General features: G+C 41.4%; 3 protein-coding genes across 6 annotated transcripts; 1 reads left to right on the top strand and 2 right to left on the bottom strand.

Moving 5' to 3' along the window:
- Positions 1-4,386: 4,386 nt before the first annotated feature.
- On the bottom strand, positions 4,387-16,471 carry LOC116503776 (zinc finger protein 678-like). Its single transcript, XM_032210397.1, has 7 exons — positions 16,176-16,471; positions 13,617-13,764; positions 12,948-13,380; positions 11,750-11,870; positions 11,522-11,604; positions 10,104-10,230; positions 4,387-6,729 (listed from the first exon to the last, which is right to left on the bottom strand). Exons 3-7 carry the CDS (start codon positions 13,335-13,337, stop codon positions 5,168-5,170), a joined length of 2,283 nt encoding a protein of 760 aa, XP_032066288.1. The 5' UTR covers positions 13,338-13,380; positions 13,617-13,764; positions 16,176-16,471; the 3' UTR covers positions 4,387-5,167.
- A 1,429-nt stretch (positions 16,472-17,900) lies between these two features.
- Positions 17,901-54,782, bottom strand: LOC116503787 (zinc finger protein 420-like). Its single transcript, XM_032210406.1, has 7 exons — positions 54,714-54,782; positions 51,851-52,481; positions 51,571-51,697; positions 51,310-51,395; positions 49,871-49,997; positions 46,099-47,676; positions 17,901-20,275 (listed from the first exon to the last, which is right to left on the bottom strand). The coding sequence occupies exons 2-7, from the start codon at positions 52,283-52,285 to the stop codon at positions 19,617-19,619; spliced, it is 3,012 nt and encodes a 1,003-aa protein (XP_032066297.1). The 5' UTR covers positions 52,286-52,481; positions 54,714-54,782; the 3' UTR covers positions 17,901-19,616.
- LOC116503775 (zinc finger protein 883-like) lies at positions 26,447-36,155 on the top strand. Of its 4 annotated transcripts, XM_032210393.1 has the most exons (6): positions 26,447-27,733; positions 28,643-29,234; positions 29,396-29,528; positions 29,697-29,779; positions 30,869-30,995; positions 33,722-36,155. In XM_032210393.1, exons 2-6 carry the CDS (start codon positions 28,833-28,835, stop codon positions 35,332-35,334), a joined length of 2,358 nt encoding a protein of 785 aa, XP_032066284.1. In that variant the 5' UTR covers positions 26,447-27,733; positions 28,643-28,832; the 3' UTR covers positions 35,335-36,155. The 4 variants fall into 4 exon arrangements, with proteins under 4 accessions (XP_032066284.1, XP_032066286.1, XP_032066283.1 ...); XM_032210395.1 differs by lacking the exon at positions 26,447-27,733 and having other exon boundaries at positions 28,498-29,234; positions 33,725-36,155; XM_032210392.1 differs by lacking the exon at positions 26,447-27,733 and having other exon boundaries at positions 28,498-29,234.
- Positions 54,783-61,359: the final 6,577 nt, after the last annotated feature.

Here is a 61,359-nt window from a genome sequence, read left to right as displayed (position 1 = left end):
TCCACGTTTAGAGATGTGAAGAAGAAAGGAAAGAGTGGAATAAAAGTGTACAACTGGCACAAAAACCCACCACCATTTTGAAGTGAAACACTGTTTTTGTTGTCTTTAGCATCTTTCATTGTGCTTTACGATGCCATAAAGACCCACAGTGGCACAGTGGTTAGAATGCAGTACTACTGCAGGCTACTTCTGCTGATTACTGGCTGCCAGCAATTGGTCAGTTTGATTCTTATTGGTTCAAGATTGACTCAGCCTTCCATCCTTCCAAGGTGGGTAAAATGAGGACCCAGATTGTTGGGAGCAATAGGCTGACTCTGTAAACCGTTTAGAGAGGATTGTAAGTGCTATCACTATCACTTCCTGGTCTCGTTAAACAAAGACCCTTGGTTAGTGTTCTATAGTTCCTGCTTTTTTGACAGTCTGCATGGAAATAGTTCAGTGACTACTGCCGGTTTGCTCAGGGGCATTTGCTCAGGGGAATGTGCAGAGCAACTAAAATTGCTCTGCGCATGGGCAGAAGCAAAAAACAAAACAGGAGAACCGGTTTGGAGCGTGGCAGGCCTGGGTCGCTTTGGGTTCCAGCGACCCAGGCTGCCAAGCTACTACCAGTTCAGACGAACCGGTCCGAACCAGTAGGGACCCACCACTGAAGTAGTTGCTCTTTTGTCTATGTGTTATTAATTTTAACCTAATTGCAATCTGTATGTATTTTGGATCGTTGCAGGAGTTTCTTTTCAATTGAGGGGGGGGCAGCCTGTCAATCCCGAAATTGACATATATGTAGCCATTTTATTTAGCTCTCTATTATACTCATTTATTCCTTTTTCTTTCTCTTTACTATGTAAGGGGGGGGGTTGGGCTCGCCCCATTCTTAACATTGGGGGAGGAGCGAATATATAATGAGGATTGTTTTGGCTAGGTGAGCTTTTTTTCCCATGGGATCAGAGGTTGTTCCTGCTGAGAACGGAAGGTGGAGTTTGAAGACACCTTGCAATGTGAATGGAGTGTTTATTGGAGAATGTGACTTTTGAGGGATGTTTCTAACTTACAATATTATGTGATGTGTCAGATCCGGAACTGGAACAGATTTTACCAATTTGATGCCTATCTAAATAAAAGAAATTTTGCTTTCGAAGATGGACTTTGCACATTTCTTCTTTGAATGGGTTTCATCACTTGGAAACCTGATAGTTCATCTACTTTGTTAGATCGGGTGAATGGAAGAGGCAAGACTCAGGCTTCAGCAACAACAGCTCTTTATTAAGTGACAACTATGTACAATCCAGCAAAGACTCTGTCTGGCAGCAGCCCTTTTATAGGGAGCTGTCAGACCTCTCGACCAATCACATTTGAGTATTGTTCCTGCCAGATCAGAGGATCCTAGTGGAAACTACTATACTGGCTATCAGTATGTAACATACTTCATAAATATTGCTGGGTTCGCTAGCTGGTAAACCGTCGTTGGGAGGCCTTTGGGCCAGAACCGTTCTGAAGGGACGGTGAAGAAGGATAGCTGTTTCAGGACCGCGAAGAGCAAAGCAAGCTTCTCAGCTGGTCTCAAAAAAGCTCTCTAGACCGGCAGCAGGGATGGTGGCCATCTTCAATGACCACTCTGAAGCCGGGGCATCCGGACCAAGTTTAGAGCAGGAGCAGTGATTGGACGAAGTGTTGGGACTGGGAAGAAGGCTGGCCAACCCAAGAGTAAAGAAAAACTTAAATTTGGACGTTAAAAAAATTCTTATCCAGAGATTTAAAGTAGCGGCTAAGTAGCATTTGAAAACGAAGGGAGGGAAAATAAAGAGGGGGGGGAATTGTGACTGCTCAGGAAGATTGTGGCTAAAATATTTGGAACTGGAATATTTAAAATAAAATAAAAAAGGAAAGGAAGGTCGCAGAGAAAATAGAAGGACTTAGTGTGAGTGGATTTAGGACTTTTGACTAGTGAAAACACTGTCAAATTATTGATTTGACTGATTGGAGGATGGTAAAAGCCATCTACTGTAGGAAAGAGAACATCTGGCAATAAATGGAAAAATTCAACCTTGAACACAGAAAAGATAAGAGGAAGTCCCTCTAAGAAGTATATGGCCTTTTCTTGTTGTTTTGATTCTGTTTTGCTACTGCTGAGAAAGAAAGCTAAATTTTTTTGAAATGGACTGATTTACTCTGGGACTGGATATTACAGCTGGAAAAACTTGGAAACAAGAGAGACTTAAGTGTGGTAAAATACAAAAAATGAAGCAAGGAGGGAAGGAAGGAGAGAAGGAAGGAGAGAAGGAGAGAAGAAAGGAGGGAGGGAAGGAGGGAAGGAAGGAGAGAAGAAAGGAGGGAAGGAAGGAGGGAATGTAGGAGAGAGGGAAGGGGGGAAGGAAGGAGGAAAGGAAGGGGGAAAGGAAGGAGAGAAGAAAGGAGGGAAGGAAGGAAGGAGGGAAGGGGGAAGGAGGGAGGGAAGGAAGGAGAGTAGGAGAGAAGAAACGAGGGAAGGAAAGAGGGAGGGAGGGAGGGAAGAAGAAATAGGACCGTTGTAAGATAAGATGGATCTATGGGATGGTAAGAAAGCAATCTTCAAGTATATTGTCAACTGTAGGGAAAAAATTGTTATAAATACATATTATTAATAACAGTTATATAATTGTGAATGTATATGTGAAATTGATAAAATAAAAAATTTAAATAAAAATAAATAAATAAATAAAATACAAAAATATCAAAAACTTCTTAAACTTAAAAATGGAGTGTGGGATGTTTGAAGAAATACTTGTAATGTTAAAAGATGCACGTTCAACACTAAAAGGTATTAAAGAACCAGAAAAATTAGTAAAATCAGTGAAGCAAACAAAGTAATAGCCAAAAGCCAACATGGGTTTGTCAAAAACAGATTATGCCAGACTAATCTTATTGCATTCTTTGATAATGTGACAAAATTAGTGGACCAGCGGAATGCCATAGATGTAGTTTACTTGGACTTCAGTAAGGCATTTGATAAGGTAGACCATAAACAACTACTAGATAAAGTAGAAGAATGTGGGTTAGACAGCATCACCACCAGATGGATTTGTAACTGGCTGAACAACCGCACTGAACATGTAGTCCTCAATGGAACTGCATCTACATGGAGGGAAGTATGCAGTGGAGTACCCCAAGGCTGTGTTTTAGGCCCAGTACACTTCAACATCTTCATCAATGATTTGGATGAGGGAATAAACTCGGGGGATGAACTCATCAAATTTGCAGATGACACCAAGCTGGCAGGAAGAGCCAACACTCCAGAAGATAGGCTAAAGATACAGAAGGATCTTGACAAACTTGAACATTGGGCACTATCTAATAAAATGAAATTCAATGGTGAAAAGAGTAAAGTTCTACATTTAGGCAACAAAAATGAAATGCACAGGTACAGTATAGGTGGTACCTTGCTCAACAGTAGTAACTGTGAAAGGGATCTTGGAGTCCTAGTGGACAACCATTTAAATATGAGCCAGCAGTGTGCAGCAGCTGCCAAAAAAACAATCACAGTTTCTAGGCTGAATAAACAGAGGGATAGAATCAAGATTATGTGAAGTGTTAATACCACCTTGGTAAGGCCACACTTGGAATACTACATTCAGTTTTGATCACCACGATGTAGAAAAGATGTGGAGATTCTAGAAAGAGTGCAGCGAAGAGCAACAAAGATGATTAGGGGACTGGAGACTAAAACATATGAAGAACGGTTGCAGGAACTAGGTATGTCTAATGAAAAGAAGGACTAGGGGAGACATGATAGCAGTGTTCCAATATCTCAGGGGTTGCCACAAAGAAGAGGCAGTCAAACTATTTTCCAAGGCACTTGAGGGTAGAACAAGAAGCAATGGGTGGAAACTTACCAAGGAGAGAAGCAACTTAGAACTGAGGAGAAATTTCCTGACAGTTAGAACAATTAATCAGTGGAACAGCTTGCCTCCAGCAGTTGTAAATGCCCCAACACTGAAAGTCTTTAAGAAGATGTTGGATAGCCATTTGTCTGAAACGGTATAGGGTTTCCTGCCTACGCAGGGGGTTGGACTAGAAGACCTCCAAGGTCCCTTCCAACTCTGCTATTGTATTGAAATACATAGAACAGGATGTAGGAGAGAAATTGATAAAGGGAAATATAAATAGCAATAATAACAGTAGACTTATATACCGCTTCATAGGGCTTTCAGCCCTCTCTAAGCGGTTTTACAGAATCAGCATATTGCCCCCAACAACAATCCGGGTCCTCATTTTACCCACCTCGGAAGGATGGAAGGCTGAGTCAACCCTGAGCCGGTGAGATTTGAACCGCTGAACTGCTGATCTAGCAGTCAGCCTGCAGTGCTGCATTTAACCACCGCGCCACCTTGGCTCTTAAATGAGAGGCAAATGACTAACATTGGGGGGTGGGAACCTGAAAACAATAACCAACTGGACAATCTTAATGAGACTTATAGAGACACAAAAAGAGCAGGGAGAAAAAAAGGAAAATGCTATCCAAAAAAAGATAACAACCTAAAAACAAAGAGAGAAATAGTGTGGAGCAAAAAAGAGGAATCCAAGTGTGGGCTACTCAAAATATAGTTGTGGAAGAATGTTATGGGAAATTCAGAAGAAAAGATATAATACATACAAAAGGAAAAAGAAAGGGGGGGAAGGGAATTTAAGAGTAGAAGATAGAAGGACAAACAGAAAACTGAAGAAAAATAGAACACTAAATAGAGCAAGAGATGAGTTAAGAGAAAAGTTAGATAAAGCGGAAGGTAAAAAAGAGATATTAGAAGAAAATGAAATATGTTGATACTGCTTATGATATATAGTGTGGATAACCAATTAAGTAAAATGCTTGTTATATTAAAATTGAACATGATATATGCTACATATAGAAATTAGAAATAACAAATGGAAAATGATAAAGTTGGTATATTTTTTTTTTCTGAACAGGTAGTAAACATTTTTGAATTTCACCCACTTAGATTCCCCCTCCCCCAAATTCGGGCCCAAAGCCACCTGCTCCTAAGGATGTGTTTGATACCCCTGGTTTAGAGCAATTTATCAGATCTTTCTACATTTTGAAGCTCTTTCCACATTCCATGCAGTTATACAAGTTCTCCTTGGTGTAAATCTGAAGACGACTGCTGTGGCTAAGGTTCTGTTCCCTTCATCCAAAACATTAACATGGTTTATATCTCATGTGTACCCTTTTATGGCAAGTAAGGTTATAACTCTTGCGGAAAGTCTTCCCACATTCCAGGCAGGTATATGGCTTTTCACCGGTGTGAATTCTTTTATGAGAAGTCAGGCTACTATTCGTAGTGAAACTCTTTCCGCACTCAGTACATTGGTATGGTTTCTCCCCTGTGTGAATTCTTTTATGAGTAGTGAGAGAACAGCTCCTCCGGAAGTCCTTTCCACACTCTGTGCATTTGTACGGTTTCTCCCCCGTGTGGATCCTTCTATGGGATGTAAGGAAACTGCTCCACCTAAAGCTTTTCCCACATTCTGCGCATTTATATGGCTTTTCACCCGAATGGATCCTTTGGTGTTCACTCAGATTAGTGGCACTCCTGAAATTTTTCCCACACTGTGCACATTGATATGGTTTCTCACCGGAGTGGATCCTTTTATGGCAAGTAAAGGAACTCAGGTCAATGAAGCTCGTTCCACACTCCGTGCACTTATAGGGTTTCTCTCCTAAGTGCATCCTCTTATGGGAAGTCAGGTGACAGCTCCACCTGAACTTCTTTCCGCAGTCAACACATTTGTAGGGCTTCTCCCCTGAATGGATCCTTTTGTGGGAAGTAAGATGGCTGCTTAAAGTGAAGCTCTTTCCACATTCCGTGCATTGATAAGGTTTCTCGCCTGAGTGAATCCTTTTGTGGGAAATCAGGTGACTGCTTATGGTGAAGTTCTTCCCACACTCCCTGCATTTATATGGCTTCTCTCCCGAGTGGATCCTTTTATGGGACGTAAAGGAACTCAGGCAACTGAAGCACTTCCCACACTCTGCACATTTATAGGGTTTCTCACTTGAGTGCATCCTTTTGTGGGAAGTAAAGGAACTGAATCCACTGAAGCACTTCCCGCACTCGGTGCATTTATAAGGTTTTTCCCCAGAATGCATCCTTCTGTGGGAAGTAAAGGAACTCAGGCCACTGAAGCTCTTTCCGCACTCCGTGCATTTATAAGGTTTCTCTCCTGAATGGATCCTCTTATGGTAAGTGAGACCGCTGCTCCACCTGAACATCTTTCCACACTCCATGCACTGATATAGTTTCTCACCTGTATGGATCCTTTTATGGGCATTAAGATTACTGCTCTTGCTGAAGGTTTTCCCGCATTCAGTGCAGGGATATGTTTTTTCTACAGTTTGGGTCATTTGATGTAAGGTAGGAAGGAGGGACCAATTGTAATTTTGATCACACTCCCCAAATTTATATTGTTTTGCTTTATCGTGAGTTCTGCAGTATTTGCAGAGATCTGAATTTTCTCTACATGTTTTTCCACAGGTGGGACATTTCCTTTCTTTTTTGTGTCCTTGCTGGCTAAGATAAAAATGGATTTCTGCCCACTGAGGAGTACAAGATTTTGCTCTTCTCTTGTGTAATTGGTTGCATTCAGATGTTTCTGGTCCCCGCGGATTTTCAAACATCTCTTCTCCAAGGTTGTTTCTGACTGTTTGTGCATGCTCTGCAGATGTCTGTTTATAATTTGCACTCTCTGGCCACCCAACTCCTTGGGATAAAAAGAAAGATAAAAATGTATTACACTTTTAAAGCAGAAAAGGTAAAGGCCAGAAGACTCAAATCCGGGAAGCTCCCACTGGCACTTGAATAACAACTTTGACATTGATTACCAGTGGAAAACCAAATGGGTCGCTGAATATCCAGACATAGGAAGACATAAAAATGAGCCCACAATTAAGGTGCGAGGCTTTGACCTGCCATCCCATAATGGACAATCCTGAATAGGATTTGCATCTCACGTGACATCTGCCAGGACTCTCTCTATAACAATAGCAATAGCACTTAAACTTATATACCGGTTCACAGTGTTTTTACAGCCCTCTCTAACAGAGGTGGGTTGCTCCTGGTTTGGCCCGGATTGGCTGAACCGGTAATAGCAGCAGCGGGAGGCTCCACCCACCTGCCCGGAAACTTCTGTGCATGCGCAGAAGCGTCGTGCACCCCCCGAAACAGTAGCAAAAAAATTGGCAACCCACCTCTGCTCTTTAAGCAATTTACAGGGTCAGCATATTGCCCCCAACAATCTGGGTCCTAGATATTGATATTTCAACATAGATCTTTTTAAAATTTATACTTTATTGCATTTTACTAATCTAGGTGAAATATTAATCTATATTCCTAGTCCATGAATGAGATGCCATATGCTAAATAGTAATAGCAGGAAATATGTATGCTGTCTGGGATCAAATCATGAAGACTCAGAAGACACAAATTTGATCTAACTGGGACCACAGTTGTAACCCAGGAGAAATCAAGGAGAGAAAGAGAATTCCTCTGGTTTTCAACAATAAGTCAATAAACAGACACATTGACATTACAATACAATACAATAGCAGAGTTGGAAGGGATCTTGGAGGTCTTCTAGTCCAACACCCTGCCTAGGCAGGAGACCCTACACCATATCAGACAAATGGTTGTCCAATCTCTTCTTTAAAGCCTCCAGCATTGGGTATTCATGATTTCTGGAGGGAAGTTGTTCCACTGATTAATTGTTCTAACTGTCAGGAAATTTCTCCTCAGTTCTAAGTTGCTTCTCTCCTTGATTAGTTTCCACCCATTGCTTCTTGCTCTACCCTCAAGTGCCTTGGAAAATAGTTTGACTCCCTCTTCTTTGTGGCAACCCCTGAAATATTGGAACACTGCTATCATGTCTACCCTAGTCCTTCTTTCTATTAAAATAGACATACCCAGTTCCTGCAACCGTTCTTCATATGTTTTAGTCTCCAGTCCCCTAATCATCTTTGTTGCTCTTCTCTGCACTCTTTCTAGAGTCTCCACATCTTTTCTACATCGTGGTGACCAAAACTGAATGCAGTATTCCAAGTGTGGCCTTACCAAGGCATTATAAAGTGGTATTAACACATTGATCCAGGCTACTAATAATTGAGAACAAAAGAACTGCATCAACCATAATCCTGAAGGTAGCCTTTTAGAATGAACAAATAGGCACCTCACTACATAACAACAAAAATCACAACCCATCCATTCACAAGAAATCGGACCACGTTTCATTAACAACAACCAGCCCTCATTAACAACAACAACCTGCCAAAACCAGAGCATGACTCAGAAGCATCCAAACAGACACTAATTTACATCGCACAGACAGTACTTAGAACGAAAGACCATGTCTTGGTAACAACAGCCATCCAATCAAACAGTCCAAATTCAGAGGTAGCTGAATAAACAACAACCACACTAATTTGCATCCCATAAATGGCTATTTAAAGGCAGGTGTTCAGACAGGCGAGCACAATTCAAAGTGCTCGAATGGTGACAAAACATTGGCAACCAAATCGCCAAGCTCAGAGTTCAGACCAAAACATTATCAAGAGTCTTTTTCATTTTTATTTGTTCTGGGTCACAAAGTAGGATTACTCATTGGGGCATGTATTTTAACTATACTTCCTGTCTTTCTTATCAGGACGTAGGAATGGGGAGTAGGGATTGAACTAGGGATGTTCACATTTCACGCCCATAGATTCTCCCTGCTGTTCAGTCTCAACATGAAGCCATGTTGTAAGGTAATCTGGAGTTTATTATTGTGATATCAGTAGTGAGGAAGGTGAAATGGAGTCAAATCAAGGGTGAAATTCACAGGTTCTGACAGATTCTGGAGAACCGGTAGCAGAAATTTTGAGTAGCTCAGAGAACCGGCAAATACCATCTCTGCCTGGCTCCAGAGTAGGGAGGGAATGGGGATTTTGCACTATCCTTCCCCTGCCACGCCCAGCAAGCCATGCCCACAGAACCGGTAGTAAAAAAATTTGAATTTCACCACTGAGTCAAATAATTGATGTTAAAACAAGAGAAAGCTGTGCTGTTGAAAGACAAGTACAGGTAGTCCTCAACTTACAAGCACAATGGAGCCCCAAAATTTCTGTTGCTAAATGAGATAGTTGTTAAGTGAGTTTTGCTCCATTTTGTGCAAGCAGTCACGACCTTTCTTGTCACAGTTGTTAAGTGAATCGCTTCAGTTGTTAAGCTAGCAACACGATCGTTGAATCTGTCTTCCCCATTGACTTTGCTTGCCAGAAGGTCGCAAAAGGAGATCACATGATCACAACGGTCATAAATACGAGTCAGTTGCCAAGCGTCTGAATTTTGCTCATGTGACCACGGGGATGCTGCAGCGGTCGTAGGTGTGAGAAATAGTCATCACTTCTTTTCCCGTTGTAACTTTGAACGGCCACTAAATGAACCATTATATGTCGAGGACTACCTGTAACTGGAAAGGCAATATGAGAGCAGAGCTCCAAACTGCTTGAATGAGCTTGCATTCCCTTGAAAAAACAGTTCTGCAGTCCTAGCATGTTATTTTACCTCAGGTCTCATGAGGTAGCAGCTATTACAAGGAGGACCTGAAGCAAATGTTAGTGCATGGCCATACCACCGCCTGAGAAGCAAGCAAAGAAGTGAGTAGGGCCCAATTAGTAGTAATTCTGTTTACCGCAGGTCTATTGGGGCTTCTAAATATCACTGAATGAGAGGATGTTCTCTCTACGGGCAGCAAGATAGTTTTAGTCCTCAGTGAAAAGTACAGTTTAGTTCTAATTTCTTCCCTCTTGGAAATGAATCGATCAACACTTGTCTGTGGAGATTCTCTGTCTTTCAGGTCGTGGTTGTCTGAAAGATACTTTTTCAAAGTCAACTGGACTTTGGTTTTCTTCAGTCAGAACAGAAGAAAGCTTCTTGGATGAGAAGTGAAGTGTCTTCAAGAAAAAACAAAGTCCAGTGGCCTTTTGAAAAAAAAATTACCTTTGGGATGAACAGGTCAACATTTCCACTAATAAATGGTTGTTTTTTTAAACTAGAAAATACCTTTCCCACTGAATTGAAACCAGAGCAGAGTTGACCCTTTACCTGTGGAGGCCATGTTCCTGGCATTTTCCGACATAACTTCGTTGTACAGGATTTTTTGGTTGAAGTCTAGCAGATCCCACTCCTCCAATGAGAAGAAAACAGCTACATCATCGAAAGACAAGGAATTCTGAAACAGGAAGAAAGATTTCCCAGTTAATCAACAGCTCCAGGAAGGGTGTTCAAAGTCTCTCTTAATTATCTATCCCAACATTTATTTTATGCATTTTTCTTGGACATAGGAAGACCTCAAAGTCCTTAAATGTCTGTTTGTCAACACATAAAGCATTTGCACCTGTTATCAAGTTGCCGTGGAGAGGAAAGGGGGGTAGCACATTCCACGCATACCTTTGGCTAGAGTCGGCAGGCTTGTGAGGCATGCACCTCGTTGGAGAATGTGATTTATGACACAGTCTGAGGGGAGGGAAGAAACAGGGGCAAAGTTCAGCTACAATTTAAACGAGGTTAGATCTGACTGCAATGGGGTATTGCCAAAATGGTGTTCCTAATAAATGATTGGATTTCTTTTGAAACTTGGCTTGCTGCTCATGAATTAATTAGGGTATCTTACAGAAATATGACACTGTTCACACCCTATATCCTTCAAGATCAAGTGATGGGACAGACCTTGGGTGTACTATAAATCACAGCTGAACAAAGCATTGGGAGATTCCTGTTTGATATTTATCCAATAGTTTAGGTTGGTGATGGCAAACCTATGACAGGCATGCTAGAGGTGGCATGTAGAGCCCTCTCTGTGGGCATGTGCACTGTCACCAGCTGCTCTTCTGGGTTTTGGCGTGCAGGCCAGCTGATCTTCGTGCAAAGACCAGCTGACTGGCACCCATGTGCATGTTGGAAGCCAGAAAAGCAGCTGGCCACTGCACACATGAACACCGGCCAGCTGCTCTCTTCCAAATTCTAGTGCTCCAGTGTACATGTGCGCACGCTCCAGTTTCAGTACTGTGCCAAAAAGGTTAACCATCGCTGGTTTAGGTTATCCCTCGGGGACCAGCGTATTCTTCCTACAATAGCTATGGGGGTTTGCCTCTAGGCAAGATGGGTGGCACTTGAATGAGAAAGAAATAAAGAAATAAAAAAGAAAGAAATGAAAGAAGGAAAAGAGAGAGAGGGGGGGGGAGGAAGAAAGAAAGAGAAAGAAAGAAAGAAAGAAAGAAAGAAAGAAAGAAAGAGAAAAATCTTCCAGAAGGCAGTATGAGATGCCATCAATTCACAAGTGATATGCAACCCTAAGCAAGTTCTCAGGAACTTCATTGTGGCCAGACAAAATTGGTTAGATTGGCACTAATAAAATGAAAGGAATTTGCTTTGGAAAAGAGATTTGGGCCATTTTGGAGAGCAAAGCATGCTCTTCAAATAAATCACAGACTTTGAGGAAAGAGTGGAATGCTTTAGCTTACCCGAGTTGGAAGCACAACCGCTGCTTCTACACCACAAAAGAGAGATGGTCCCACAAGAGTTATCAATGTTTTATTCTTGGAGACTGAGATTTAAGAAAAAAAGTGTTTAAAGAACATTACAAAGAGAAACTAGGGACAAAAGCCACTCGTTCACAAAAGTTATAGTACTTTTACAAAGAAAGGGAAGCTGTGTTAATTCCCATTGCATCAGAAGAACTCTTCTTTTACCTGCTAAGTTCTCAGATGGACCCTCCTGGGACACTTCCTGAATGCTCAGTTCCTGAGAGGAATAAAGCAGATCCCTCCATGCTTCAGTGTCTTCTGCGGCCAACAGGAAGGGCTTCTGAACCTGAAATACCCACAAGAAAAGTAGAAAAAGCATGTTACTGTCTTGTTCTTAACTATAGAGCCAGAAATCAATACCCAGAGAAGCGGGGATTAATGCTAGACAAACAAGCAGTAAAAAGTAGTTCAGTCAAGGAACTGACAAGAGAAAACAACACCTCCATTGATAAGACAAACTGAAGATGTTACCTAATTGGGTAATGAAACATCTACAAGAAAATAATTAAGCTCCACAGTTCAACCCTGAGATACCAGTATTTTATAGTTCTCAACTAGGCAAGAGAATCATTTGACAAAACAAACAAATGAAATCACCTTCTAATGACTTACACTTAGAATAACTTTATGAATGTACACTAATCGGCATACATTAAAATGAAATGTTGTTGCATACAGCTCTCAAAAGGTCATCACCTCCAATATACACTACACAAAAATGACAAAATAAATACATAAATAAATACAAAATATACCTACATATGTTATATGACACAGAGAAACAACACAGTCTAGTTCGGATGTATACATGTACATGGCGAGAAAAATGAATCTTGCGAGTTTACCAGATGGATGGCATAGGGAGCAAAGCTGTTACAGAATTTGGTAATCCTGCTATAAATATTTCAAAACCTCCTCCCAGAAGGGAGCAACAGAAACAGACCGTAAAGTGGGTGTGTGAGGTCTCTAACAAATGCTTTGAGCTCTAAGCACATAGAGCTTATAAGGAGTATCCTGAATAACAGGAAGTAAGCTCCGCTGTCCTCACCACTCACTGTATGGACTTTCTATTTGAGGCACTGCTGCCACCAAACCAAACAATGATGCAGTTTGTTAAAACGCTCTCAATCGTGCCTCTGTAAAAAGTGGTCAGGACAGAAAGAGAAAGATATACTTTCCTCATTTGACACAGGAAATGCAGGGGCTGGTTTGCAACCTTCACTGAGGAGGATGTGTGGGAAGACCAGTTCAGATTGTTATCTGCCCCTAGATACTTATGTTTAGCATGTGAAAGAAAGCATATTCAATAACAACGTTCATAATTAGGTTGCCCAAATAATTACCATGATTAAAAAATTCTCACCTGCTGCTCTCCCTGCTTGTGGTCATTTGCCCTGCTCAAGAGAAAGCCCTCTGCAAGGGCTACAGCTTGGGAACTGGTCTCTGCTCCACATTCCCGGACCCAAGTCTCCATCTCTGGGGGTAGTATGGCCAGGAACTGCTCCAGGATCACCAGGTCCAACATCTGAGCTTTTGTGTTTTTTTCCGGTCTCAGCCATTCACGATGAATTTGGTAGAGTTGGCTGCAAAGCTCTCGGGGTCCCTTAGAGTCCTGGTAGGAGAATCCCTTGAAGGAGGGATTTTGTATAATCCAATTGGTGGTTTCTCCTTTCAGGAACTTTTTTTCTATGCATGTTTCAGCAGTCCCAATCAGACTGACTCTAGGGCCTCTTTTGTCTCCTCCCCCTATCATGTTGGGTGAGGTTACTTTTTCTATGTGCAGAGATGTATATCAAAAAAGAGCCAAGGTGGCGCAGTGGTTAAATGCAGCACTGCAGGCTACTGCTAGATCAGCAGTTCAGCGGTTCAAATCTCACCGGCTCAGGGTTGACTCAGCCTTCCATCCTTCCGAGGTGGGTAAAATGAGGACCCAGATTGTTGGGGGCAATATGCTGACTCTCTGTAAACCACTTAGAGAGGCCTGAAAGGCCTATGAAGCGGTATATAAGTCTACTGCTATTGCTATTGCTATAAAACAAAAACCCAGGTGCATCCCTAGAGCTCCAAAGTAACCTTGTTTTGGGGACAGCAAGAAAAACTCCCTTTAGACATCTTGAGGAGGTTGTGAGATTTTGATCCTTGGATATCCAGAATTTCAGATGATGCTTTTAGCACCCAACCTAAGAGCAAAAAGAGAAGAAAAAAACCCACTTCAGAGGAATGTGAAAGTTCTCCAATAGCAATAGCACTTAGACTTATATACCACTTCACAGTGCTTTACAGCCCTCTCTAACCGTTTTACAGAGTCAGCATCTTGTCCCCAACAATCTGGGTCCTCATTTTACCCACTTCGAAAGGATGGAAGGCTGAGTCAAGCTTGAGTTGGTGAGATTTGAACTGCCGAACTGCAGCTAGCAGTCAGCTGAAGGAGCCTGTAGTACTGTACTCTAACCCCTGCCCACCTCGGCTCAAGGTAGCAAAACAACATTCTTGTTCAAATCTTTGCCAAATCTCTTCATGAAACCCAGCCAGGCTTTGAGGAAACCGGCAATTTGGGGTCTTCTCAGATGGGGCCCCTTTTCTTCACAATGGAATAACAGAATAACTGAGGTGGAAGGGACCTTGGAGATCTTCTAGTCCAACCCTCTGAAGATTCCTTCTGCAAGAGGAAGGGCTGCTCTGCATAGTCTTTGTTTCAACCTTCCTAAAAGCTTTGAGAAGAACTCATTCATTTCAGGGAGTCACAGTCTACTGAACTGGACATGCCACAGGGATAGGCAGGCATTTTCCTTGAGTATGGGCCCCAGATGAAACAAGGTTCAAGCAAGCCTTTAGCCTGGGATAGACCTTCCCGTGTAGGTTCCCAGGATGCAAGTTAGATACATATAGAAATGAGTCCACTGACTTGGGAAGAACAGAAGATTCAAACTTTGTGGGGGTTTGCCTGCAGGACAGATTCAGACTAAGACAGTTGGAAGGGACCTTGGAGGTCTTCTAATCCAACCCCTTGCTCAAGCAGACCCTATACCCATGATGGTGAACCTATGGCCCATGTACCAGAAGTGGTACGCCATCTCTCCGGACACGCCAGCCATTGCCCATTGCTTTTCCAGGTTCCGGCACGCATCACGCATGTGGGAGCGCCGGAAATTGGAAGAGCATCTCTCTGGCGCGCATGAGTGCATTGGGAAGCTGAGCTTTCAGCTTCTAGCACGTATGTGCCAGAAACTGGAAGGTCAGGTGACTGGTGTGTATGTGCATGCTGGTCACTTCCTGGCACACCAGTGGTGGGTTCCGGATTCCGTTCCAATCGGTACAGTTGGAATGGCCCCGGTGTGGTGCGCGCACGTGTCATACTTGCCTGCGACGCTTCCACAAGCCTCTGGGATGCTCCAGCTGCTCAGCGGAGCACCGCGCAGGCGGCGTATGCACCGTGCACGTGCGCGGAAGCGCCAAAGGCTTAAAGCACAGGTCAAGAGCTCGAGTGGGCCCTCCAGAGCACTGTACCAGAACGGTATCCGGTGCTCCAGGCAGGCTCCGGTATGCCCATACTGGGGTGTACCGCTGCAACCCCCCACTGTGGCACGCACATGCGCACCGGGGAACTCCTTTTCTGTTTCTGGTGCTCCCCCACACTCCTGTTTCAGCACTTGATGCCGAAAAGGTTTGCCAACACTGCCCTGTACCATTTTAGACAAATGGATGTCCAGAATCTTCTTAGAAATCTCCAATGATGGAGCACTACAACTTCTGAAGGGAAGCCATTCCACTGATTAACTGTTCTAACCGTCAGGAAATTTCTCCTTAGTTCTAGATTGGGTCTCTCCTAGATTAGTTTCCACCCATTGCTTCAGAAATGATGTAGGGTCTCCTGCTTGGCAGGGGAAGGTTGGACTAGTCTAGACTAGATGATCTCAAACTCTGTTATTCTGCTATTCTTGTTCTCCAGCACTGAGCCAGGACCACACCCAAGACTGGACTACTACTGTTTGTGGACGATCCATCAGGAAGTCTTTGATCCATTCATAAGTGAGGGGATGGAAATTCAGGTCAGTCAACTTTTCAATGAGAAAGCGTGGTAAGATGGTGTTAAAGGCCGAGCTATAGTCTATAAAAAGCATTCTGACATAATTCCCAGCTTTCTCAAGGTGGCTCAGTGCAATATGCAGAGCAGTGGTGATGGCATCCCCTGTTGACCTGTTGCTTCTATAAGCAAACTGGTGTTGATTAAAATTTGGTGGAAGACAGGACCTGAGGTGTTGTAGAACCAGTCTCTCAAAGCACTTCATCACTATAGACATCAGTGCAATGGGTCTATACTCATTCAAGCTTTTTATGGCTGCTTTCTCGGGAACTGGGATAATTGTGGCTGCTTTCAAGCATGATGGGACTCTAGTCTGTTGCAGGGAGAGGTTAAAAATCCTTGTCAGGACCCCAGGACTAGATCTCTATGGTCCCTCCCACCTCTATTCTGATTGAATTGCCTTGGCCGCCCAACCCTCCACTCTCTTCCCATCTGGGCCACGTGCCCCCCCCCCCTTCCCCAGTTTGCTACAGGGAACGAGAGAGAATCCTGCCTGGAATCTCTTACCTGGAGCGAGCAGGGAAGAAGCAGAACCCGCGATCGGCCGGGTAACACCCGTATTCAAATTTGCAATCCCGCCCGGCAGGATTCTGGATCTCGGGGAAAGATCTTGGGGAGAATTTGGGCTCAGCTCCCGCTCAAATCGCTCTCTGCGAGCGCGTCTCCTGCTTTATTAAGCCGCTCAGCTGTAGTCCGGCGGGGAGATCTCCGTTCCCACGAGGATTTGCACACACACACACACACACACACACCAGCTTCTTTGCTCTCCGCTGGCTAGAGTTAAAAGCAGAGAGAGCCGCTTCCTAGAAAGTCCCTGGGGTGGAAGGTGGGTGGACGGTCACTTCCTGCCTCCCCCCCCCTTTTGAAGGTCTTGGCCAGATGCTTCCCCAGAGCGCAATTCTTTGTTCGGCTTTGCCTTAACTGGGAAACAAGGATGCAGTTGTTGGATGCCGAAGTCTGCAGGAGGGCGCCATCTAGTGAAGGCCGTTTCCTACAAGCCCACAAGAATCTTGGTGGAGAAGTGCCCTCTTGGTGCCCAGAGGTGCTTGGCTGAGGGCCAGAAATTAACAGAATAACCAAGTAAAATGGAATGGGATAGGATTAGAACAGGACAGAATAGACATAGAATGGAATAGAATAGAATGCAGAATAGACTAGGAGTTGGAAGGGACCTTGAAGATCTTCTAGTCCAACCCCCTACTTAGGCAGGAAACCCTAAACCATTTCAGACAAATGGTTGTTCAATCTCTTCTTAAAAACTTCCAGTGTTCTGGAGGGAAGTTGTTCCACTGGTTGATTGTTCTATCTGTCAGGAAATTTCTCCGTAGGTCTCAGTTGCTTCTCTCCTTGATCAGTTTCCACCCATTGCTTCTTGTCCTGCCCTCAGGTGCTTTGGAGAATAGCTTGCTTCCCTCTTCTTTGTGGCAGCCCCTCAAATATTGAAACACTGACTATCATATCATCCCTAGTCCTTCTTTTCATTAAACATATTGTGGGGAAATGCTTGAAAATTAATATTTTGTCTATTTATGTTGATTAAATAATAAAGAGAAAAAAAGGCATGGATTTTCCCAGAAGAAAGAACTTTATAAGACAATTTGAGGTCCCAGAAAATTATATTTTAGCCTCCAGTCTCCTAATCATCTTTGTTGCTCTTCTCTGCCCTCTTTCTAGAGCAGTGATGGTGAACCTTTTTTGGCTCATGTGCCAAAAGCACGTGGGGGGTGATGCGTGGGTGTAACACACCCATAATCCTGTGCACACAACCCCAGTGCGCATGTGTGCATGACCAGTGCTCCCCCCAATTTTTGGCATGCTTTTTTCGCCCTCCCCAGGCTTTATAGGAGCCTGGGGAGAGTGAAAATAACCTCCCCCCCCCAGAGGCCCTCCGGAGGCTTCAGGAGCTTCCCTGAAGCCTCCAGAGCGCAAAAAACCGGCCCTAGGGGCAAAGTGGAAGTTCAGGAATGTACTAAATGTACTAAAACTGGGCCTACGAGCAAACCGGAAATATGTTCCCGAACTTCCGGTTTGCCCATAGGGCTGGTTTTTTGCACTCCAGAGGCTTGCCTCCAGAGGGTGAAAAATGGCCTCAAAAGAAGGCCAAAGTCAGCTGGCCAGCACACGCATATAGAGCCCTACACCATGTATAGATTCTTTCGTCATATCTTTTAGAGAAAACACTTCCTAAGCAGTCTGTCCGAGTTAGATTTTAAACACTGTGAATACATAACAATCATTTAAAGAGTTTTATAGTAAAATCAATCTGTAATACACAAGCAAGAACAAATAACTACAAATGAAATAATATAAAACATAAAGATAAATTGATCTCAGCAATTATTGATTGTATTCATATTTTTTCTTAGCAACCTGGAAATCCTTCTGCTGATAACTCTAGAATTTCTTTCAGGCCCACCAAGAATTAATAACCAGGATGGAATCTGCTTAGTTTCAAAGAACACTTCAAGTTCACTAATTGCTAATTAAGTAGTAATAAGTAACACCTTTACAAATACAATCAATAATATTCATTGTTAATATTTGTAGCAAAACTCAACCATCATTCCATCAAATCCACCAAGTTGTTATTTTTAATTCTTTAGGACACTTCATTTAATTTTGAGAAAGATAAATAAAATGAAATTAAAATTAAACTGTCTGGATCCATTCAGTTTCTAAAGTCAACAATCTGCCTCACTATCGAAGATTAGATGTAGTCCAAGGTGTCAGAAATTAGTAGATGTTTGTAGTATGCAGTCTCCTCCTTTTTTTTTTTTTTGAGGTATGTAAAATTAAAGTTCATCTGAAGCACTTTCCATACTTTAGAATTTCTTTTCTATGTGGTTTCATTTATGGGAAATCAGGTTACTACAATGGACAAAGTTTTATTCAGTCTCCATAACTTGTGTGGTTTCTTTCCTTTTTGCTTTTATTTTCATATATATAGATTGTCCTGGACTTATGACCACCATCAGGATCAGAATTTCCATTGCTAAGCAAAGTGGTTAAGTGAGTCCAGTTGTGTCCAGTTTTATAACTTTTGCCAGTTATTAAGTGAATCAGTACAGTTGTTGAATGAATCATATCATCATTAATCCCGATTCTACCATTGATTTTGCTCGTCAGAAGCCAGCTGGGAAGGTCACAAATAGTAATCACGTGACTCCAGAACACTGCAACTATCATAAATACATACCAGTTGCCTACCCCCCAATTTTGATCACGTGATTATGCAGATATTGTAATAGTTACAAGTGCGAGGTCTGGTTTTGTCACTTTTTTCAGTACTGTGGTATTTTGGACAGTCGCTAAACAAATTGTTGTAAATTGAGGACTGCCTGTAAAATAATCTGTTAATACTGAAGTACTTTCCACATTAACTGCATTTATATGAGTTCTCCCCACTGTGGCATTAATAATACTCTTCTGAAGCCTTTTCCACATTCCAGACATTTAAAAGATCTCTCTCCTGTATGAATCTTTTTATGGGAAGTTGAGAAATATCACTGAGAGGCATGGTAACCTGGAGGTGAAGTCGCTCAGCTCCCACTCAGAAGGTTGAGTTCAATCCTAGGTAGCGGCAGATGTTTCTCTAGCAGGTTGCAAAGAGAAAACATCTGCTGTGAACTCCATGTAGGTGTCAGGAAGGGCATCCAGCAAAGTTAAACACTCAGTCTATTGAGTTGTTTTGACTCCACCCCGAAAAAAGGATAACAGGTTTATTTTTTAAAAAAAGGATGTTTTCACTGAATTTTCCCTCCATATTTAGTGAATTTATACAGCATTTCCTTTGTATGAATTCTTTGTGGTGATTAATATCCAAATCTCGGGACACTCGACTGCAGAAAATCCATCTATGTGGTTGCTATAAGCTGACACACTTCACTGCTTATAGTTAGTTTCCTTTATTAATGATTAAAATTTAAAAATATTCTCCTTTATTAATAATTAGTCAACATAATCAATGGAAAGCTCATCCCCATGCTGTCTGCATTCAAATGGCTTTTCTACTCTTTCACATGAAGTAAGGTATCTGCTGTTATGGAAGCTTTTACCACACCTGGTAGATTTGTATGGAACTTCTTTTCTATGTGTTCTGTCATGTCGAGTTAGATCAGCAATTCGCTTGAAGCTCTTTTCGCATTTCATGCATATATACGGTCTTTCCCCTGTATGGATCTTTTTATGAAATTTAAGAGAACTCTTCGTACTAAAGCTCTTTCCACATTCCATACACTGAAATGGTTTCTCTCCTGTGTGGATCCTTTTATGGGAAGTAAGGTGACTACTCAGGGTGAAGTTCTTGCCACATTCTGTGCATTTGTAAGGTTTCTCCCCTGTGTGGATCCTTTTATGCACAAGAAGGGAACTGGAATCAGCAAAGCTCTTTCCACATTCCGTGCATTTGTAAGGTTTCTCTCCTGAGTGAAGCCTTTTATGATAAGTAAGATGACTATTTTGAGTAAAGCTCTTTCCACATTGCAAGCATTTATAAGGCTTCTCCCCTGTGTGGATCCTTTTATGGGAAGTAAGATGACTACTCTGAGTAAAGCTCTTACCACATTCCATGCATTTAAATGGCTTCTCTCCTGTGTGGATTCTTTCATGTGCAATAATTTTGCTGTACTTGCTGAAGCTTTTCCTACATACTTTGCATTTAAATGGTTTCTTTCCCATATAATCTTGTTGATGCAAAGTAAAAGAGCAAAACCTCCTGTACTTTTTCCCATCATCTTTCCATTCACATTGTTTATTTAAATCTGATTGATCTTCAAATATTTTCTGAAAATCTAAACATTGTCGCCTTCTCTCTGTTTTAATATCTTTTGGGGTCTGGAAGTCATAGATTTTAGGACATGAATTAGCATTTTTATGCCTCTGAATGTTTACTTGAATTACCTCTTGATTTTTTGAGGGACAATGATTTTGAAATGTCTCTTCTTCCACTTCAACTTTGACGATTCGCAATGGCTCTATCTCTGTTTCTTGTTTGTTCTTCCGCTCGTTACCTATTTGGGAGAAAAATAATGAACCAAGACAGAATATTCCAAATTATCATTACATTGTATAAAGAAGTACAGTGGTACCTTGGTACTCATCATTAATTGGTTCCAGGAAGCGCGATGAGTACAAAAAATGAGTACCAAACAATTTTTCCCCATAAGAAATAATGTAGTGAGTCACAAGACAGCCATTACTGACAGGTTCTAGCTGGTGTATTGAGAATCAAGCAAATGATAATTACCACAATAAATGTTTTGTATCAAAATGGGTTGAGTGCCAAATTCAATGAGTTTCAAACAGAGGTGGTATTCAGCAGGTTCTGACCAGTTCTGGAGAACCAGTAGCAGAAATTTTGAGTACTTTGGAGAACTGCTAAATACCAACTCTGACTGGCCCGGCCCCCATCTATTCTCTGCCTCCCAAGTCCTGCCCCATATCGGGAGGAAATGGGGATTTTCCTCCCGATGGAGTGGGGTGGGAATTGAGATTTTACAGTATCCTTCCCCTGCCACGCCCACAGAACCGATAGTAGAAAATTTTGAATCCCACCACTGGTTTCAAACCAGTTGAACACCAAAATACTACTGTACTTCTTTCTAGCACTTAATATTTTAGGGACATGTTCATGGCCTTATAAATTGCAACAAAACCCTTGAATTGCACCTAGAAAGGAACTGGTATCCAATGCAGCTTCTTAGCATAGTTATTATAATGCAGTAGCATGTTTGAACCTAAGGCTTTTGGTTAGTCTTCAAGGACAGCTGCATGTAGAGTGAGTTGTAGTACTCTAGTTAAGAAATGAATTGAATTGAATTGAATGACAATAGTCTGAGCAACTATTCACATTTCTACAAAATAAATATTCTACTTATTTCCAGTCACAGCTGCTGAAGCTGGGCAAATACCTACATGCCGCATGGCCACCATCCATTATCACTACTGTCGAATTGCAGGCCAGTCTATTATTTTGTGAAGCACAGTCCCACCCGCAATCAAAATGTGAATTATTGTAGAAGTATCTATGGAGATTCTCAATCATCCAGGTCATGGTTGTTCCAAAGGTGCTTTTCTAAAAGGCAACTAGATTTTCTTGTTTGTTTCCCCTTGAAAATGATGTGCTTCTCATCAAAGAAGCATTTTCAGAACTGAAGTGGTTTCTTGGATGAAAAACAAAACATTTTCAAGAAAATACCAAGGAAGTCCAATTGCCTTTTGGAAAAGCACCTTTGGGACAATCATTCTAGAACTTGCTAATTTCTAAATTGGCACAATTCTATTGTTCTTGAGTTGAATGTGCTCCTGTTTTAGTCCACTCAGATTCTGGCGGCCTTCAGACAGCGATTCAAGAACTCTGCAATTATCATCTTCTGTCCAGCTCTAGATGCAACACGTATATCTGGATATTATGTGTGTTACAAAATGTGGAAATGATCTAATTGAAATTGAAGCAAGTGTGAAAAAGGAATGCAAAATAACTCTGCCTTAACTTTGTTTAGTAGGAGAGGGCCCAAAGATAAACTTTCAAGTTTCTGTTACTATATTGCACAATAAAGCAGAACTTGTGAAATTCCCACAGGATCTGTTTCTCGGCCTGCCAGGAAGGTCAGAGAACTACAAATAAATGGATTCCATCCAACTACAAAATACTCAATCCAACTGTTTGAACAGAGAGCAAGGAGGATCTTACTCAGAAAAGCCACATTCCTACAAGTCTCCAACATGATTTCTTCGTGGAGAGCTTTCTGATCAGGGTGTAGCAGAGCCCACTCCTCCTTGGTGAAATAAATGACCACCTCTTTGAAGGCTATGGAATCCTGAAAGAGGAATAAAGAAATTATTTATTAAGAGACAGACTGAGAAGGCTTTCAAGATCTCTTAGAAATCCCCAGAGCAGAAACTTGCAATAAAATAAACAAATATTTTTTCTGGCAATTTTCAGAATTAAGGAAATAAATGGATATAGCTCACATCCACTAGCTGAAATTACATTGGAGATAAAGGCTGATTAACTGTACCAAGGCTGATTAATGTTTCATAGTATTTGATCTACTGAATGCATGGATAAAGCATCATTCCAGATCTTCCCCATCCTGAGCTCTTCCTTGTGTCCACCAGAGCTGCTCCATTCCAGAAAGTGGTTGGCAGCTGATCAAGTGAAGCTTATTCATACAGTGGTCCTGATCAGGAAAAGGACTGATTCTAGATTATAAATACAGTTTTAGCAGTAGAAAGGATGCATCTTAACTAAATCACATATGCAATTCTGAGGATGGGAAAAATTTTCTTCCTACCTGAACTGGAAGGACAGCCCCTGTTTCCACTCCACCAGAAAGAGAAGCTTGATTTCCCAATGGGAGAGGACTCATTGTTTTGTTCTCTGTGGGGAGGACAAAAATTTAAAAAAATGATTTTTTTAAAGCATTCTTAACACAGTATATACTGGGGAAAGCTAAATAATTTGTGTCAAGAGGGGCAAAATTTGGTTGCGAAAGAAGCTCATGAATTAAAGTACAGGTAGTCCTTGACTTACAACCACAAAATTTCCATTACTAAGCAAGAGTTGTTAAGTGAATTTTGTCCCATTTTATTACTTTTCCTGCCACAGTTGTTAAGTGAATCATTGAAGTGGTTAAGTTAGTATCACAGTTGTTAAGTGAATATGGTTTCCTCACTGACTTTGTTTGTCAGAAGTCGCAAAAGGTGATCACAGGACTCGAGGACATTGCAACCATCATAAAAATGAACTAGTTGCTAGGCATCTGAATTGAGATCACGAGATTGCTGCAATGGTTGTAAATATGAAAAACAGTCACTTTTTTCATTGTAACTTCAAACAATCACCAAATGAATGGTTGTAAGTTGAGGATTACCTGTAGTTCAGAGAGCTCTTGCTGGCTTTTTGCCATTACAACAATCTTTTCTTACCTGGTGATCTGTCCTGAACTGGATCCTTTTGGGAGATGTCTCCTAAGAATGGATCCCTAGAAGGTTTGAATGAATTTTCTTTTGCTTCAGAGCATTCAGTGACCAAATTAACACAGGATGTCTTCACTTGCAACTGTACATATCATAAGGGAATGGATTTAACATAAATTGGACAAAATGTATTTTCAAATTTCCATCCCACCTCCCCTATTGCTCCACGTCCATCTGTGGGGAAAAAGCTTGGGTTCCTCCCAACTCCTGGGACATTTTCAGAAAAGGCAACAAACACTTTAAGAAGTTATACTCCTTCCTTATACATACAATTAATAACAGAAAGGACTGAGAAGCTTTTAAGTTCCCATCTAGTTTTAGTAATAAGATCCCTCCATTTCAAGGTTGGCCTGAGTTAAGACTATTATATGACCAGCTGTAAAATGGACTGCATAAACTTTGATATATTTATTATCACTCCCTCAGAACCAATCAGACCTTCATCTCTTCCTGCTTCTTCTCCTCCACTTGGCTCAGAAGAAAGCTTTCTGCCAGAGCCACTGCCTGAGAACTGGTCTCCACTCCACATTCCTTGACCCAGTTCTTGATCTCTGGCGGCAGGATGGCGAGGAGTTGCTCCAGGATCACCATGTCCAGTATCCGAGACTTTGAATTTCTCTCTGGCTGCAGCCACTGGGAACAAAGATAATGAAGGTGGCTGCATATTTCTCGGGGGCCCTTAGTCTCCTGGTAACAGAACTCTCTAAACATTTGTCGCTGGATGTCAGTGCAGATTTTTTCTTCATCTGGGATCTTCTGCTTACATGTTTCCCAAATGTTTAGATAGGTCTCCTTTGGAAGGAGAGGGCGTACTGCTATTCTCTCACATTCTGATTTTTTTCTATCCATTTTCCATCTATGCTCAATCGAAATTCCCAATGGGTAAAAGGTCTCCAAACCTTCTTCCATCTATAAAATCAGAACGTCTGAAAAGAATCCAAACAGACCACTGAGCCTTCTTCGGTGACAAGTTTTGTTTCTATGGAAACAGGAAGTTTGAAGATAAAACAGCATACATCCAGCTCCCAATCTGTGATCAAAAATTTTAAAAAAGAATATTAATATATGACAGAATTGTCCTAACCCCGACAATTTTCAATTTTTAAAAAAATAATGTTCAACCAGAGTTAATGCTTGGGGAGAACATTTGCAATCAAAGGGATTTTCAGATGGGAGACTGGGCTCTATTTCTCCTAAATGGAATTCTCTCATTGCAAGCAAATCTTTGCTTTGAGAGTCCTTGAGAGTACAAGATAATTTTATCAGCCAGAAAGCCAAAAAAGATTGGATGATCATTTGTCTTAAATGGTATAGGATTTCTTGCTTGAGCAGGGAGTTGTATTAGAAGACCTTTAAGGTCCCTTCCAACTCTGTTATCCTGTTATTCTCTTGTCAGGATTCTACACTGATCTTCGAAAGGCTTTTCTTGGTTAATTTTTTTTATCTTTTACAGTACAGTATTCCAGCCACTACAGCAGCTCTACACCTGAAATCAAACGCAAGCTGAAGGGACCAAAGCTGTCTTTTAAAAAGTAATTAAAAGCAGACTTTTCACATACTTAAAAAAAATATCTATACTTTGTTAATAAACCCATAGAATTTGTTTAAACTTTCTGAGAACAATTGAAACCTTTTGATATATAAATTTAGCTTTCACTTCTGCAGATTCTGTAGATAATGCATGCTTTTGCTCGGGACTGCTCTCTCTCCTGAGATGCTACAAAATGCCCGTTTCCCTTGAAAGGGGAAGCCGAGGCTGCAACCTTCAGAAACATATAAGCACCCAGCCAGCCCCTGGGGAAGCACTATGAGGGAAGCACAACCCACCCGTTTTGCCAGCCCCTGCGATCTAGGCTGGAAACGGCATTCCAACCGCGGAACTCAACCGCATCAGGACATCCGCTTCTTGTGAAGCAACACAGATACTGTCGCAGAGCGTCAAGAAGGCGCTTCCAGCCTCGCAAAATCTCCGTCCCTGGAAGGCATTCAGTCTTTGCTTCCCGGAAGTGTCAGTGGAGGATGGCTTTTTCCTAGAGAGGCCAGACCCTCCACTTCCTGTTCTGCTCAAAACTCCAGCCTTGCATGTAGAGAGAAATCTGTCGGATCGAAGGATCGTTCCCAAACACGCAACCGGACTGAATGCGACTCCCTCCGGATGGAAAACGAAAGTTGTCTCCGTACCACTGCAGAAAAAGCAGGGGAGCGTTTGGACGAGAAAGCACGGGAAAAGGGGGAAGCCAGTACTATGTAGCTGGGCTCCGCGGTTGCCAGGCGAAACCCAAAGATCCGGGACCCCAACAGTTGGCAGAGTAGTTCCCCCCCCTCCCCAATGTGATCCATTATTGTTCGTAAAGGTTTGGGTTGAATATTCCATGTTTTCTTCGCATGAGGCACATGAAAAGAAGTCGAGGACTACTTCTTTTGCTGAGTGGGACGATGCAGACACCGCCCCCAAACACAGGTAGTCCTCAACTTACAACAGTTCATTTAGTGACCGTTCAAAGTTACAACGGCACTGAAAAAATGACTAATTTTCAATTACCATTCCAGCAGTCATGTGATCAAGATTCAGATGGTTGGCAACGGACATATACCGTTGCTGTGTCCCAGAGTCATGTAATCACCTTTTGTGACTGTGACAAGCAAAGTCAATGGGGAAGCCAGATTCACTTAACAACTGGATTGCTAACTTATCAACTGAGGCAAGACAGGTGGTAAAAGGGGGGAAAATTCACTTAACAAATGCCTCACTTAACAACATAAATTTGAAGTTCAATTGTGGTTGTAAGTCGAGGACTACCTGTAGAAGCCATTCTTCTGAGCTCTATTTTTTTTTTTGAGAAATAGCTTTGGGGGAGGTTTTCTTTATCTTTTCAACCTTCACGTAAATCTATTTTCCCGTAGTTTGGGCAGAAGATGAGCTTCAAAGAGTTCTGTGCAGAAAGGAAGAGCTGGGAGTGCCATTTGGGATGGGGATACAGCTGCCCAATCCCCACTCATCATTCACAGATGAATGGAATAGGAATAGAATAGAATAAGAGAGTTGGAAGGCACCTTGGAGGTTTTCTGGTCCAATCCCCTGCTCAGCAGGAGACCTTCTCCCATTTCAGACAAATGGTTGTCCAGTGTCTTCTTAAAAAATCCCAGTGTTGGAGAACTCACAATTACTAGAGGCAAATTGTTCCCCTACTTAATTATTCTCTGTCAGGAAATTTCTCCTTAGTTCTAGGTTGCTTCTCTCCTTGATTAGTTTCCATCAGTTACTTCTTGTCCTGCTTTCAGGTGCTTTGGAGAATAGGTTGAACCCCTCTTTTTTGTGATAGGAAATTTAATTGCTTCTTTTTATATCTTTTCAGGAGGAAGGACTCCCCAAGGGTAAAGCAGAGTTACCTCAAAACCTGTGGCCCTTTTCTCCCCTCAGCATTGTCAGCGATACATCTTCTGACAATCTTTGCCTCTCAAACCCCGTCAGGATTCCTATGTTTCTTCCGAGGGGGTGTGAGTTCTCCTTCCTGCCCCCCAACTTCTAGCGTCACCCTTCGAATGAAGCTTCGGATCCTACCCGCCTCCCCTCCGTCTCCTTTGAGCGGGTGGAAAGCCGCTCGGTCTGAGGGAACTGCGGGAAGCGCAGGTCCCTCAGCCAAAAGTAGAAATGAGCCAGGATGAAAAAACTAAGGGGAAAAACTCCCAATAATTGGGGAGGAGGTGGTGGAAACGGACGGACGGACGGACGACTCCAGCAGCCTAACAACCGCAGACCTCTCTGTCGCGCCTCCCTCACGGACGGAATCCGCCGCTCGATCTGAGGGAAGCGCAGACACCGCGTCAAAAAACAACTTCGCGTGAGCAACGGACAGTAGTCTCCACAGCAACCGCAGCCGCCTTCAACCACGCTGCTCTCCCATTGGCCAACGTTCTTCCCCACGGGCCAATCGCGGCGCCGCCGCGGAAGGCACGCGCCTTCGCGAAGAAGTGGTCCGCCGACCGATCGTGGGGCTGGCCCGGTCGGCTGCCTCTCCTTGGTGTGGGCGGAGCCGGAAGCAGGAGCTCCTCTCTCAGAGCTTTTGAGCGGGCGACTGCCGCTGGTGGGTGCGGGATGCGCAGTTGCGAGTGGAGGGAAGGTCGGATTTCTGAGGGGAAATCCCTTGACCTGGCTGCCTCTCCCTGTCTGCTATCTCACACGCGTGAATCTGGAGTGACTCCGGCTTGTGACCCTTGCCTACTGGAGTCGCTTCAGGGCCTCCCACTGCAGATCCAGGGAGCGAGCTGCAAGGCTGCAACTCTCCTGACTCTCGGGGGGGCGACTGAGGGACCCCACTTGTGGAGCGCCCCTCCCCCAATTGCTCTGCTGATCTGCCCAAAGAAGCCCCTCAGATCAGAATGAAAAATACCCTCCTTTGTAAAGTGGCTTGAAAGGCATGAGATTCCCAACAAGAATAATGGAGTTGGCAGGGACCTTGGACGTCTTCTAGTCCAACCTGCTGCTCAGGCAGGAAGCCCTATACCAGCGGTTCCCAACCTTTTGGGCTCCAGGGACTAGTTCCGTAGAGAGAGGTTTTTCCATGGACTGGAAGATGCATGGTTTCATATGTGCTGCCTGCATCCTGTAAATGGGGTTCATTTCTTTGCACAGCTGGTTTCTGGCATGCTGCGAACCAGTGCCAGTCCGCAGACTCGGGGTTTGCAACCCCTGCCCTATACCATTTCAGACAAATGATTGTTCAATCTCCTCTTAAAATCTTCCACTGTTGGAGCATCCTCAACTTCTGGAGACATGTCGTTCTACTGATTAATTGTTCTGTCATGAAATTTTTCTTTAGTTTTAGATTGCTTCTCTCCTTGATTCATTTCCATCCATTGCTTTTTGTCCTACCTTAAGGTGCTTTGGGGAATAGCTTGCCCCCCTCCCTTCTTTGTAACAACCTCTTAGGCATACCGTTGGAAGTGAGTCTTCAAAAGACTGATGCTCCTTTGCATTATATTTTACATTGCAGGTTGGAATAAGAAGCAATTTCATCCTCTGAAGGTTTTTCTTACACAAGAGACAAAAAGAATAGAGCAGCAAAGATGAATGAATGACACTTAAATTTCTCATCGGAGTTTTTATGACATTCCAGTTCCCTGAACGAAAGAAGCTTTGAAGACTTTCACTCATTGGAGGGTGCAGTTGAGCTCAGAGGGAACATGAACCCAGGAAAACCATCTTGGGAAGGACTGGCACTTTGTGATCCTCTTCAGGAGAGCAGTGCAATAGACCAAAAAAAGGCAGGACAGAGGATTCAGAGTGAAAAAACAATTACTTTCTGCGCAAAGAGACAACCCTTCAGGGAGCTCCACTATCAGGATGCTGAGGGTCCCCGAGGAATCTGCAGCCGCCTCCACCATCTTTGCAATCAATGGCTGAACCCAGAAAAACATACAAAAGCCCAGATGCTGGATTTAATAGTCCTGGAGCAGTTCCTGGCCATTCTGCCACTGGAGATGGAGAACTGGGTGCGGGAATGTGGAGCCGAGACCAGTCCCCAGGCAGTGGCTCTGGCTGAAGGCTTCCTCCTGAGTCAGACAGGGGAGAAGGAGCAAGGAGAGGTGCAGATCTAATTGTTTACAAGTGAGGGAATAATGCCAGTGTGAAATATTTGGGGCATTTTTATATTTCCATTCACAATTATTTTTGAAAGTGATTTGTTCTGTGTTTCTGTGTTCCCACATGTGGTACTTCTAACATCTTTCTTTGCTCTTCTCCACAGTTGCCGATAGAGATGTCCATTCAGAATTTGATGGCTGAGCATCTTAAGGCAAGAAGTGAGCAGTTAAATCCTTGTCAGAACAATTCAGTTGGGGAAATTTCTCCAAAGGATCTGAATCGAGACATGTCACCAGGTAAGGGAAGGATCCCTTCTCCTACAGTGAAGTTCTTAAGAAGATTTTTATTCCTTATTTTTAAAAATTAGCTCATGGCCCTATGTGCTACAATAGCATTTATTTTTTGTTTTCCCCTGAATTTATAAAGCATTATTTTTAAAAGTATCTATTTCCTCCATCTTTAAGGGGCAGAGAACAGAGAACAGTTGGTGGTAAGAGAAACATCTCTTTCCAATGAAGCAGAAGCAAACGTTGGGTTTACAGCACAGGTAGGAGGAAACTTTCCTGTACCCCCAAAAGTGCAAATATGGTTAAGGCAAGAAGCATCTGGGCTATCCCCCACCTACATTTCAACCTCTGTTCCAACATGAGACTCTTGCCACCTCAAGAGGTCCATGTGGCTTGTCCTTTTCTTATATCTTCAAAATATAAAATACAAATACAAAAAGAAAAAATAAAGGGAAAACAAGGGAGGAAAAAAAACTTTTTGTTATAGATGGTGGCGCAGTGGTTAAATGCAGCACTGCAGGCTACTGCTAGATCAGCAGTTCAGCGGTTCAAATCTCAGCGGCTCAGGGTTGACTCAGCCTTCCATCCTTCCGAGGTGGGTAAAATGAGGACCCAGATTGTTGGGGGCAATATGCTGACTCTCTGTAAACCGCTTAGAGAGGGCTGAAAGCCCTATGAAGCGGTATATAAGTCTACTGCTATTGCTATTATCTGTCTATCTTATCTGTCTGTCTGTCTGTCTGTCTGTCTGTCTCTATCTATCTATCTATCTATCTATCTATCTATCTATCTATCTATCTATCTATCTATTTATCATTTCTATAACAACAATTCTTTCTAATCAGCAAAATCTAAAATCAAACTTTTATTCCCCCCCCCCAAAAAAACCCACAACAATCCAAAAGTGGTTTCCAAATAGAAACAAAATGAATGTTGTTCTTTTCTTTAATTAAATAAGACAATTTAGTTATCTCTGCTAATTCCATCAACTTTTGTTGCCATTTGTCCATTGTGAGGCTTTATCCTTTTTTTGATCAGCTCCCTTCCAATGAAAAGATAGAGCTGGAGCAGCTCTGAGGGATGGAAGGCTGGAACTGATTCTTTCAGAACAAATCTATGATTTGGGCCTTCACGAGCACTGAATCCTGACAGATGCAATAAAGTTAATCAGCCTTTCAGACTTTGATGGTGTCAAAAGAGGATGGAGAAAGAAACCTTTCCTTTTACTCTCTCAAATTCTGAAAACAGACAGGAAAAGCTTTATGAATGTCACTGCTTCACGGTTCTCGTGAGAGAATTTGATTTTCCCTGGCTTTTCTATTAATAAGAAACTTTTGCTTCTCTTTCAGGGTTCCGTATCCTTTGAGGAGTTGTCCATTTACTTCACCGAGGAGGAGTGGGGTTTGCTAGATTGTGATCAGAAAGCTCTGCATGGAGAGGTCATGCTGGAGATGTCTAAGAATGTGGCTTCTCTGGGTAAATAATCGCTCTTTGTAATTTGTCCAAATATACGTAGTCTTTGACTTTAAAAAAATCATTTAGTGGCTGTTCGAAGTTATAATGGCATTTGAAAAGGTGACTTATGACAGTTTTTCACACTTAAGACCATTGCAGGGTTCCCACATTCATGTGATCAAAATTCAGATGCTTGGCAACTGATTCATATTTATGACTGTTGCAGTGTCCTGGGGTCCTGTGATTACCTTATGTAACCTGACAAGCAAAATCAATGGGAAAACCAAATTCATTTAACTATGTTGCTAACTTAACAACTGCAGTTATTCCCTCAACAACTATGACAAGAAAGATAGTAAAATGGGGCAGAACTCACTTAACAAATGTCTCACTTAGCAACAGAAATTTTGGACTCATTTGTGGTCGTGTTGAGGAGTACCTATAGTTGGATATGGTAACTAATTAGAAGGAATATATTTTGTTTCTTCCATGTTATTCCCTAACCAATAAATTATCTTGGCTATTAAATTCTTGAAAACGGAAGTTTAGATAATATATATCAAACTGGTAACTGTATGAATCATTGACAGTCAAAACACAAATATCACATCTACTTGAACAGATGCCTGCTGGCAGTTAGGAAAGGGATCCTGGCAGTTTACTCCAAAAAAATAAATACCAATCTACTCTGAGGATCGTGAACAAAAATTAAAAACCATGTTTGAAACTACATAGAATTTTTTTTAAAAAGTCAATAGTAAATGGCTCGTACAGAACTGTGTCATCTTGACTGTGTGTAAAATCATGTATTTTGATTTGAAAAACTGAACAATATCATAAAGCTGGATTGGAGCCAGAAAGAGACCAAATTTATTGAAGAATAGAGAAGTTGCTCTTTTGGAAAGATGATAGTGATTTGAATTATTTAACTTGGAGCAAAGTTGGTCAGGGGACATATGTCATAAAATCACACATTGCATAGAACCAGTGAATAAAGAAAATAGTTTCTTGTTCACTAACAATATTATGAATATCTCCATTAAAATGAAATGTGAGATAATTAGGAAAATACAGATAGCATAGTTGGAAAGGACCCCCTGCTCTGGCAAGAGACCCCATACCATTTCAGAAAATGGTTGTCCTATCTCTTCTTAAAAATCTTCATTATTGGAGCACCCACAACTTTTGGAGGCAAGTCATCGCACCAATTAATTAATTCTCACTGTCAGGAAATTTCTCCTTAGTTTTAAGTTGTTTTTCTCCTTGATTATTTTCTGTCCATTGTTTCTTTTTTAGATATATAAAGGTTTTTTTTTATTTTTTCATTTTCATAACATATAACCTATACTATTACATAGCATACATCGTATTGTATTATTAAATGTTTATATCAATTCATCTTACCATCACCTCCCAAAAACAATTATTGGCTCTTCTGCTCTCCATATACCATATTTGTACCTTATCCATGACTTTCTTCTCCCTCCTCCCCCTCCCTACCTCCTTTCTTCCCTCTGTCACCCTTCCCTTCTCTACTTCCTCTTGCTCTCTCCTTCTCCTCTCTCCCCTTTCCACTCCTCCTTTCTCTCTTCCTCTTCCCCCCCTCTCTCCTATCCCTCTCTTCTTCCCTTACCTCTTTCCTTTACTTCACAATTTTCATCTCATTTACTTGGTGTATTTCAGCTCTGAGCAAGCTCCATTTTATGTTGATGGTATTTATAATTCCTTTTCAGTATACATATTTAATTTTAACATACATCTTCCTTCTTTTTTAAAAAGAGAGAACAGAAAGGTATACATATATAGTCATTATACTTTTAACACACACACACCCGCCTAATTTTGGCCGAGATGTAGACCTGGTTACAATTCCCAGCTATTCTCATCATTATATTTATATAATTATACATTATACATCCTTACGGGCCCCCACTTTGTAATTTTGTCTTTAAATCTCAATAGTTTCCCATTATAAATATATATCTTGGTTTAGATTACCCTTAATTGTCTATAAATGGCAATCCTTACTGTTCAATGTTCATTACAATTCCCTTAATCTACAATATAGAATAATAAGCAGTACACATCTAACTTTGTTCATAATCTAAAACGTTTTATATATGTCCATGTTTCATATATTTTAACCCATGCTTAATTGTCCTTCTATTGTCATATTCAATCAATTAGCAACTCAGTTTAATTATCATGTATAAAAGTGAATCACAAACCTCTGCTTTACAGTCTCCCCATATCAGTTTCATATTTGTCCATATTCCATATGTTTTAATCCTTATTTAATTATATTTCCATTATCATATTCAGTCAGTTAGCAACTCCATTTTATTGTCATGTTTAAGAATTATAACTGTGGGTTAATAGATCTTACCAGGCTCTCATCTCGCCTCTGCACACTCCTGTTGAGCTGCTTTGGCCTGGAGCCAGCTTCTTGTGCAGCCATGTTGCCATGCTGCTGCCCTGGCTCCAATTCAGAGGGCAAATCTGTGACCTACAAGGGACCTATTGCACTCCCTCTGGGTCTGATAAGACTCTGCCCCTTCTCCACCCCCACCCCCCCGGACTGGGACGTTCTTTCTGGCAACCCTTCAAATACTGGAAAACTACTATCATATCTCCCATAGTCCTTTTAATTAAACTAGACGTACCACCTAGATGTAAACTAGAATAAAGGAATGGTTACAATAAATGGCTTAACTGGATTTCCCCCCACTGTTTCTTTCTCTCTCAAGCAGGCAGTAAACAGAAGAATGAGATTTATCAGGAATCAGAAGAGACACCAATACAGATTCTAAAAGTTGAAGTGGGAGAAGAGAATCAATGGCAACCAAAAAGTGAAGATGGAGTCCAGCTGAATGATCAAAGGGGGGAAAATCCTCCTTTATCTCTGAAAATCTATGATTTGCTGGCCCAAGAAAATCTTAATAGAGAAGGGATGGGACAGTATTCAGGCTGTGATGAAGTATTTGAAGAACAATCAATCTTCAGTAACCCATGTGGATGGAGACAGAAAGGGAACAGGTATAATCAGAACTGCACTCCTCATTGGAGAGATGAGATGGGGGGAAAAACTTTTGAATGTAAGGACTATGAAAACAAATTGAATTACTCCAGTAACCTTATTTCTCATCCAAGGAAACACATGGGTGAGAATCCATATAAATGTATAGTGTGTGGAAAGAGCTTCACAAGGAACGATAAACTTACCACCCATATAAGAATTCATACAGGGGAAAAACCATATAAATGCACAGAGTGTGGAAAGAGCTTCACGAGGAACGACATACTTATTTCCCATAAAAGGATCCACATGAAAGAGAAACCATACAAATGCATGGAATGTGGAAAGAGTTACAGTCACTCCAAAAGCCTTATATCTCATGAAATTATACACAAAGGGGAAAAACCATATAAATGCATGGAATGTGGAAAGAGTTTTAGCCAGTGCAGTAGCCTTATCTATCATAAAAGGATCCACACAGGGGAGAAGCCGTACCAGTGTATGGAGTGTGGAAAAAGTTTCACAAGGAATGATACATTGATTTCCCATAGACGAATTCACACAGGGGAGAAGCCATTTAAATGCTTAGAATGTGGAAAGAGCTACAGTCACTCCAGAAGCCTTATTTCTCATGAAACAATCCACAAAAGGGAGAAACCCTATCAGTGCTTGGAATGTGGAAAGAGCTTCAGCCGATGCAATAGCCTTACCTCTCACAAAAGGATCCACACAGGAGAGAAACCGTATAAATGCATGGAATGTGGAAAAAGCTTCAATCACTCCAGTAACCTTAGAACCCACAAAAGTATTCACAGAGGAGAAAAACCACATAAATGCCTGGAGTGTGGAAAGAGCTTCACAAGGAGCACAGATCTTACCTCCCATAAAAGGATCCACACGGGAGAGAAACCCTATAAGTGTATGGAATGTGGAAAGAGCTTCACTCATTCCAATACCCTTACTTCTCATAAAACCATCCACACTGGGGAGAAATCATATAAATGTACCGAGTGTGGAAAGAGCTTCAGTACAAACAGTTCTTTAACATCCCACAAAAGGATCCATACAGGGGAGAAACCATATAAATGCATGGACTGTGGAAAGAGTTTCAGAACAAGCAGTTATCTTACTTACCACAAAAGAATTCACACGGGGGAAAAACCCTACCAATGCCTAGAGTGTGGGAAAAGGTTTAATCATCCCAGCACCCTTGCTTCCCATAAAACAATCCACACAAGGGAGAAACAATATAAATGCCTAGAATGTGGAATGTGTTTTACACAGAGTTGTCACCTTACTTCCCACAAAAGAGCCACAATGGGATTTAACTATATAAATGCTTAAAATGGGGTGAGACCTTTCATCTTCGTCACTTGCATGGAAAAAACAAGTGCTTCAATGAGAATATTCTTGTTACTTGATCTTAAAGATAGATGACCACATAAGTTAGAAAGAGAAATATTCCTCCCCTGAGGTTACAGATAGTCCTTGACTTACAATGGTTCATTTAATAACCGTTTGAAGTTACAATGGTACTGAATAGGGGGATTTATGTCCGTTTTTCAGATCACTGTTGCAGCATCCCCATGGTCATTTGGATGCTTGGCAGCTAGTTGATACTTATGATGGTTATGATGATACTTATGATACTTATGATGATTGCAGTGACCTAAGATCACATGATCAACTTTTGCAAACTTTTGACAAGCCAAGTCAATAGGGAAGCCATGTTCATTTAACAACCATGTTACTAGCTTAACAACTGGAATGATTCATTTAAACTCTTCCAAAAAAAGTTGTAAAATGGAGCAGAACTTTGCTTAATAATTGTCTCACTTAGCAATATAAATGTTGGTCGTAAGTTGAAAACTACATGTATATGGTCCTTGATGATAAGCAGTATTCAACCATTCAGACTGTAGGTCCGGGGTTGGGAGAAATCTACATTTGAATTTCTTTCTCTTATCAACGTAAGTCTACACTATATATTTATTCTCTTGTATTTTTAATAATTTTCCTTGCAATGTTAGGGCTGATGATCAACCCTATCAGAGGCCTTGGGAGCTATACCCAGATTTCCCAAGTGTCCACTAAGGTGGTAATTATGCAGTTTGAGCTTTCTTTTTTTATATATATATATTTTTTTTTATTACATAGACAACACATACACACAACAATAAAACAAAAAAAACAGAAACAAAAATAAATCATCACATACAGCATGTCGTTTGGTTACAGGTGTTGTAACATCCATATTCTCAAATAATATTTACCATCTCAGATTTTTCATCTAGTATAACTAAATACCTCACTTTCATTGTACAGTATATGTTCAGTTACAATTAGTATTATTTTTTCCAGTAAATCATGATTCCCTTACATTCTTGATTATCTATTTGATAACAGTATACCTTTATATAACCCCATGTAGTAGAATTTTTTTTTTTACCAACCATTTATATTTGTATATCACTGTTTTCAATTATGCATAATTCCACCAATCGACTAGCAGTTTGAGCTTTCTGATGATAGAATTGAACCTGCTTTGACTTCATTTCCCCCCAAAGTATAAAGTGCCAGAGAAAGGCAGAAATAATATTTTTCTTCAGTGTTTCATAAAAATAATTTTAGGAATGACTAATTTGCTTGTAAAGGGGTGAATGGCTCAGCAGTTAAAGATGCTGAGCTTGTTAGCTGGAGGGCTGACAGCCTATATTTGAGACCCAAAGTCAGGATTCCGACAGATGCCCTAATAAAAGCAGAAGCCTCAAGCCAATATTCAAGAAAAAAATGTTTATTAGGCCAAGGCCATACAGACCTAGTGAAGCCAGCTCTGACCCCATTCAGTTTGCGCCTTGCCTCTGATTCTGTTTCCCCCTCCCCCCAAAGTATGTCATCAATCACATTCCCCCAGGAAGCAATTTTGCAGGTTGTAGAAGTCACTCCCTCGGGCTGTTACTGGTTTCTGTGGAAATGGCCTTAACTTTGGCCGACTAGGATGTGCGTTGTTTTGACTGAGGTGCAAATTTTTTGGTGCAGCTGTGAGGCTCAATTCCCCATCCCCTTGCGTATGGCAACTCGGGAGCAGGTTAGGGAAGCTTTACAAGTTGACACCGAACACTGCACAGTGGGGTGAGCTCCTTGGCCCAGCTACTGCTCATCTAGAAGTTTGAAACTGTGCAAATGTGAATATATTATTGGTACCACTTAAGTGGGAAGCTAATAGTGTTCTATGTACTCTGGTGTATAATCATGCTGGGCCCATTACCACAGAAATTTCTTCAGACAATGCTGGCTCCTTTGGCTAGAAAACAGATGAGCACCTCCCCTTAGAGTTGGACATGACTGAAAGGGAAACCATTTACCTTTAATTTGCTGTATTAGAAGCGAAAGAATGTGATCTCTAAACAAAAGTGATCAACCTATAAGCTTACCTCAAAATTGTAGAAGAAATTAAAGTTTCCAAAGAGTCAATTTAGATGTTTATGCTGATTAAAGGTAATAAATTTGAGAATGCTTGATGAATGTTCATAAGGTTGCCTTTTTAAACGTAATGATGATGATTAATATGCTTAGGATTCACATAGAAGTGAATGGGAATGGAGAAATCTTCCAAATGCAGTGATTTTATACAAAACATACTATTTAAAAATAAAGTATAGAAAGATGCAGAGTTCAAATCTTACTCCATGATAGAAATTAAGAGACAGGATCCAAAAATGCATTGAATGAATGAAAAGTTGCAGCAATACCAGAATTCCTTAATATGCATGAAATCTCAAAGTCTTTAGAGATTTCTACAATACAATTTGATTGAATATGGTGTCTAAATTGCTATTGGCATTGAAGAAGGTTGCCTGATTATTAAATTGATCAATTAATGTACCATCAAGTCAGTGTTGACTCTTAATAATCACGTAGATAGATTTTTCTCCATGATGATCTGCCCCAACTTTGTTTTTTAGATCTTCTCTAATTAAATGGGACCACCTAATACCGATCCTAAAACTACCAGATTTAATTAAGTTGAATTATCTAATTTTTTTTTTACTGGATTTTGGAGTCAAGTCCCAAAGAGAGGCAGTTGTCAATATCATTCAGCATCTGCAGGAAGTTCAGCAGGTTGGTTGGATGCTTATGTAGTGTCTTCTGAAAAAAGTCCATCTTATTTTTGGATTATAAAAGATAATTAGATATTTATCCAGACATTTGTAAAATAATAAGTTCCTCCAGGATTGGCCTCTCTCATTTTTCTTCTTCAGTAGGTCCCTGAATAAAGTTGAAACTGGTCTTTTTTTTTAGTATCAATAAATGAATGACATTCTTGAAGCATTAGTTTCAAGCTGATTTTGGTAAGATAAACAAATTGGTTGAAAATAATAGAATGAGTCCATGCAAAGGTCTTCATTTAAGAAAAAGAAGGTGAACATACAGATATAAAATTGGGATATTTGGTTTAGTAATAATAATTTGGGGGCATTTTAATATGCAGTCTCAGCTCTCTAGACATAGGTTTGCTATTTTCTTTGAGTTCATTATGCAGTATCTGTAAACAATTTAATCTGTTTATAATATCTGTAATTACTGAATGTGTAACATAAAATATTCAAGTTTTTCCTGGTGGTCTGATTTGATTTTGTTTTATCTAGTGCTGCTGTTTTTGATTTGTTTCATTTAGAGAGCCTTCCTGCTCCATATATGATTCAGGGTGGCGTGTTGAGTGCTCTAATTGAAATGGTAGTGAAAAACACAACTTAAAAAGAATAGAAATGCTGGAAATCAAAACACTGTAAATCTCATTTTGATTCCTCTTCATTGATTCGTTGTGTGCCATTCTCATTTTTGACACAATTCTCTAGATTATCTTTTTCTTCTTCTTAGAGAATGGAAATCTTCAGGAGAACATCAAATAAATCTGTAAACAGAACAATTCTGCTTATTAATATAACTTAATCTATATCTCTGTAAGAAGGAAGGAAGGGGAAATAGTCACATTTTGAAGGTTCTGTTAGCCAGTCTAGAACAATAAAGTATAATTCTAGTCCACTTATCTGGCCAACTTCCTAGGCTGACTGTAAGGCTTGCTGCAGCTCAGGACCTTAGAAAAGAAAGGCCCTTGACTCCATTTGGTTGAAGTGATATGTTCTTTTACTAAGGTTACGTGGTTGTAGCAAAAGAAAGACTTGATCTGAAGATTTCAACATAAAATGTTACATTTTTCCCTTTCTGTAGCCCTCCCACCCTTCTTGACCAGTCCATCTCTGTCTAATGATGTGCTGTTTAGATGTTTTGGGAACAGTTCAGATGTTTGGCACCACTGGGTGCAATTTCACATTTTTCCCCAGGCCAGGTGTCAGGGTTCCAACCAATTTCGCCATTAAACATGGGATTGCGTCTGGGTTGCAGCAATGACGAGTGCTGCCGACACCACCACTGACTGCCCCGGTTCGGGCCCACAGAGATCTCGTGCCCAATCAGTCATCTTAGTGCCCACATCGCAGTCGATCCCTGGCCTCAGAGGAAGGGGGGATCAGGGAAGTCGAACTGTCTGAGGAAGAGGGGGCAAGCCCAGACAAGCCAGTTGCCTTGGGCCTCTTTCCACTGGCCCTGTTCAAACCTCTGCTTTCCAAGGCAATCACTGCAGCCAATATGGGGGACAGGTAGAGACTCCCTCAACCTCTGGAGCCACCAAGTCAGTACATGGTTTACGGAGCATAAATTGGAGACGGACACCATCCCTGCTCCCCAGTTTTTTAGGGACACAATCCAGAGGCAATGGGCTGCACCAACATCAGGCCCGGCCCTGTCCAGCTCGGACAGGTGCTTTTATAATATGGCAGAGGGCCTTGACAAACGGTTGCTATGATCGACGGTAGATGCCCCAATTTCAGCCCTTCACTCTAACACTATGTTACCCGGGTCCCAGGAGGAGGTCCTAAAACCTGTGGAGAAGAAGGCTGACCAAACTCTCCAGCTGGGCCACCAAGCGGCCGCTTGGGTGGTCTGGGCTTCAGCAGCAACTTCCTTTTTCTCTCACTGTAGCCTGTGTTCATTGCAGCATCTGCAGGAGAGAATCCCGGCTGGGGATTCCAGGGCACACCAGGACCTGAATAAGATCATAGCTTATAGGTGCAGTTTTCAGCTGATGCCACCCTGAGTGCCACCAGATTCACCTCTCGGGCCATGGCATCATCCGTGGCCTACCGACTGCTTAAAATGCACTCCTTGCAGTCAATTTTAGAAGGGGTGCGACAGGGTGACTATCTCACCTCTATCAACTTGACAGAGGCATATTTGCATATACCTATCCTCCAGGACCACCGTTGTTCCCTCCATTTTTGCTATGATATCTGTCATTATCAATACAAAGCCCTGCCCTTTGGCCTCTCATCTGCCCCTTGGGCTTTCACTAAGGTGTTGGCTGCCCTGATGGCACATTTGAGGACAGTGCCCATCAGGATTATGTCTTATGTAGATGACATCTTCATATTGTCATGCTCTAGGGATAAGGCCATGAAGGACCTCAACACCACTATTCAAGTCCTCCAATCCCATGGTTTTTCCATCAACAGGAACAAGAGTCACTTTGTACCTACCACTCGCATTTTGCACCTGGGGGCTTGGATTGACACAGAGGCATCCCAGGTGTTCCCCTCTGAGGAGAGACAGAACAGTCTGCCAATTAGTGTCTCAGGTGGAGAGGGAATGGAAGGTTTCACTGGCTACTTTGTTTAAATTACTGGGGAAGATGGTTTCGGCCATCTCAATTGTCCCTTGGGCCAGACTACACACCAGGGAATTGCAATGGCTCCTACTGCCCTTCCAAAGGGAACAGAGGAGCACTTCCCTGGCTAGGGTTACCTTGCCTAGCGAGGTACGTCATTCCTTGCATTGGTGAAGATCTCCTGCAATCAAAAGAGGGTGTCATTTTGGGGTGGAGGACAGGATCACAATCACAACTGATGTGAGTCTCCGAGGTTGGGGCACCCACCTTGATGGACATTTTGCACAGGGCAAGTGGTCAGAGGAGGAAGGTACCTTGAGTATTAACCTCGAGCTTAGAGCCATCCGTCTTGCCCTCCTCCACTTCGTAGACTTGATCAAGGGGACCCAGGTACTAATTCTGACAGATAACATTATGGCCAAGGCCCATATGAACAGGCAGGGGGGCAGGTCGAGAAAACTAATGCGGGAGGCGGAAGAGCTGGGTTGCTGGGTGGAGATTAACCGTCTTTCATTACGGCACACCTACACCATTCCCCCATATCCAAGTAGGATTCAACTATTAGAAGAATTTACTTGGTCTGATTTTGAGCCAGATAACAAATAAACTAACAACAATAAACACAAATGGACAGCTTCTATAAGTAGAATTTATTCATTCAATTATATACAATGCTTGACGGCAGCCTACATCATTAGGGATCCACGAGTAGATATGTATACAAGCAAACTTTGTTTAGATATGCAGATTGAGGTGCTCTTGCCTTGGGCATTGATCCTGAGATGCATGTTGGGTGTGTTTATTAGGATGTTGCCTGAGGTCATGTAAAATTCGAAAAGGAAATCCTCCCTAAGTGTGGATTATTATGAGGGGATCTGGCATTTTCCCCTATCTTGAGGGGATTCTTTGGTGGAGCTAGTGAGGTGCAAGTCTAGGGGTTAGGATTGTATATTTATTCTGAGGTTCCAACAGTTCAGAGAACTTCTAAAGAGGAATGAGAGGAAATCAAAGGTTTTCCTATGTTCTTTTCTATATAAATTCTAACTGTATCTTATCCATCAAGCTGCTAGTCTACCCAACAACCAGAATGCTTTATTTCCATTGGCTGAACACTTTCGTCTGGGCCAATCCTGGCTCTGCCTAAGAAGGAAAGGTTCTTTGGTATGATACCATGGTAGTTTGCTGTGTTTCTCCAGGGAATGCTGGGATTTTGGAAAGAGAGGGGGGAGCACAAGGCAGGGAATGAGTGTCCTCTGCCATGAGTCTCCAGGAAAAAGCATAATTGAAATGAGTAATGCAAGCAATGAGGAACAGTTATTGTAGACATACTTTTCATATACAGGTAGTTGACTTGCAACAGTTTGCCAAGTGACTGTTTCAACTTACAACAGCAATGAAAAAACTTATGGCCATTTTTCACACTTAGGAGGTTGCAGCATCCCCATACTCATGTGATGTACATTCAGATGCTTGACAACTGTCTCGCATTTATGATGGTTGCAATGTCCCGGGGTCATGTAATCACATTTTGCAACCTTCTGACAAGCAAAGTCAATGGGGAAACCAGATTCACTTAACAGCCATATTTCTAATTTAACAACTGCAGTGATTCACTTAACAAACGTGGGAAGGAGAGTCGTGAAATGGGGCAAAGCTCACTTAACAAATTTCTCACTTTGCAACGTACGTTTTGGGGTCAATTGCAGTTGTATATTGAGGGTGACCTGTACTTTTCTTTGTATGCAATTAAGTCACTGCAGTGTTGGAAGATTTTTCTATATCCTATGCATTTATGAATCCTCCTCCTAAACTACCTAAAGGTAGTTCTCGCTTAATGACTGGTTGTTTTAAAAGTCTTCAAAGTTTTGACAGCCAAGAATGGGTTCCTTACAGCCCATAAAGCACCCTCGGCTATTGTAAATGGTCATGCTATCCTCCCCTAACTGCATGAATGGGTTTGCTTAATGACAGCTGCTCACTTAACTGCAGTGAAAAAGGCTGTGAAAATTACTTCCAGTTATGTGAGTCCCTCAACTTACAACTACAATTCTGGCTGTAAGTTAAGGACTACTTGTAATTAATCATAATCAGTATGTTTAAAAAGGTAACATTATGAACATTCACCAAACATTATAATTTTTCCTATCTTTAATCTGCATAAACGAATTGGCTACACAGGGCCTCTGCACATTTTAAATTTTCTATCATTTTGAGATAAGTTCATAGACCAACCAATTTTTTACAGAGGAAACCCATTGTTTGGCTTCAAAGGGTAGCAAATTGCAAGACATATATGGAAATAATGATTCCTAAATCTAATTTTAGGAAATATGGAGGAATTTTTTTTTATGAGAATGATTTAAAGTATACAAATGAATTTATTAAAGAATATTCTACGACTGAGTTTAAAATACAGATGTGCACAAATGATAAATATGTAGTTGCTAAAATGTATAAACTTTTATTGACATTGGTAATGGAAGAACAAGTAAGAAAACATATGATAAAGTAGGCTATAAATATTGGTACATAGATGAAACAAGGGGGAAATATGGTTCAAATGATTGAAATTTACATTATAATATTAATATTTTTATAAGATAATGTATCATTGGTATGTCACCAGAAATTATCTAGAGTGTACAAAGGCACTTCATTATGTTGAAAATCTGAACAGCAAAGGAAGAACATTTTATCCATCTTTGGTGGACGCGTATGAAATCTAGAAAATTTTGGATCCAAATACATATAGTAATTCACACGTTTTTAATAATTTTACAATATACAACTGAAACCACAGGTCTTCATTAGGAATGATCTACAAAGAGTTGGAAAAAGTCATGGAATTTTACTTTTTGTACATGGTAACTGCAGCAGGACTATTATATACGCAAAGATGGAAAGTTTCAGGATTACTTACAATGGAAGAATGGTTGATGAAAATGATGGAACTTCTAAGATGACCAAGTTGACTTCTTTAATCAGAGAAAGGCAATTATCTGTATACTACAAAAACTCTCGTGTCCATAACCTGTAACTGGTCAAAATGGTGCATTGTAGGACAAAACTTTTTAAACCAAGGTTCCCCGAATGAGCTAATTTACAGAATGCATCCAAAATCCAGGTCTCTGTGGGATTGAAATTTAGAAAACTTGTGGTTGCATTGGTGCTGCCCCTTTGCCATCTAGAAATTTAATCCTCTCATACCAGATGAACTGGTCCCACCATTGGTTGCTGGGGGGTAGTCAGATGCAGTCAAACTAGCAGGAAGTTGCAAATCACATGCACTGCTTTTTTGCCCTTTGCCATTCAGTTTCTCAGTTTGGGTAAGAAAATATCTCTGAAATTATGACACAACCAATAACAGTCTTTAAAAAAAGGTAAACGTTTCCCTGTCCAGTCGTGTCCAACTCTAGGATGAGATGCTAATCTGTTTCTTGGCCAAGAAAATCAGTGTTATCCGAACACATTTTCTGTGGTCATGTGGCCAGCATGATTATATGCCAAAAATGCATGGAATGCTGTTACCTTCCCACCAAAGAGGTACCTACTAATCTACTCACATTTGTGTGATTTCAAACTACTAGGTGGGCAGGAGCTGGGACAATCAATGGGAGCTCATTGAACTCTGGTTGTCAAATTTTCTACCTGACAGGCTCAGTGTCTTTAACCGCTGAGCTCACACACATTTTAAGTCTAATATACTACTAAAACTCTCATGTCTGATAACTCTGTAACCTTCAACCGGGTGAAATGCTGCATCACAGGGCAAAACTTTTGTCAACAAAGATCCCTCAAATGGGATAACGTACAAAATACCAGGACCCATTACTTCCAAGGAAATGAAATTTGGGGGGAAAATTGCCATTTTATCACCATTGTGCTGCTGGTCAGTGCTGCCTGTGATAAGATGATCTTCCTTTTTAATATTCCCCGACAGCTTTCCACAAGTCCACAGGGAGCTTGGAAGGAATGGATATGATAGTCAACACTCCTGGTTGCTTTTCCACTAGCAAAGTATTTGGTTATCGGAAGCTTGCAGGGAGATCAATGGAAAAATGATGCAGTCTCCCTCAGTTCCTCTGCACCAGAGTTGAATTCACTTCCCTTCCCTACTTGTTCGCAAATGTGAGTGCACATGCTGTGTCTGTGCACAACCTTCTGTGCATGCGCAGTACTCATGCATTACGTCAGGGTGGGTGGGCGGAGCCTCCTGCAGCCACCATTACCGGTTCACCCGAACCAGAGAGAACCAGCTGCATACCACCTTTGCTCTGCACTTGCATTGCTGCTGGCCTCTCATACACTGCCTCACTCCTGTCCCCACCAGGCAGCACACACTTACCAACATGATAGAAAGGAAGAATAGGCAGGAAAAAAGAGGAAGCTACTCCTTTGTATTTTTTTTTCATTTTTTTTTACTTCTGTTCTTGCACTTATAACTTTCTCTTTAATTTATTTTCTTTTTTTTTACTTTATATTAGTTTCTATTAGATTTGTATTTATGTTTAATAAAAAATTTCATAAAATTGTATGTATAAAATAATTGATACATTGCTTGGGGAGGAAAAAAAATTAAACCAGAATCAAACCCATCATCTGAGAGTTCATAGGGAGAGAAGGGCCCCACATGGGCCCTTGGAAAATTCAGAGGCAAGTCTCAAAGTCATTTGTAAGGTTGATCAATACCCTACAACTCTTAACATGAAGAGAAATCATTAAAAATACTAGGGAGAAAATGTAGAACATATACTAATGTTCATAGGTAAAGGTTCCCCTCGCACATATGTGCTAATCATTCCTGACTCTAGGCAGCGGTGCTCATCTCTGTTTCAAAGCCTAAGAGCCAGTGCTGTCCAAAGATTCTCCGTGGTCATGTGCCCGGCATGACTAAATGCCAAAGATATACAGAACGCTGTTACCTTCCCATCAAAGGTGTTTCCTATTTTTCTACTTGCATTTTTACACTTTTGAACTGCTAGGTTGGCAGAAGCTGAGACAAGTAACGGGAGCTCACTCCGTTATGCGACGCTAAGGATATGAACTGCCAAACCGTTGACCTTTCTAATCGACAAGCTCAGCGTCTTAGCCACTGAGCCACCGTGTCCCTCTGATGTTCATACTGCTTGAAAATGAAATTTTGATTTCCTTCTGAGCCCAACCAGTTTTTGAAAGATAGGATATTACTCATCCTCAAAAGCCAGGTGTGATCACAAATAAATTAGTAGTGAATTGGGGTATGCAAATACCTCCCTTTCAGGTCATACACACCAATAATTTTTTCCATGCATTTTCCTTCATGGGTGATCAGATCAGACCCCAAAATGAACGATCTTAGCGCATTTATGCATTTATTAGTTAATCTTCACTGTGGATTTTTTGATGGGAAATAAGGTGAGAACTTTGAGTGAAACCCTTTCCACATGCTAGGCACTTATATTTCCGCTGCCCTGTGTGGATTCTTTTATGGGAAGCAAGATTGCTGGAGTGGTTGAAACTCTTTCCACACTCTACACAGTGATAAGGTTTCTCTCCTGTGTGGATCCTTTTGTGGGAAGTGAGCGTGCTAGGGTGACTGAAACTCTTTCCACAGTCTGTGCATTGATAGGGTTTCTCTCCTGTGTGGGTCCTTTTGTGGGAAGTGAGGGTGCTAGGATGATTGAAGCTCTTCCCACAGTCCATGCACTGATAGGGCTTCTCCCCTGTATGGACTGCTTTATGGAAAGCAAAGGTGCTAGAAAGATTGAAGCTCTTTCCACAGTCTGGGCATTGATAGGGTTTTTCCCCCGTGTGAATTCTTTTATGGGAAGTAAGATAACTGCTAGTCCTGAAGCTACTTCCACATTCTATGCATTTATATGGCTTCTCGCCTGTGTGTATCCTTTTGTGGGAAGTTAGGGAACTGTTTGTCCTAAAGCTCTTCCCGCATTCCATACATTTATATGATTTCTCTCCTGTGTGGATGGTTTTATGGGAGGTAAGGGTATTGTAGTGAGTGAAGCTCTTTCTGCATTCCTTGCACTCATGTGGTTTCTCTCCTGTGTGGATCCTTTTATGGGAAGTAAGATCTGTGCTCCTTATAAAGCTCTTTCCACAATCCATGCATTTATGTGGTTTTTCCTTTTTGTGGATACTCTTATGGGTACTCAGATTACTAGAGTGGCTGTAGCTCTTCCCACACTCTGTGCATTTATAGGGTTTCTCCCCTGTGTGGATCCTTTTATGGGCTGTAAGATCTGTACTCTTTGTGAATCTCTTTCCACACTCAGAGCATTCATACGGTTTCTCCCCTGTGTGGATTCTGATATGATTGACAAGTTTGTCATTTCTTGTGAAGCTCTTTTCACATTCTGTGCATTTATATGGCTTCTCCCCTGTGTGAACTCTAATGTGGGCAATAAGTTTATCGTTCCTTGTGAAGCACTTTCCGCACACTGTGCATTTGTATGGTTTCTCCCCTGTATGATTTTTTAAATGGGTGATAAGTCTGTCATTCCTTGCAAAGCTCCTTCCATGAACAATACACTTGTATGGATTCTCTTCGATGGGATTCATTTTATGGGAAATAGGTTCGTGGAGGTAGTTGAAGTTGCTTTCATAATCCTTACATTCTAATGTCTTTTTCTCCATCTCATCCGCCCAATAAGATGGGGAATTCTGATCATACCGATTCCTTTCCTGTGTCCATTCAAATGGGTGAGTGAAGTTTGATTGTTCTTCAAATATTTTATCGAAGTCTAAATACTGCCCCATTCTCTCTCTATTAAGATCTTCTTGGGTCAGCAAATCATAGATTTCCAGACATAAAGGAGGATTTATTTCCTGTGGATCATTTAATTGGATTCCATCTTCACTTTTTGGTTGCCAATGATTTTGGAAGACTTCTTCTCCCACTTTAACCTTAAAAATCTGTAAAGGTGTGTCTTCTGGTTTCTGGTAAATATCATTCTTCTGCTCATTGCCTGATTGTGAGAGAGAGAAAAACAGTGGGAAAAAAATCATTCCTTCTCCTCATAAAGAAGACTCATGAAAATATCAAGAACAACTGAAAAACAACACAACCATATTCAAATTATCCTACTTCAGACATATGCAAAGGCCTGGGTCTCTGGAGAAGGGTCTAATGCTGAAAAGTTCAATGGTCAGTCTTCTTTGCATGAAGAAAAGTACAACCATAATAAAGTGGATGGATTTACTTACAGTGGCAATGAACGTACTGCTGTGGGCCATGGTAGCACAATGTTTAGAAGGAGTACTTCAGGCTACTTTTGCTGACTGCCGACTGCCTGCAATTTCAATCCTGACCTGCTTGAGGTTGACTCATTCTTCCACCCTTCCAAGGTTGGTAAAATGAGGACCCAGATTGTTGGGGGCAATATGGTGACTCTTTAAACTGCTTAGAGAGGGCTGTAAAGCAGTGTGAAGCGGTATATAAGTCTAAGTGCTATTGCTATTGGTGCAAGACCTCAAAACCCAGACCATTATGGAGAAAATCTGTCTTCTCAGTTAATCAATCAATCAATCAATCAATCCGACATTTACATTTAATGGAGGAATCCTGAGTTCTAATACTCTGAGTGACCACAACATTTCTAAAAAATTTATATGTTCTATGCAGTGCATCGTTTTGTATCCCCCATCATGACTCCCCGGATGCAAATTTGCTCCAAATTAAAGAATCAAAATCACTATCAACGTCAGCTCTTCACAAGGTGCCTGCCGGAATAAGAGGCCATTTTCTCTATGTCTTAGGAGGAAACACCCATGCACAACCTGGAGAAGGCGGCCTTATACAGCCAGCAGTTACTTTGCAAAGGACCATGGTGGCTGTGATTGGCTAGCAGTGCGAGCAAGAAGACGGCAAATGTAAGCTAGGAAGGCAGGAGCCACAGAGTACAAAGAGCCAAAAAGATATAAAGGGTGGGACAAGATAACTATGTGTGTGGGAACTGAAGTTTTCCTGTGGTTGTGGATTTCGATCACAGGATTATGGGGGCAGAACAACAATAATAATGTCAGGGATTGGTTGACCGTACCTTTCTTCAGGACCATTGTAACTCTGAACAATTGCTGAACAAGTGGTTAAGTGTACCTTTACTCTCGAGTATGAGAGCATGTAGAGAAAAGGAATATATACCTGTGTAGCTTCTGTAAGACCTCCCTTCCTGAAAGCTACTGGCCAGCCTATGCAAAGCTAAATGCACTGCATAGTCAAAGGGTTGAACCAGTATGGAAGATACCTATGCTTGAAGGTCAATAAAGACCAAGACTAATGCCTACCACCTCCAACAAATCAGCACCAACTCAGAAAACTCAAACTGCCCAAAGAACTGCTGATTCAGTTCTACAGAGGAATTATTGAGTCTGTCATCTGCACCTCCATAACTGTCTGGTTTGGCTCTGCAACCACACAAGACAAACACAGACTTCAACGGATAATAAGATCTGCAGAAAAAACAATTGCTACCAATCTGCCTTCCATTGAGGACCTGTATACTGCACGAGTCAAAAAGAGGGCTATGAAAATATTTACAGACCCCTCATATCTGGAAGTAAATTGTTTCAACTTCTGCCCTCAAAATGATGCTATAGGGCACTGCACACCAGAACAAGTAGACACAAGGACAATTTTTTTTCCTGAATGCCATCACTCTGCTTAACAACTAATTTCCACAACACTGTCAAATAATTTACCAAGACTGTGTTACTATTATTATTCTCTTCCTTCCTAGTATCTATCTCTTCTCACTTATGACTATAACCATGTTGCTTGTATCTTTCAATTTATATTGTTTTATTTGTTTACTAGTACGATTTGATAGCTTATTACTAACCTTGACTATCAGTAAGTGTTGCATCTTTTTATTGCATTCTTGATGAATGTATTTTATTCTCCATATGTATACTGAGAGCATATGCACCAAAGAGAAATTCCTTGTGTGTCCAATCACACTTGGCCAATAAAGAATTCTATTCTATCAAATATTAACAGGTAGCACTTTGCAAAGGCTGCCTATTTGAAGCTCACTGTCTGAATTGTAGCTTGCAGATTCAAATGGCAAGCCTGGTATCTCAGGTGCAGAATACCTTGGAAGGAACCATACAACAGATGGCTTCCAATTACAAAACACCCTATTTGGACAGAGGATTTCTTACACAGAGAAGCTACATTCCAGGAGGTCTCCAGCATGACTTCTCCATGCAAAGCTTTCTGTGTGGGATCAAACAGGTCCCACTCCTCCTTGGTGAAGAAGACAAACAACTCCTTGAAGGATATGGGATCCTGAAAGAGGAAGGAAAAATTTCTTACTAATAGAAAAACCGAGGAAAGTAAAGTTTTCTTAAAAAAAAAACCCTGAAGCAGTGAAATTCACAAATGTTTTCCTGGCTATCTCAAAGATGCTTTTTCAAGAGGTAACTGGACTTCCTTATTTTTCGTTAAAGATGTTTCGCTTCTCATCCAAGAAGCTTCTTCAGCTCTGATTGGATGGAGGGGAATGGAAGGAGTTATACTCCTTGCAGATACCTGGTCATTTGCATTCTTTTTAGAGTCACTGAGGCCACCTGGAGGTTTATCTGTGTCACCAGGTTCACCTGAGTAGTGCAAATGTGTGTGGAGCAAGGTTAGTATACTCTTACCTTTCCTACCGGTTCACAAATGTGACCACACATCTAAAGTTGTTTTGCTCACACATGCCACCTCTGTGTATGCACTTTTGGTGAAAAAAGGGCCTAAATGGGATGTCATAGAGCCGAGCACAGTAGGGCGGAACCTCCTGCGATATCCGCTGCCGGTTTGGGCGATCCGGTCTGAACCTGTAGAATACCACCTCTGGCATTGAGCCTTCTAGGAAGTGCTGAAAGGTCTGTGTTGTAGCAACACAGATAAACCTCCAAGTGGCCCCAATGACTCTCCAAAAGAACGCAAAATACCACCTCTGGCATTGAGCCTTCTAGGAAGTGCTGAAAGGTCTGTGTTGTAGCAACACAGATAAACCTCCAAGTGGCCCCAATGACTCTCCAAAAGAACGCAAATGACCAGCTATCTGCAAGGAGTATAACTCCTTCCATTCCTCTCCATTCAATCAGAACTGAAGAAGTTTCTTGGATAAGAAGCGAAACATCTTCAAAGAAAAACAAGAAAGTTCAATTGCCTCTTGAAAAAGCACCTGTGGGACAACTATGACTGGGATGATTGAGAATCTCCAGAGATGTTTTCCTGACTGGTTTAGAATGTGAGAGATTATAGGGAACAATTTCATTCTCAATCATCTTTTGACACCACCTTGGTACCAAAGATTGATTAAATTCACTGCGTCTCTTAGGACTCAATGCCCCTGAATGCCCAAATCACAAACTCATTCTTGAACCATCAGTTCCAACTCTGCCTTCCATCCTCCAGAGCTGCTTCAGCTCTATCCTTTTATTGGAAAATAGCTGACCAAGATAAGGACAAGCCAGGTGGACATCCAGAAGAGGAAAGGGTCCCACATTGGAACAGAAATTGAATTTATTTTGGAAGTGGGAAGTAGACAGGTGGACTAAATAATTCTTCATATTGACACTTTTTGGGGCACAGGAAATTTTCCTCCTACCTGCCCAGGAAGCCCAACATTGGTTTCAGCTTCACCAGAAAGAGGAGATGTTTCTCCTACCACCACCTGGTATATGACGCTGTTCTCTGCAACCAAAAGATGGAGGAAATTGATTTTTTTAAAAAAAAGAATGCTTTATAAATGCAGGTGTAAAATACAAACGAATACCACTGAAGCATACAGGGCCTTTCACTTTACAAACACAGGAGTGAAAAACCTTTGAGAAAGAACTTCATGGCATCAGAAGGAATCCTCCCTTACCTGGTGACAAGTCCTGATTTAGATCCTTTGTGGAGATTCCGCCAAGGAAATTGTTTTGACAAAGATTTACTGGATCCCCTTTTGCCTCAGGAACCTCAGTGATTAACCCCAGGAAGGACACCTCCCCCTGCAACAGTGAAGAGTAGCAAAGAAGGGTGTGAAGTGCACATGGGAATGCAGAACAACCCTGTTTCAAAAGCATTTGGGCAGGGCCATGTGAAAATGCCCCAAAATATTTAAGACTGGAATAATTCTCCCCATCCACCCCCTTGAAACCAACCTGCATTTCTCCTTGGTGCTTCTCCTCTCCTTGGCTCAGAAGGAAGCCTTCAGCCAGGGCCACTGCCTGGGAACTGGTCTCGGGTTCGCATTCCCGCACCCAGTTCCCCATCTTGGGTGGCATGATGGACAGGAACTGCTCCAAGACCACCATGTCCAGCATCTGGGCTTTAGTGTGCTTTTCTGGGTTCAGCCATCGTTTGCAAAAGTGATGCAGGCGGCTGCAGAGTCCTCGGGGACCCTCAGAATCCTGGTAGCAGAACTCCCTGAAGGGTTGCCTGTTTGCACCGAAAATGACTGTTTCTTCATTTTGGATCTTCAATCCTGCCTTTTCTTGAATTATCACACTGCCTTCCATGTGAAGAGAACCACAAAGTGCCAGTCCTTCCCAAGCTGCTCTTCCTTGGTTCATTTTTCCTCTGGGCTCAACTACCATTCCCAAAGAGTGGAAATCTCTAAAGCTTCATTCATTCGCAGGTGTGCAATTTTATTCTTTTGTTCTCAGGACCGGAAATGTATAAAAATTGTACGGATGAATTTAACAAGGCCACTGATTCATCTTTACCATTCACCTCTTCTTGCCTCTGTAAAGGGAAGACTTTCAGAGGCACAAACTGCCTCATATTCCCAACCTACAATGCAAATAATGGAAAAGACCATCAGTGTATATTGTCCCAAAGGTTGCTTCCCGCCCCCGCAAAAAGGACTCTCTTTGTTTTTGCTTGAAAACGTTTTGCTTCTCATCATAAGAAGCTATTGAAGAATTGAAGAAGCTTCTTGGATGACAAGTAAAATGTCTTGAAGCAAAAACAAAGAAAGTCCAGTTGCCTTTTGAAAAGCACCTTGGGAACAACCACAACTTGGATGACTGAGAATCTCCACAGACATCATTTGAAACTCCCTTCCAAGTAATTCCTTGTTGGAAATCTCCTGCCTTTCATGTCATCCCTTGAAGCCACTGCGAACATATAATATTCAAGAATGAGGGTATTTTTCAGATTGTTGGGGCTATTGGGAAGATCCAGCAAAGCAACTCCACCAGTTCAGTCATCTTCCTGCTTGGAGCAGCCTTGAGGCTCCAAAGTGGTGCTCCAAAGAGGCAGGAGAGCTGCAGTATTAGATAACTTTTATTGTCACTTTTTGTGTGTGAATAAACTGCCATACATTAGACGGTGAAAAATTCTGATGCCCGCTCTCAAAAGACAATAAATATTATTTATTCCCCAAGCCCTGGTGCCCCTTCCCTGCCAGTACTGTTCCCCCCCACCCCGGCGCGCTGTGGATCCAGGAAAGGAGCTCCAATACTGTGATTAATGTGTATGTATATATGCATATGTATATACTTGTGTGTGTATACAAGTATACATATATACACATCAGAGGTGGGATTCACTTACCTTCCCTACTGGTTTGCAAACATGAGCACACTCACACGTGCCTCATCTGCGCATGTGCACTGTCTTCTATACATGCACAGTGCTCACATATTTCATCGGGACTGCTGGGCAGAGCATGCGAATGCATATGCACACACAAATATATAATACAATACAATAGCTGAGTTGGAAGGGACCTTGGAGGTCTTCTAGTCCAACCCCCTGCCTAGGCAGGAAACTTTATACCGTTTCAGACAAATGGCTATCCAACATCTTCTTAAAGACTTCCAATGTTGGGGCATTTACAACTTCTGGAGGCAAGCTGTTCCACTGATTAATTGTTCTGACTGTCAGGAAATTTCTCCTCAGTTCTAAGTTGCTTCTCTCCTTGATTAGTTTCCACCCATTGCTTCTTGTTCTACCCTCAGGTGCCTTGGAGAGTAGTTTGACTCCTTCTTTGTGGTAACCTCTGAGATATTGGAACACTGCTATCATGTCTCCACTAATCCTTCTTTTCATTAAACTAGACATACCCAGTTCCTGCAACCACTCTTCATGTTTTAGTCTCCAGTCTCCTAATCCTTTTTGTTGCTCTTCTCTGCACTCTTTCGAGAGTCTCCACATCTTTTCTACATCGTGGTGACCAAAACTGAATGCAGTATTACAAGTGTGGCCTTACCAAGGCCTTATAAAGTGGTGTTAACACTTCACGTGATCTTGATTCTATCCCTCTGTTTATGCAGCCTAGAACTGTGTTGGCTTTTTTAGCAGCTGCTGCACACTGCTGGCTCATATTTAAATTGTTGTCCACTAGGACTCCAAGATCCCTCTCACAGTTTCTACTATTGAGCAAGATACCATCTATACTGTATCTCTGCATTTCGTTTTTCTTGCCTAAATGTAGAACCTTACTCTTTTCACCACTGAATTTCATTTTATTACATAATGCCCAATGTTCAAGTTTGTCAAGATCCTTCTGTATCTTAAGCCTGTCTTCTGGAGTGTTGGCTCCAGCTTGGTGTCATCTGCAAATTTGATGAGTTCCCCATTTATTCCCTCATCCAAATCATTGATGAAGATGTTGAAGAGTACTGGGCCTAAAACAGAGCCTTGGGGTACTGCACTGCATACTTCCCTCCATGTAGATGCAGTTCCATTGAGGACTACATGTTGAGTGCGGTTGGTCAGCCAGTTATATGCATACACATACACATGCACATGCATACATACATATACACACACAACGTATATGTATATGTACATATACACACACTGTTTAATCACAGTATTTGAGAGCCTTTCCTGGATCTGCAGGGGGGAACTCTGGCAGGGAAGGGGCATTGGGCGCGCTATTTCCGCCTCCCCCTCCCCGGGAGGAGGCACAGCCACTCTGCATTGAGAGATCAGAGAGGGAGAGGCAGCCTGCTTGCTCAGCCTGGACTAGAGGAGTCCCGGATATCCAGATTCAGCCCCGCATTCCGGACTCACCTGCAACAAGGACCCCTAAAGGTTCCACGAGACACTCCTGCTTCCGTCTCCGCCCACGTCCAGCCTCCAGCAGGACAGGCAGCCGAGCCGCCCAACCGCCCGGTACATAGGCGGGTCGCTTTCTCGTCAAGGATCCCGCCTCCCGCGGCCGCGCCGGGATTGGCAAGGGGGGGGGTACGATTGACCAATGGGAATGCAGCGGGGTTGAAGGCGTCTGCGGTTGCTGTGCAGACTAAACTTCCCTCCGTCCTCCCGAATTGTTTTCATCCTGGCTTGCTTCTTGTCTCGGCCGCGGGAACTGCGCTCCCCGCAGGTCCCTCAGACCGAGCGGTTTTCTAAACCCGTTCAAAGGAGGCAGGCTGGAGAGGAAAAGGCCAGGACCCAAGCCTCATTCAAGGGGTGATGCTAGAAGTTGGAGAGCAGGAGAAAGGAGTCCCCAGAGGAGAATCAGAGGAGGCTCAAGGAGTTTGAGAGGAAAGATTGTCGGAAGAAACGTTGCCGTCAATGCCAAGGGGAGAAGAGTGTGACCCAGGACTGATCCTGGCCAAAAACGAACCAACAGGCCAGTATGGCCATCAATTATTGGTCGACGGATAATAATTTACCAATGGTGGTAAAAATGGAGTTTTCCTCATAAACTTTCCCTCATAAAGACACAGAAGGAGAAGGGAGGCATATGTAAATGTGCTCAAACTGAAAAAGAGAGTGACGAATGTGAGGTCCTGACCTATCAATGAATCAACAGACCAATATGGACATCAATTATTGGTCAGTAGACAAGGCGGCGGTAGAAATGGAGTTTACCTCATAAAAACATTGAGGGAGGAGATGTATGTAAATGTGCTCAAAATGAAAAAGAGTGAACTGATCTAAGATCCTGACCTAACAATGAACCAAGAAGCCAATATGGCCATCAACTATTGGTCAATGGACAAGGTAGTGTAGAAATGGAGTTTCCCTCCAAATTTTCCCTCATAAAAAAGAGGAAGAAGGAAGGCATATGTAAAGGTGCTTAAACTGAAAAAGAGAATGGCAGTGTAAAGTCCTGACCTAACAATGAACCAATAGGAGGGAGGAGCCCAGGTGGCGCAGTGGTTAAATGCAGCACTGCAGGCTACTTCAGCTGACTGCAGTTCTGCAGTTCGGCTGTTCAAATCTCACTGGCTCTGGGTTGACTCAGCCTTCCATCCTTCTGAGGTGGGTAAAATGAGGACCCGGATTGTTGGGGGCAATATGCTGACTCTGTAAACCGCTTAGAGAGGGCTGAAAGCCCTATGAAGCGGTATATAAGTCTAACTGCTATTGCTATTGCTAATAGTCCAATATGGCCACCTAATGTTGGTCAAAGGACCAGGGAGTAAAGGTGTTGGAGCAGAGAGGTTTCCTCCTGAATCTGTTGATGAAGGAAGGGAGGAATATTTAGAAGTATGTGTGAAAACGATCTAGGTTTTCACTTAGATATGAACCAGTGTGCTGCCAAAAAAGCCAACACATTCCCAAGCTGCATCAACAGGCTGTATCAAGATGAAGTGATAGCACTGCTTTTACTTATACTGCACTAGAAAGGTCACACTTGGAATATTGCATCCCCTTCTGGTCACCATGATACAAAAAAGATGCTGAGACCCTAAAAAGAATACAGAGAACAACAACAAAGATGATATGGTGCTAAATGGTATGATGAACAGTTAAGGGAACTAGATATGTCTAACGAAAATAAGGAGTAGGGGTGACATGATAGCAATCTTCCAGTACCCAAGGGCCATCTCAGAGAAGAAGGGGTCAACTTACTCTCCAAAGCACCTTAGGACAGGACAAGATGGACGCTCAATAAAGAGAGATCCAACCTGGAACTAAAGAGAAATTTCCTGACAAAACAATCAGTGGAACAGCTTGCCTCCTGGAGTTCTGGGTGCTCCATCACTGGAAGTTTTCAAGAAAGATTGGATAGTTATTTTTCGGGAATGTTGTAGGTTCACCTGATCAAGCAGATGATTGGATGAAAAGACCATCAAAGTCTCTCCCAATTCCATGATTCTATTCAAAGTGGAGAGAAGTATTGAGATAGGTACTTGATTAAAAACTAGCAATAGGCTTGTATGACCCACCATATGTGTCAATGGAAGAGGTGGAGTTGGAAAGGGGGTGAAAACAGAGAGATTCCATCAGCTGAATATCCAGAAGTGCACAAAGTGAACTGGTCATTAAACAATTACTTACTGTAATCTATTACAGTATGTTAATTTCCTACTTCACTAGTTTTTCTGCTCTGTACCCACTTCTTCCTGTGACTGTTTTTTTGCATTCCTTTTTCCTCTTACCTCTAAATGCATAAAATTAAATGTGGGCGTGTACAACACGTGTTTTTCTGAAAACTAAATCCATTGCTCCCAAAAGTTGTGCAACCAAGAAGGCTCAACCACCTTTTCTGCAGCCACTTCCTCCAAAAGACACACTGCTGAGCAAAACCTGTAGGCGTCACAGACACCTCAAAAACTCATTTGCTGCTATTGCATACTGATTGATATGTCAGATATTCCTGTGTAGCCTGCAATTATTTTTAGGATATTAATCTAACCCTTTCCCCTCTACAAATTGTGTAGGTGTGGTTTAAGAGCTGAAAGACCCAGGATGAATCTAGGGCAAAGATTAAAAAAAATCTGAGCGTCCTTGAGCAGTGATTGTAGTGTTTTCTTAGAACACAGTTAATTTTTTTTCATATTTACCAAGTGCCATGCTGCAGGTTGACATACCTCTTCTTTTTGACAAAGGAATTTATTAACTGTTATATTTAAACAATTTGAACTTTTTGTTTATATTATTTATTACCGTGTCTTTGGCACATATTTAATTTATATAAAACATTGGCGTTTCTAAAGTCTGAATTAATGTTTTATCTGTGCCTGGCTTTTTGTTTATTTAGATTTATAGGGTTGCCTTACTCAACATATAATTTAGGGTTGATCACTCTATAAATATTTTTATTTAGAATAACATGTTGAATGCTGGTCACTCTTCAATAAATAATTTGAGGCAAATTTAGGTGGGAGAGAAAAGCACATTTAATATTAATCTAAATTCTGAAAATTAGGTTCCTCTGCATACATTGCATTTATCTTGATTTTATTTTTTCCCCTCTCAGAGATGCAATTCTTCACCAATGATGGAAGTCTGCATGAAGACATTGAATATTTGAGACCAGCATATTAGAACAGTTTTGGAGGTTCTATTAGGCTCACTGAAGAAGTTTCTACAACTTCCGAAGGCAAGGCATTTAACTTGAGAAGAAAAAGTACAATGTTTGGAGATTTTAAAATTCTATAATTTTGAGGTAAGCTTGTGGGTCAGCCTTTTCATTTAAATATTACATCATTTAGCTTCAGATAAAAGCAAATTTGGTAATTCATGACACTATTTTTTATGAAACAGAAAAAGCCAGGTCAATTCTATCATCTGGAAGTTGAGTAAATGCAAAATCACAAGCCAAAGAGTCACATTGGCCCTTGGAAAATGTCGGTGTGGCTTTCAAAACCACCTTTTGACTGTAACTGTTAACATGACAAGATCAATCATTTTTTTAAAAAAAGGGAATGAATGTACTGTATAATGTCTACTTATTAATGTTCATATTGCCTGAAAATCAAATTTAGATTTCCTTCTACACACAACCAGTGTTTGAAGGGTAGGACACTGTTCACCCTCAAAAGCCAAATGTGATAATAGCTAAGTAAAGTTAATAGCAAATTTGGGATATATACAGATAGCTCCTTTTGAGGACAAGTAAAAAGTTTACACTGAAACATTCCATGCACTTTCCATCATGGATGATGAAATCTGCAAAATAAAAGGCTTTTACTACATTTTATGCATTCAAATAGTTAATCCTCACTGTGGATCTTTCTATTTGAAGTAAGGTGAGAGCTCTGAGTAAAACCTTTCCCACATGCTAGGCATTTGTATTTTCTTTTGCCCTGTGTGGATCCTTTTATGGGAAGCAAGATAGCTGGAGTTGTTGAAAATCTTTGCACACTACACACTGATAAGGTTTCTCTCCTGTGTCAATCCTTTTGTAAGAAGTAGGGGTGCTAGTATGATTGCAGCTCTTTCCACATTTTTATGCATTGATAGGGCTTTTGCCCTGTATGGATTGCTTTGTGGAAAGTAAAGTTGCTAGAGAGATTGAAGCTCTTTCCACAGTAATAAAAACAATAAAAATTATTTTATGGGAAGTAAGAAACTTGCTTGTCCTGAAGCTTCTTCCACATTCTATGCATTTATATGGCTTTTCGCCTGTGTGGATCCTTTGGTGGGAAGTTAGGGAACTTTTGTCCAACATTAGAAATTACATTTGGTGCAGAAATTTTCCCCCTATAAATAAATACTCAGGCAATGCCGGGTTATCTGCCAGTAAAACCTATTGTACAAAACAAGTACACATATGTTATAGTAATTAAAAGAAACTGAATATATGAGCAGGAAAAAATGTGGGAAAAGGGAAAAATAAAATTTGTATATTTTTAATATAACATTAATGTAATCCTTCAATGTATTATTAAATCCAGACCATACCAAAACATATTCTTCCATTGTTTCACTTTTGGAATATGAAGACAGTTAAAAAATTGATCACAACTTATTTTCATGCCAATTCTTAGAAGCAGGAAATTATTTGTTTAATATAAAATAATTTTCCGGACTGAGGCACAGGATCTTCATAAGACGTCACCTTCAATATTTAAGGGGGTTCATGCAACATCACATGTACATCTTTAATTACTTGATTTTCTCCCAGAACTATATCAACATATAGAATCCAATCTGCATTTAACAATGCTTTCAGAAGAACTAAGTTTTAACATTTGAAAAAGTATTTATTTTAATGTGTGAAACATATTTTAACATTTTAATGTTGCCTTCATAGTAGATTATTAGATCAATTATTAAATAAAGCTCTGGTCACTGTCAATCTTCCCCCCAAAAGGGCAAAATCAGGCAAACCTGCTCTTATTGAATTCTATAGACATTTGGACATATGCACTTCTCCCAGTGGTAGAATCCAGAGTGTGCTACCAACCAAATCACCAAAGTTAATTTCTCCAGAATCTGTAGAGGGAATCAACTTGTTTACTTCTCAAATGATTTTGAGAAGTTTGTGACAATTGTCAGGTTATTTTATATTTCCTTTCAAGCCATCTTTACTATTTGCCGTTAGATGGTCCTTTGTATTCAGATCTGGCCTCAGAATGATAATGTAGCACTTGGGGATGAAGATGCAGCCCAACAATCCAGTACTGGAGGCCAAGATGGAGAAGACCTGCACCGCTACCATGTACCTCCCTTTGGTACTCAGGTAGGCAGGCACAAAGGACACCCAGACACTGCAGAAAACCAGCATGCTGAAGGTGATCAGCTTGGCTTCATTGAAGGCCCCAGGCAAGTTCCTGGCCAGGAAAGCCACCACAAAGGAGATGGCAGCCAGGAAGCCCATATAGCCCAGGGCAACATAAAACATAGCGACAGAACCTTCGTTGCACTGCAGGACAATCTGCTCGATCTGAGAGTGCATGTCATCCTCGGGAAATGGAGGAGAAACTCCCAGCCAGATGATGCAGATAACAACTTGGAGACCAGAGCAAGAAAGGACAATGGAGTTGGCCAGGGTCTTTCCCAGCCATCTCCTCACAAGGTTCCCAGGCTTTGTGGCCAAGAAGGCCAGCACCACCATGATAGTTTTAGCTAAGACAGAAGAGACAGCAATGGAAAAGATAATGCTGAAGGAGGTTTGTCGGAGGAGGCAGGTGATTGGCTTTGGAGGACCAATGAAGAGGAGGGAAGTCAGGAAGGACAGCAGGAGAGAGACCAGGAGGACGTAGGAGAGGTCCCGGTTGTTGGCTTTGACTATGGGAGTTTCTAAGAATTTGATGAAGATTGCTAAAATGAAGACAGTGACCAAAGATAAGCTGAGAGCAAAGGAAGCCAAGATTATCCCCAAGTCTTCTTTGTAAGACAAGAAGGTTATACTTTTAGGGATACATTTGTTTTGACCTTTATTTGGATGGTGATTTTTTGGACATCTTGTGCACTTCTCTGCATCTGGGGAGAAGACAGGCAAGACCTCAAATATTAATGTTACACAATTATAATAAAACATGCCTTTGTAATACTGCCTACAAATAGTAAATCATGGCTATGATATTGTATCTCAAAAATCTAGGGAGTTTTGGGAAAATTAAATTCAAGGGAAAAATGGATTGAAAGCTCTCTAGTAAAAACAAGAAAGGAAAACAGCCAGGATTAACAAAAAGGATGGACTTGGTGTAGGCAGTAGTGGAAATAAACTGGCTAGAATGGAGAGGAAGATCCCAAAAAGGTGAAGAGCTTCCTAAGATCTTTATCACCAGACAGCTTAACCCTCAAAAATTATATGAATCCAGATCCTGGCAATTGAAAACTCCATTGTATGGTTGAATACTCCTTTCTCAAATATTTGTCTGGTGTGCTAATGAGGATCCTTTCTCGAGAATCTGGATGCATGGCGTAGATATTTATTTCATGACCTAGTAATTGAATCAGATTCAGCCAGTGGGATCAGCTAGATGGTATTTGGATGAGAAACTTACACTGATACATTTTGAGAGAGTTGCAG

Source organism: Thamnophis elegans, chromosome 2 (genome assembly GCF_009769535.1).
Source record: "Thamnophis elegans isolate rThaEle1 chromosome 2, rThaEle1.pri, whole genome shotgun sequence".
Lineage (NCBI taxonomy): Eukaryota > Metazoa > Chordata > Lepidosauria > Squamata > Colubridae > Thamnophis > Thamnophis elegans.
The sequence above is the reverse complement of the archived record's forward strand: the minus strand, read 5'-3'. Positions and strand labels throughout refer to the sequence as shown.

Excerpts from the sequence above, each read along its gene's own strand:
- LOC116503775 (XM_032210393.1), top strand. The coding sequence starts at position 28,833 with ATGAACCCAGGAAAACCATCTTGGGAAGGACTGGCACTTTGTGATCCT. Across the intron at positions 29,235-29,395 it reads GGGAGAAGGAGCAAGGAGAG|TTGCCGATAGAGATGTCCAT; the intron begins GTGCAGATCTAA and ends TCTTCTCCACAG. Across the intron at positions 29,780-30,868 it reads ACGTTGGGTTTACAGCACAG|GGTTCCGTATCCTTTGAGGA; the intron begins GTAGGAGGAAAC and ends CTTCTCTTTCAG.
- LOC116503776 (XM_032210397.1), bottom strand. The coding sequence starts at position 13,337 with ATGATAGGGGGAGGAGACAAAAGAGGCCCTAGAGTCAGTCTGATTGGG. Across the intron at positions 11,871-12,947 it reads ACAAGCAGGGAGAGCAGCAG|GTTCAGAAGCCCTTCCTGTT; the intron begins GTGAGAATTTTT and ends TGGGTATTTCAG. Across the intron at positions 10,231-11,521 it reads CGGTTGTGCTTCCAACTCGG|AATTCCTTGTCTTTCGATGA; the intron begins GTAAGCTAAAGC and ends TTCCTGTTTCAG.
- LOC116503787 (XM_032210406.1), bottom strand. The coding sequence starts at position 52,285 with ATGGTAGTTGAGCCCAGAGGAAAAATGAACCAAGGAAGAGCAGCTTGG. Across the intron at positions 49,998-51,309 it reads ATGTTGGGCTTCCTGGGCAG|GATCCCATATCCTTCAAGGA; the intron begins GTAGGAGGAAAA and ends TTCCTCTTTCAG. Across the intron at positions 47,677-49,870 it reads CTGGAATGTAGCTTCTCTGT|GCAATGAGCAGAAGAATGAT; the intron begins GTAAGAAATCCT and ends TCTCACAATCAG.